General features: G+C 40.3%; 1 protein-coding gene, 1 non-coding gene and 2 pseudogenes across 2 annotated transcripts; 3 read left to right on the plus strand and 1 right to left on the minus strand.

The window, feature by feature from the left end:
* Positions 1–24433: 24433 nt before the first annotated feature.
* On the minus strand, positions 24434–28373 carry LOC110796247 (uncharacterized). The gene is made up of 4 exons (XM_022001297.2): positions 28095–28373; positions 25936–26888; positions 24704–25668; positions 24434–24618 (listed from the first exon to the last, which is right to left on the minus strand). Exons 1-4 carry the CDS (start codon positions 28371–28373, stop codon positions 24434–24436), a joined length of 2382 nt encoding a protein of 793 aa, XP_021856989.2.
* On the plus strand, positions 26455–26560 carry LOC130464486 (small nucleolar RNA R71). The gene has a single exon (XR_008924895.1). It is a non-coding gene; the product is annotated as a small nucleolar RNA R71 (small nucleolar RNA).
* Positions 28374–29892: 1519 nt separating the features above from the next.
* Positions 29893–29993, plus strand: LOC130464456 (uncharacterized; annotated as a pseudogene).
* Positions 29994–44430: 14437 nt separating this feature from the next.
* On the plus strand, positions 44431–44531 carry LOC130464568 (uncharacterized; annotated as a pseudogene).
* Positions 44532–72089: the final 27558 nt, after the last annotated feature.

A 72089-nucleotide genomic window follows, 5' to 3' on the forward strand; every position in this document is an offset into this window, starting at 1 on the left:
TTAGAAAAGAGAGAATTGTCGGGGTGTTACAGTTTTCTTTGCCTTCAATTTCTTGGGCGAGCATGGCCCCAACAGCTGAATCTGTTGTTGTTAGGTAAAGCATGAGGGGAATCCCTGGCATGGCTGGCTTTAGCACTGGCGGGTTAGAAAGGTAGTCTTTGATAGTATTGAATGCATGCTGGCAATCCTTGTCCCAGACTTTGGGCTCGCTTTTGCGGAGCTTTCGAAATACTGGTTCACAACTCATAGTGTGCTTTGAAATGAACCTGCTGATGTATTGCTGTTTGCCGAGAAACTCCCGAATCTCTTTTTCATTCGTTGGCGGCTTCATCTCTTGAATGGCCTTGATTTTCGAAGGATCAGCCTCGATGCCTCGAGAGCTGATGACATATCCGAGTAACTTGCCTGACGTTACCCTGAACGCACACTTTTGAGGATTAAGCCTCATATTGTATTGCCTGAGCCTGTCGAAGAATATTCGGAGTAATGAGGTATGCTCATGTCGCTCTTTGGATTTTACGATCATGTCGTCGACATATACCTCAATTTCCCTATGGATCATATCGCTCATGATAGCTGTGGCTTTTCTTTGATAGGTTGCCCCTGCGTTCTTCAGTCCGAACGGCATAACTGTATAACAATACGTACCCCACTGAGTGATGAAGGTTGTCTTCTCCATGTCCTCCTCTGCCATGGGAATCTGATTGTAGCCTGCATACCCATCCACAAAAGAGAGTAAGGCATGATTTGCGGTGTTGTCGACCAAGATGTCGATGTGAGGCAATAGAAAACCGTCTTTAGGGATGGCCCTGTTAAGATCTCTGTAGTCCACACACATTCATACTTTGCCGTCTTTCTTTGGAATTGGGACGACATTTGCAATCCATTCCATATACTTGGCTTCTCGAATAAACCTGACCTCTAGCTGCGTAGAGACCTCTTCTTGAATTTTGAGGGAAACGTCCGGTTTCATGCGACGGAGTTTCTGCTTGATGGGTTTTGAACCTGGGATGAGGGGAATTGTATGCTCATCCTCTGACTCGGACTCGCTCATCATAGATCCTTTGCCCACAGTAATCTTGAACATTTTGCCATTTGGAGCAGATATCTTGAGGGACTTTCTCCAGCCATTGACCATCTTCTCACTTGGAGTAATTAGCTTAGATGGGTCGAAATCTTTGATTTGAGTGATCATTTGGGCCATAGTATCTTCGGAAATGATTGGTGCTACTTCTTGGCCAAACAAGAGACCAAAAGCTGGTAAATCAAGGCATTCAAGGGTGGCCTTGTCTTGCATCGGAGGAGCATCCTCGAGGAAGTGACAGTCTTGAAAGATCTCGAATCCAGGGTAGAGGACCCCTTTTGAAGTGTCGTAGGAAGGCTCTGGAAAGTCAAAGTACAAGTTATCCTCTCCTTCTTTTATGAATTGCCCATTGAGTGTATGTTAATGTGGAGGTACTTTGAATTGATCATTACCAGCACGACGGGCTCTTAGCTTAGCCTTTCGCTGCTTGTTATCGTACTTCGTCGGCTTGTATCCCAGACCACAACAGTTAGTATGTCCATGGGCTTTGAAAGGAGACTCGGTAGGCGGTGGTAGAGTAGTACCCAAGAAGCGCCCACGCTTAATCATTATGTGCCTCGCCATGGGATTCATTTTAGACTCAATGGCTCCAACTTCGGCACTGAACCCCCATAGGTCTTCATCATTGTCATCATGTTCTATTAATATCAGAGCCTTGTCGGCTATCTTGGTTCTTGGATGGGATGCATTTAGAGTAATGACATTTCCTTGGACCTCCATTCGGACTTTCTGATGGAGTGAGGATGGCACAACTTTGAGGTCATGGATCCAAGGCCTCCCCAAAAGGAGATTGAAACTTGCTTTAATTTTGAGCACTTGAAAGCTCACTTTACGCTCGATTGGGCCTGTGCGGAGTAGAAGAGTTAGAGTTCCCATTGCTTCCTAACGAGGGTTGTCATTGGCGCGAACACCTTGGGAGGAACTAGAAAAGTCGCTAGGGGTGAAACCCAAATTTTCAGCAGTGCGAAGAGGACACACATTGATGGCTGATCCATTGTCCACTAGAGTCGTAGGAATGATTTTGTCTTTGTACTCAACAGTCAGATAGAGAGCCTTGTGATGGCTTTCCCCCTCAGGTGCGAGGTCTTCATTTGTAAAGGTAATTCCTTCCTCTAGATTTGTTAGTAACCCGACCAACCTGTTAGGGGTGACTTCCGGGGTGACATTCAACTTGACAAGAGCATTGATTAGAGCAGTGCGGTGTTCCACAGAGGAAGCCATGAGTTGCCAAATATTAACCTCTGGCTTAGTGAGCTTCAATTTCTTGATCAAAGGATTCTCCTCGGTGGGTAGAGGGATGTTAGCTGCCGGTGTCGTTCTGTTGACTGGCTCTTAAATTGGACCGGATCTAGTCATGACTTGAACACTGTTTTCTGCCTTAGGGTCCAAGTACCAGTCGGCGTTCACAATTTCTTGGCATTCATCGTTAGAGATGTTCTCAATAGGAGGGTCCTGATATGTGTCTTCATCGTCGCTGGCCCATATCCCACAAATATCTTCTTGAGGTAATCCAGATTCCGAGTTTTCACTTGGCTGCACAAGGTGTGGCACAAGCCTTTGGTTATGAAAGATTTCCTCTACCTCGAAAGGACCCACGGCATGGAAGAGAGTTTCTTGATTATCTTCGAGAGCCCTTACGCGAGCCTCAGCTTCTTCAACACGTTCATAGAGCTCTGCTACGGCCGTTGCTAGTGAAGTCATCTTGTTTAGGATTTTGAGAGAATGATTCCGGCACCAAGTTACCACATGATTTTGAATCTTAGAACTTGGATTTCCCGACACATGATATGATATGCATGCAATGAATGAGACCTAGACTTGACTCTAAGTGCCACTCCGACGATTCGGGATTTTGTATTTTGTATTTGTATTCAGGATTTGCAACCCGTTGGAAATATTTGAGAGGAGCTTCATTCTTTTGTGGAGGTTTTCTCCTTGTACTAGAACTTGGAATGTCGAACAAAGAAGATTTCGACCTAATTGAACTTGGACTATTTTAGGGGAATTTCAACCCATTGAGAATTTGGAAATTGGACTTGTATCATTTCAAGGGATTTTCAACCCATTGGAAATATTTTAGGAGATTGGATGTTGTATTATTTCAAGGTAGTTTCAACCCGATTGAAAGGGAATTGATTTGTATTATTTCAAGGGAATTTCAACCCGTCAATATTTTAGGGGAATTTCAACCCATTGGATTTTGGAATATTTTAGGGGAATTTCAACCCATGAATAGAATTTTGAATTTGTATTTCTGGGGAGTTTCAACCCGTTGGATTTCGAACTATTTTAGGGGGATTTCAACCCAAAGATAGAATGTGGAATTTGAATTTGTATTATTTCAGGGGATTTTCAACCCGTTGGATTTTGTATTATTTTTGGGGATTTTCAACCCTTTGGACTTGTACTATTTCAAGGGATTTTCAACCCATTGGACAATTGGACTTCTACTATTTCAAGGGATTGTCAACCCATTGGAAATATTTGGAATTTTGTATTTAGGAGTAATGGAAGACAAGGATTTTTTTGTAGCTTGAAGATGAATTTGAATTTGATTCGAAGTTTGAACATTGAAATGGGAAAGAGGCACTTTTTTATAGAGCAAGAGGCGTTAAATTTGAAAATTCCGGCATTACGCCGCAATGGATTTGAGACATTGGATTTGGAACTTGGAAAGTCCGGCATCATGCCGCCGTGGACTTGAAATTTTTGAAGTGTTCGGTCATGGAATTTTGAATTTGAAATTGAATGAGGAAAATTCGGCATTACGCCATCATGGATTTGGAATTGGAAAGTTTCGAATATGGGACTTGAGATTGGGAAGATTGAATTTAGAACTTCGAACTCGAGGTTTGAAATATGGAATGGAAAAGTCGGCATTATGCCGGCATGGATTCGGAACTTGAAAATTTGAGTATAGGACTTGAAGTTTGAAAGATTGAATATAGGAGTTTGAAGTTTGAAAGATTGAGTTGAAAAGTCGGCACCTTGGATTGAATTTTGAGTATAGGACTTGAAATTATGACGCCGTTGGATTGAATTTGAATTTGAAATTTGAAATTTGGACTAGAAAATCCGGCATTATGACGCCGTTGGATTTGAATTTGAATTTAAAACTCGAAATTTGGACTAGAAAATCCGGCATTATGACACCGTTGGATTGAATTTGAATTTGAAACTCGAAATTTGGACTAGAAAATCCGGCATTTGACGCCGTTGGATTGAATTTTGAACTTGAAACTCGAAATTTGGACTAGAAAATCCGGCATTATGACGCCGTTGGATTGAATTTTGAACTTGAAACTCGAAATTTGGACTAGCAAATCCGGCATTATGACGCCGTTGGATTGAATTTGAATTTGAAACTCGAAATTTGGACTAGATAATCCGGCATTATGACGCCGTTGGATTGAATTTTTAACTTGAAACTCGAAATTTGGACTAGAAAATCCGGCATTTGACGCCGTTGGATTGAATTTGAATTGGCATTTGTGCGTGAGGCGTGTTTGGGGGTTTTGAATCAAATGGTGTGGCACTCCTAAAAGACCTTAAATCGGCGATTTTAGATGCATGAGGTTTGAATGATGCTCCTAGGGGTTTGGTTTCCTAGTTGGAGGCTAATGGTTTTGGCAAGCTAGAACTCGAGGTTAGCCATTTACGCGTGCAAAGACGCCCACACAATGCACAAATAGCATGTTGTCACACTAACATGGATATGAATGCGACATGCAAAGTTCTCAACCTAAGGCCGGTCTAAGTTTTGTATGATGCAAGTGGCCGGCTTTGGGTGTGAAAAAGGTACTCAACTAAGAGGCGGATCCGGCGACAACTTGCACATCTACCTAAGGGACGTGTGGGTCGGCAGACGACCTCCATACTTGAAATCGGGAATGTCAAACAAATGCCAAGTTTCGGTAGGCGCGGAAATGGTCACACACTTTGGTCGGGAACCGTACGGAGAGTCACCATTTCGTTGCCCCCCGGGCTAGCCCGAATGTAGAACACATTCGTTTGGGCAAGGTAGAAATTCGTTTTGCACAAATATGGTTTTCAAAATATGAATGAAATGCCTAGAAATTGAGAATTGAAATCGCACTTGAATATTTTATTTGAAAAGCTCGTTTTTCGACATTCGTTCTCAAGGTTTGGGAGCGCCCTTCAAAGTTAAAAAACAGACTGACTCGCACTTGAAAACTTGAGCAACATGGGCAACGAGCCCCTGTGAGCCACTGTGCTGGATGCAGGCAGCGGCGTCTGGCGCAGGGGCCTGCGCCTGGCGCCAGTGCTGGCATCAAGAACTTAAGCAGATCAGTGGCTTGCTGCTCAAAGTCTGCTCGTATATTCGAAGTTGAAATCAGGAAATCCCCAGCGGAGTCGCCAGAACTGCAGGGTGTATTTTCGTTGCTTTTTCCCTTCCTACGGGGGCGGTTTTAGAACCTTCGTATTTTTGGATTTTGAAGGAGTCGCCACCAAACATTGTTTAGGGTCCCGTTTGGAAAGTCCAAAAAGTGACTCGATTAGGATAAGGCATTGAATCTTAGAAACGGATGGGTGAGATCCGGGCAAGGGAACGAGATGCTTATTCCGCGAGCTTTAGAAATAATTCAAATGCGTGGCACAACATTTTCGAAAATACCCTAGTTTAGACTATGTGGGTTTGAATTTAGAACAAATAGAATTTCTACTTTGTATTGTGACCACTTTGCTTTTAAAGTTAATTTAAGGGAACCTAAGATCGGTTTGTCCAAGAAATATCTTTGTTAAGCGTGGTGTAACCTTATATTTTGTTGTATTTAGCATGTGAGGTGATGAAAACAATAAACAAGTAAAGCAACATCATAATAGAAAATAAGTACGAAATTAGTAAAATACATCACCACCTAGAAATGGACTAGGTGGGAAACCACATTGCCTAGAAGGACCAAGCAAGTAAAGTTGCATAATTGAAAGTGCGGAATTGAAATGCGTTATTGAAATTGCGTAATTGAAAGGTGCGGAATTGAAAGGTACGAAATTGAAAGGTGCGGAATTGAAATTGCGATATTGAAATTGCGGAATTGAAATTGCGAAATTGTAAGGTGCGGTATTGAAATTGCAATATTAAAATTGAACTTAAGCACATGAGATCCGAACGCCAAACGACTTCTTAAGAATAAATGCGTTCGACACGGATTCAAAGCTAAAAATCTCAACTTTAGGACAAGTTGTTCATCCCAAAATATCCTAGATTTTGCACATAGAACTTGAACCTGAAAAGTTTGAATCTTTAAATATTGGACTTGAAATGTTGAACTTTAATTGAAATATTGAACTTGAACTTGAAATATTGAACTTAAGAGTCTTGAATCTCAAAGATCGGACCTTTTAATTTTGAAAAGGTTTAATCTTTGATATGCTCTTACTTTGAAATGATCCTAGTTTAGGGAAGTGATTACAAACAACCCTAAACATTATTGGATCTTGAAACTTGAACTTGAAATTTGAAAAGTGGAGTCTTGAATCTCATAGACTATAACCTTTAAACATTAGAAAGGCATCATCTTTGATTGCTCCATATTTTGAAGATGATTCTAGTTCAAGGAAGTGATTACAAACAACCATGAACATCATTGAATCTTGAAAGTTTGCATTTTTGTATCACATAAAGTTTGGATTTTGTAAGAAATGTATGATTGTTGTAAGTGAAACTTTTAAGATTAACATTGCCAACTTACTAATCTTTTTTGAAATAGAAAATCAAAGAAACATGATAGTTAGGTTTAGGCAAGAATTCCTTTTAGAGGATTTTTGTATCTTGATTTGAGTGGAAATTTTTGTATTACGACGTTGTGTTTTTGATTTGCCTCCCCATAATGCTCAGAATTAGGGGTTTAAATAGGAAATTTGCTGCTAAACGCCAGCCCACGCCAGCGTCCAGCGCCAGGCGCTGCTGACGTGGCGCATAAGCTACCAAAACAAGGACGCGGATGTCGTCCTTGCTTTTGTCTTGTATTGGTGTACCTTTGTACGATTTGTACGAAGTTGAGGCTTGGTTTGCGTCTAAAAACAAGCCGTTTCGGGTTTTTGAATTTCGGTTTTACGGGACTAGGCCCGACTTGCTCGGTTTTGTCGGTCGGCGCCCGAATTCGGATTGCTTAATGTCATTTCGACTGGAAAAGGCCTTGTAAAACCAATGGGATAGTCCATTGGGTGAGATTGTACTTGGATTTTGAAATTTATTTTTGGAAATTTTATTTTGTACCGAGTTCCGGAATGGGAACGACATCGGGGATTGGATTTTGACTCTTGGATTTTGGAAACGTTCTTAGCAATTGGGACTTCCGCACGGAGTTGCTCCAACCGCCTAATAAGGATAATGGTATCTTCATCATCCCAATGGGGAGACACGATTTAGGTGTCTACAGTTTTCATTTTGTTTAGCATGCTACGTTGCAGGGAAATGCTGGTGCTGCAAAAAAAAAAAAAAACAAGGAGGAGTGAAACAAATTAAAGCTTAGAAATAAATACTTCAAGGGAAAATTAGAAGAACAAAGTTTGAACAACGAAGAAGCTGAGAAAACTAAATTCTTCACATAATAAGAGTTAACAAAAGCAACATAAAACTTTAACGCAAAGCGCATAATTGGTAAAGAGAAGGTATTATCAACAAAGGAATGCTAAGTGATGGGAAACTTGTTGTCGTTAAACGTTAAAGGTCATTGAGTGACGGCCAATGGAAATAGTTCATTAATGAGATAATTATCTTCTCTTATGTAAACCATAAAATTATGGTAAAGTTGATAGGATCTTGCTTGGAAACAAAAACTCTATTTGAAGATTACGAGTTTATCCCAAATGGGACTCTTTCTAAACTCATTCGTACTCCTATCGAAGAGTTTCGAGTAACTTGGGTTATTCATCTCATAATTGCATATGAATTTGTTGGAGCCATTGCGTACCTGCATTCATCAACTTTACGTCCTATTTATTACAGTGACATAAAATCTAGTAAATACTACTGGACCATAACTATACTGTTAAAGTTTATGATTTTGGAATTTCAAGGTTAATTAGTGAGGACGAAACTCCCTTCATGGCTCGTGTAACAAGGGACATTTGTTAATTTTAATCCCCAATCCTTCAAAGCAAGGAATTTTACCAACAAGAGTGATGTTTAAAGTTTTTGAGTATTTGTTTCTGAAATTTAATTGGACAAAACCTAATAGTCGAAGCTTTAGAGGGTGCGACAAGTTTGATAAGGAAATTTATTGAATTATTAGAGGATTTTGGTTGCTTTACATGGGATGTTAGACCATATAATCTTTGAAATTAAATATATGATTGAAGATATAATGTGAGTTATACATCTTGCTAAGCGATGTTATATATTATTTCAATATATGTTAAATAATGTCAGTCGTACATCCTGCTAAATTAATATATGTTCTTTTATTATATATTATATATTATAAATTATAAATTATTTATTATTTATTATTTATCATTTTATATTTATTATTTATAAATGTTTGGCAGCTTCTATAACAAGTAACTACAACAAAAATGAGTTTTGACTTTTCTATGTTTTTGTCTCAATAATCAGAGTAATCATATTACTTTCAAAGTAATTCCTTAGAAAATTCCATAGAAAAAAATTACGGGTTCTAAAATCAAAGTAGTGTACGTAATGTTATCTTATCTTTCTCAAAATTAAAATATTGAACTCATACGTATTATTCTTGTCAATAATATCTTTTTTCTAGAGAAGATCCCATCAAAGTGAAGATTCACATTGCATAACCAAATGTGGAAATATCACATTATCATACCCATTTGGTATTGTGTCGTCCCATTGCTTCTCAAATCCGGACTTTGTTGTTTATTTCAATCCCTCTTCTTCATCACAAACAGTATAACTTCTAAAGAAAACCAACCTTGAGATTGTTTAATTCAGATGGTTTGTAGGATTTTCGCGGGTTTTGTAATTGTTATGTAAAATATAAAACAAAATTACGGCCAACAAAGGGGAAGAAAAAAATAAAAATAAAAATGCAGTTGTGTGTTCATTGTGTTTAGCATGCTACATTGATGGGCAATGCTGGTGGTCCAAAACAAAAAATGGGAGGAAGGAGACAAATTAAAGCTTAGAAATAAATACATCAAGGTAAAATTAGAAGAGCATAGTTTGAAAAACGAAAAAGATGATAAAAAAAAACTCTTCACAGAATAAAAGTAAAAGAAAGTAACAGAAAACATAAACGCAAATCGCATAATTTGTAAAGACAAGGTACTATCTTCAAAAGAATGCTAAGTGATTTCGAAACTTGTTGCCGTTTAACGTTCAAGGTCATTGAGTGACGACCAGTTGAAAGAGTTCAATAATGTGGTATTATCTTGTATTTTGTCAACCAGAAAAATGTGGTAAAGTTGATAGGATGTTAATTGGAAACAAAAACTCTATTTCTAGTTTACGAGTTTATCCCAAATGGGACTCTTCCTAAACTCATTTGTAGTCCTAACGAAGAGTTTCGAGTAACTTTAGTTAATCGTCTTATAATTGCATATGAAGTTGTTGGGGCCATTGCGTACGTACATTCATCAACCCGACCAAACTGGACCATAACTATACTACTGGACCATAACTATACTGTTAAAGTTTATGATTTTGGAATTTCAATGTTAATTAGTATGGACCAAACTCCCTTTATGACTCGTGTAACGAGAGACATTTGGTTATTTTGATCCCCAATACTTCAATACAAGGAATTTTACCAAAAAGAGTGATGTTTAAAGTTTTGAAGTAGTTCTTTTTGAAATTCTAACTGGACAAAAGCTAATAGTCAAAACTTCAAAGGCTGCGACAAGTTTGGAAAGGAAATTTATTGAATTAACAGAGGAGTATGTTTCTTTACATGGCATTTTACATCCTATAATCTTGGAAAGTGAATATATGATTGAAGATATAATGTAAGGCATACAATTTGGTAAGCGATGTTATAAATTATTTCAATATATGTTATATAATGTCAGTCGTACATCTTGCAAAGTGAATATATGTTCTTTTAGTATATATTATATATTATTTATGATTAGTATTTAGTATTTATAATGTTTGACAACTTCTATATTAAGTAATTACAACAAAAATAAAGTTTTGACTTTTCTCTATGTTATTTTCTCAATAATCAGAGCAATCAGTTTACTTTCAAAAGAATTCCTTAGAAAATTCCATAGAAAACAAATTCATGTTTCTTAAATCAGAGTAGTGTTCATATTTTTATCTCACCTTTCTCAAAATGAAATATGAACTCATACGTATTATTCTTTTCAATAATATTTATTTTATAGAGTACATCCCATCAAAATGAATATACACAGTTTATAAACAAATGGGGAAATATCACATTCCCATACCCAATTTGTAATGGGGCGTCCTACAGCTTCTCATATTTGGACTTTGTTGTGTCTTACAATCCCTCTTCTTCATCACAAATAATACAATTTCTATGAAATCTCAGCCTCGAGATTGTTGAAGTCAGAGATTTCCTGGGAATTCCAGGGGGTTTCATAACTGTTTAAATTCAAAATAAAATCACGACTAACAAAGAGAAAGCAAAATATGAAAAAAACGCAGTTGTGTGTTCATTTTGTTTAGCATCCGACATTGCTGGGCAATGTTGGTGGTGCAAAACAAATAATGAGAGGAAGCAGACAAGTTAAAGATTGGAAAGAAATATTTCAAGGAAAAATTAGAAAAACATAGTTTGAACAACGAATAAATTGAGAAAACTAAACTCTTCACAAAATAAGAGTTAACGAAAGCAACAGAAAACTTTAACGTAAATCACATAATTGGTAAGGACAAGATAATGTCAAGAAAGGAATTCTAAGTGATGGGAAACTTGTTTTCGTTAAACGTTCAAGCTCATTCAGTGACGGCCAATGGAAAGAATTCATTAATGAGGTAACTATCTTGTCTTATGTTAACCACATAAAAGTGGAAAAGTTGGTAGGATGTTTCTTGGAAACAAAAACTCTATTTCTAGTTTACGAGGTTAACCCAAATGGGACTCTTTCTGAACACATTCGTATTCCTAACAAAGAGTTTCAATTAATCTAGTAACATACTAGTAGACCATAACTATACTGTTAAAGTTTATGATTTTGGAATTTCAAGATTAACTAGTTTAGACCAAACTCCCTTCATGACTCGTGTAACTAGGGACATTTGGTTATTTTGATCCCCAAAACTCCAGTAAAAGAAAGTTTACCAACAAGAGTGATGTTTAGAGTTTTAGTGTAGTTCTTTTTGAAATTCTATGTGGACAAAAGCTAATAGTCAAAGCATTAGAGGGTGGGACAAGTTTGGTAACGAAATTTATTGAATTAATAGATGATTCTATTGTTTTAAATGGGATATTAGATCCTATAATCTTAGCAAAAGAATATATGATTGAAGATATAATGTCAGCCGTACATCTTGCTAAGCGATGTTAAATATTAGTTGAATATATGTTATATAATGTCAATCGTACATCTTGCTAAATGAGTATATGATCTTCTGTTATTTTTTATATATTATATATTATATATTATTTATGATTTAGTATTTAATTAGTATTTATAATGTTTGGCAGCTTCTGTAATAAGTAACTACTACAAAAATAATATTTTAAGTTTTCTCTATGTTATTTTCTCAATAATCAGAGTCTACGTATTATTCTTGTCAATATTATTTTTTAGGGAACATCCCATCAAAGTGAAGATACACAGTGCATAACAAATGTGGAAATATCACATTCCCGTACCCATTTGGTATTGGGGCGTCCCAATGCTTCTCAAATCTTGTCTAAATTACAATAATAACTTGAAGCGATTTCAATAAAATAAATAAATATTTATGAGTGTGTAAGACATGTTTTCTTACATTGAATGATATTTAACTTATTACAATGGTCGTTGAACATCACACGACACTAATAACACATGCAATATCATTCTCAATGATTTTTTTTTTTTTTTGATAAGTCAGAGTAGATTTCATTGCTTGAAAAACCAGATTACAAACAAAGTCCTAAGCCAGGGAGGCTAAGGAGCAAACAACATGACAACAGTCATAGGGAAGAAAAGAGAAGAAACAAAGCCTAAATAGTGCATTTGCTCTTCCACCAAATCTGGTCATTTGTGCTAGATTGCTTAGCACCTATATGAGCTAATCTGTCAATCACACTCCTCTGAATGCATCTGATAGTAGTTGAAGGGGTAGGAACCTTCTGATTCCAGAGAGCATCATTTCTTGCTCTCCATAGATTATACACAGTAGCATTGACAGCAGTGTGTATTGCTGTCTTTTGAAATTTGCTGCACTGGCTCTTCCATTTAACCCACCTCAGCAGGCCCATATAATGTACTTTGCTAGTAGGAATATCTAGCCATTCCTCAACCCCCTGTAGACATCTTCTACTGTATTCACAGTCAAAGAAAAGGTGTGGGTGAGTTTCATCTTTTGCCTCACAAAGCAAGCATGTAGTAGTGTTACAGACCCCAATCTTATGTAGCCTTTCTCTTGTTTGCAGTCTCCCTTGGACCATCAGCCAGCAAATCACTCTAGTCTTGGGAATAGAGGCTCTATTCCACACTGCAGATCCCCAAGGGACCTTCTCATGTTGTTGAACCAACTTCTGGTATACCTTCTGGATAGAGTATTTAGGCATTTGATCCAACTCAGCCTCACTAAACAAACCCTTTAGTTTCTCCTTCACACTACAAATCTTTCTCCAGTACCAACCACTATCAGCTTTTGGCTGATAATTCCACCAACCTGCAGTCTTAATGTAGATTGCATTGACCCATCTAACCCACATTGTGTCCTGTTTTCTGGCTATAGCCCAAACATATTTCCCTAAAGCTGCAATATTCCATGCCTGAACTTGCCTTATTCCTAAACCCCCTTCATTTTTAGGTCTGCAAACTCTATCCCAGGCAACATAACCTGGTTTAGAACAGAAGTAAGTGCCTTGCCATAAAAAGGCTCTACAGATAGCTTCAACATTTTTAAGCACATGTTTGGGAAGGATAAACACTTGAGCCCAGTAAGAGTGGATGCTTAAGAGGACTGAATTGATAAGAGTTATCCTTCCTGCAAAAGACAAGTTCCTAGAACTCCAAGTCTTGATTCTTGCCATCATTTTATCAACTAATCCTTCACAATCAGCATTAGTGATTCTTTTAAAGTAAATAGGAACCCCTAAATACCTAAAGGGAAAAGAACCCAAGGCAAACCCAGAAAAGTCCACTACCTGCTGAACTACCTCTGGTTTCATACCAGCACAATACACAGCTGACTTTTGAATGTTAGCCTTCAGACCAGAAGTGTCAGAAAAAAGTTTGAAACCTTGGAGAAGCAGCTGAATAGAGTGAAACTCACCTTTGCAGCATAAGATGAGATCATCTGCAAAGCAGAGGTGAGTCAACTTTGTAGACCTACACCTTGGATGAAATTTAAAGCAGCTATCCTCACCCACCTTGTATAGAGTTCTAGACAGATATTCCATACATACTACAAACAATAAAGGAGACAAGGGATCCCCTTGTCTTAACCCCCTGCTGGAAGCAAAATATCCTTGGGCTGAACCATTTAGCATGATTGAGAATTTGGGAGTTGTAACACAAACCATGATCCAATTAACAAACTGAGCTGGAAATCCCAAAGCAAGCAGCATCTCTTCCAAGAAATCCCACTCAATTGTGTCATAAGCTTTCTGCATATCTAATTTGATCAAGCAACCAGGTGATGCATTCTTCCTTCCATATTGTCTGACAATTTCTTGACACATCATTATGTTATGCATGATAAATCTACCATGCACAAAGGCCCCTTGATTCTCAGCTATCAACATAGGTAGCACACATTTCATTCTCTCACAGAGGATTTTTGTGATGCATTTATAAATTACATTGCAACAGGATATGGGCCTGAATTCAGTAACATTTTTTGGACATTTTGTCTTGGGAATCAGAGTGATAGTAGTGGAATTAATCTCTTTTAGGAGTTTTCCAGTGTGGAAAAAGTCCAGAACAGCCTTTGTTACATCCTCCCCAACTATGTTCCAGTTTTCTCTGAAAAAATGGCTCCCAAACCCATCTGGGCCAGGGGCTTTGTCACCATTAATAGAGAACATAGCATACTTGACTTCCTCATTAGTGACAGGGGCTAATAATTGGTCTTTCTGCAGTTGTTCAAGTGTTGGACCAGCATGCACAATATCAATCATAACATGACTTCTACTAGAAGCTTTAGTGCCCAAGAGATTCTGGTAATACTCCAGAAAAGCAGCAGACACAGATGTTGGATCACACACCCACTTACCATGCATATCATGGATAGCATGCACTGTGTTATGAATAATCCGAGCTCTAATGCTTTTATGGAAGAGAGAGCTGTTTTCATCTCCATCCTTTGCCCAGGCTTCTTTTGCTTTCTGTTTCAGGAAAGAAATATAAGCAGCATGCATCAATTTATACCTCTTAGCAGCTTCAACTTCTCTATCAGCAAGCTCACTATCACCAGGTGCTAGGTGAAGATTCTTCTGACACAAATCCAAATCTTGCTTAGCTTTTATGTCAGCAGCATGGATATCATTGAAACCTGTTCTATTCAGCTCTTTAAAAACCCCTTTCATTCTTTTTAGCTTCTGAACCACCTGATACATCAGAGTACCAACCACACCCTTTGACCAATTCACCTTAACCAGATCAGTATAGCCTTCAGCATACTTCCACATGGCAAAGTACCTAAAAGGCTTCTTTACAATGTTATCACAGGGGTACACAACAAGCACAATAGGACAATGATCATATTCTCCTTCAGACAAAAAACCAGCTTCAGCATTAGGATAATTCTGAAACCACAAGTCATTAGCCATAACCCTATCAATTTTAGAAAACACCCTAGCCTCCCCTGCTTGTTTATTACTCCAAGTGTAGAAGTGTCCAGCAGCTTTAACATCTTCTAGGCCACATATATCTACACAATTCCTAAAGGCAACCATTGAATGATGCCTCACAGGAGCTCCCACCCTTTCATCTATATTTAGAACACAATTAAAATCACCCAGAACTATCCAAGGCTTGTGCACACCAATACCCAAGCCACACAGATCCCTCCATAGATCCTCTCTTTCCTTGCTCTGATTAAAAGCATAGACAAAAGTACAGCAAAAATCCACACTCCCACTTTTTGGACAAACCAAACAATGAATCAATTGACTGGTAACTTTCAGAACACTAAGAGTGAAAGCATTTGGATTCCATGCTAACACTATTCTCCCTCCCTTACAGCTGCTACTGTTGGTAGTGAAACACCAACCATTGAACATATTAACATATAAGGCCCCCATTTTTGTATGAGGCACCTTTGTCTCAAGGAGACCAACTAACCCAGCTCCATGAGAGTGAATAAAAGCCTTCACCTCATTTTGCTTCCTCTGGGTGTTGATCCCCCTCACATTCCAACTAACAATCCTATCCATTGTGACCAGGAGAGTCCCCCCTCCCAGAAACAATGTTCTGCAACATCTCCTCACCTCCTACATCATCACCCCCAAGTTGATCCTCACCCCCATCATCCTCCACTGAGGCATCATCCACTGTGGCATCATCAGTGTCTAGCACCTGGAAATGGTTCACAATGGGAATAATTGGAGGTCTTTGCTCTCTCCTCCTACTAGATTGCAACACAGTTTGGAACCCACCATTCTCAGGCACCAAAACAGTTCTGGTAATTGGTGCAACAACAGGTGCAGCCTGTTGTCTAGGAACCCACATCTTTCTACTACCACCCTTCCTGCATTTTCTGGCATCATGCCCCATAGTCTTACAGACAGTACACACCAGTGGTTTCCACTCATACTCCACATCAATCTCCACCATCACCCCCTTCTCATTTACAAACTTGAGCACATCAGGAAATTCTTGATCTACAAGCACCTCCACCTGCACCCTAGCAAACTGCAATTTATCTCTCTTTGCAGTTGCATTATCTACCCTTTTCAGTACCCCAAGCTTCCCTACTATCTTGCTCAAACTTCTCTCCCCCCAATACATGAATCCCAACCTGTGCAGTTTCACCCAGATTGGGACAGATCTCAAATCCTCCTTTGTGAAATCCATGTCCTGAGTCCAAGGCTTCAGTACAACTGGTTTACTATCAAAAAAGGGTCGAGTCAGTTTTAGCACAGCATCTCTCTTCTCCATTGTAGCAAATCTCACCAAGTATACCCCCTTTGCCCCCAATACCACCTTGTCCACCCCCATATTCCTCCAAATTCTTCGAATGAACCCTTCCATGACATGAATAGGGGGATTAGCACCCACCACATAGCACATTATAGCAGAGTTCCAATAATCAATTTCCTCCTGAATGTCCTCTAAATCAATAGTCACACAATCCCCTGTTTCCAGATTATGGAAAGGTATGGATTGATTCAAAATGTTCTCAGTATTATGTGGAGTTGCTTCAGTATTAACAGTATTATGTGCAGCTATGTCAAAATCAGTGTTCAAGTTACTCCTTATATCCCCAAATTTAATCGGAGAAACAGGGTTACCTTCAATGTCATCCACCCACGCAATCGGCCTCGAGTTCGAGTGAATGTGTGATAGCCACTCAGAGAAATCCCTTCGTGCTGATGACTGGTGTTGCAGAGCCAAAAGCGACGCCGCCGGAGATAAAATATCCCCAAAACCGCCATCTCCAACATTCTGGGTATTAACAATTAGTGGCGCCAACGCCTCCCTTTCCTGTTCAAGGTCCTCCAAGATTCTCGCAGATGATCCAGTAGCTTGTGTGTCACTTCCATTCTTATCGAGGTTCGAATTTGTTGCCTTCATCCGAGCTCTAGCTTTCCTTGCCATGGCGTCACTGCTAAGCAGGAGAGAAAAACTAGAGAGAGAAACGCGCGCCCTCTTGCATAATTAGGGAAATATTAAACTTTCATTTAGAGGTTTAGAGTGAAATGCCCACATGCGCGCTGAGAATTCATTCTCAATGATTATGGTTGTATAATTATGCCTTTAAAAAGTTCAAAGAAATATGCAACAAATTAGTCTATAAAATGGAGTAAAAAAGTACATTACTAATATATCTTATGGCAATTACAAAATCATTTTGAAAAAAAACAAAGCTACTATGAAGTAACTTTTTGTGTTTTGTAAAACCGAATCATGAATCATTATAAAACAAAATACAAAAGAAACTGTTGAAGAAAACGACCATCAAAGGCAAAGAAAAATTAAAGAAAAATTCACGAAGAATATAGAGATGTCCGACAAGTAAAAGACAAAAAAAGGAAAAAAAATCATATTAAAAAACCCTTTTAGTGAGATTCGAACCCGAATCTCCTATTTGGTATATTAATTTAGCAACTAGTAAACTACAAGCATATTCAATGTTTTTAGTGTAGGTTGATTATAAATGTATTAATTGTTTCAAGTGTAATTAATTATCTCAATATCAGTTTAAGAGTTTTTTTTAAGAAAAAATGGGGGTCACTTTAGACCCCTCCGGGACCATAGAGGTCCGCTCGTGACATCTATAATAAAAACTTTTACAACAATTAAGGATGTTCTAACTATTCTCCAAGGGTGCATTCTATTTACCAGACTTTCACTTATATTCCTAAAATTATTAACTGAACTTAATATAAAATTAGAGATTATCGGAAATTATTTTACTTATAAACTATGTTTGCTTAAACTTATTTTTTCCAGAATTATTTTATCTTAACTTATTTGGATTAGGATAATTTTTTTTACCACCTATAAAAATCGAAAATTTGTTTTTTACCACTTCAAAAAATAAAACTTGCATTTTACCACCTAAACGAAATTAAACTTGTTTTTTTACCACCTGAAAACAAGAAAATGGATGAAACCGTTATGTGGGGCTCACTAATTCAAAATTTCCTCTATTTTTTACACTCCCTCTGCAATTTTCTCTAACTCCTTCACCATCCTCTCTTTAGTGCCATTGCATTTTGTAAATTTTGTGACTAATGGGAGGAAAATATTATGTGAATTCATGGAAAGAAAGGGATAAGTGGAAGAGAAATGAGTTAAATAGTGGAAAAAAGAAAATATCAGAAATATCACGTTATTGTACCCCCACGTAACAATTTTATCTATTTTCCCATTTTTCAAGTGGTAAAAAACAATTTTTATTTTTTTTGGTGGTAAAATACAAATTTTAGTTTTGTATGGGGTAAGAAATAAAATTTTGATATTTGTTTTGGCAAATAAATATTGAATTCATACCCAGATGATCATCTTGAGGATTTGAATGAAATTTTTGACTTCAAAATAATCCCCGCAACACCTACAACAACAATATCGAGTCAGAAATTATCTGAATGCCTGGTTGAATGGACTTCACAGTGGTAAGGATATTCGAACTCATTTTCAATCAAATTCTTGAATTGGCAGGAATGGGAGTGGCTTGTTGAATGATGAAATTGCTGCTATTTCCGTTAGAAAAAATTTATGAAAGAAATTTATCATAGATTTATAATATTTTAAACAATAGTAGGACAAAATTTCAATTAATTCTAAGTTGATTCTCTCATAATTAATTAAAAAACGCATCAAAATTAATGATTTAATTCATTAAACATCAAAAATGCCCAAAAAATCAAACATTGGGGCCATTTTTGATATTTTGTTCTCATGAGTTGATTTTAAAACACCGTTTTAAATGATATTAGGGTCAGAAAAGTCAAAATTCGACCCTTTACGAATACAAAACCTTTTTCAACGATTCATCCAATAATCAAAAAAAAAATTCGAAAAGCAATAAAAAAATTCGGAAAATTTTGACAGCACATAAACATATGAAATATGCTAAAAATTAGGTAATTCACATGAAGCTCATGATACACTGATGGGGTTTATAGTTAAATACTTAACATGATAGCGGAATAAGCCTAAAGCCAGGAAGCATGTAAAATGTACAGATAAGAAATACAAACATTTATAGCGTGTTTTCCTCTTAAGTCTACGAGAACGAACAAGAACTCCGATCGTAGTTCCTCTACTTGGTTTACCGACATTGCAGATCCGCCTTGATGATTGATAGCTTAGATCTTAAACAAGGTTTTTAGACTTTTGGGAAGAACACTCTTGGGAGGCAAAAGTAGAATTAGGGTTCTAACTTTTCCTAGAGTTGTGAGTAATCAATTAGTGTGTTGGAAAACATGTACTTTGGTTATTAAATAATCAAGTGTAGACACCTAATTCGTGTCTCCCCTAATGGGATGATGACGATACTATTATCCTTGCTAGGTGGTTGGTGCAACTCTGTGCGGAAATCCCAATTGCTAAAGTGTATTCCCAAATCCATAATCCAAAATCTGATTCCCGAGCCCGTTCCCATTACGGAACTCGTTACAAAATTCAATTTCCAAAAATCAATTTCAAAATCCAAACACAATCTCACTCAATGGACCTATCCATTGGTTTTACAAGGTCCTTTCCAGTCGAAATGACATTATGCAATCCAAATTCGGTCGCCAACCCACAAAACCGAGCATGCCGGGCCCCGTCCCGTAAAACCGAGTCCAAACACGAAATCCGAATTCAAAACGGCTTGTTTTTAGACGGAAACCCAAGCCTTAACCTCCAAGCAAACACTACGTGCCAAATTCGTACAAATAGTACGAAGGTACAACAATACAAAACAAATCAAGGACGGTGAGATCATCCTTGGTTTGGCGTATTCTAGGCCACGTCACCAGCGCCAGACGTTGGGCCTGCGCCAGGCGCATGTGGTTCTTGGATTTCAACCGCTTAATCCCCTATATAAACCCTCATTTCCAAAGCATAGGGGGAGGCCGATTTCTAATACAACGTCGTAATCTCAGATTTACCTCTCAAAATCAAATACAAAATTCAAGTTCAAATCTACAAGTTCCATTACAATTTCCAAATAGCTAAGCAATTGGGAGCACTAATAAAAAAACTAACCTAATCCTAAATAGGTAATTCCGAATCCCTAATTAAATCATTATGATGTTTTCTACTCTTCTACATTTCTAAAACTCAATATAAAATTCCAAGGATGTTGTCATTTGAGTTCATACTCATGACTAACTAGGAAACATGTCCAAAAGTTCCATCTTTGGGGAGATTTTCACTCTTGAAATTAATCATCCTAAATGATTCTCTAAGCACACTTTCAATATCAATATCCAAGATTCAAGCTTTATTTTCGAAAATGATTAGTAAAGTGATGAGCTTTCTGATTAGGTATTTTCCGCGTCGTTAAACGAAATGCACCCTATCAAACAAAATTTATAGAACACCTCACTAACCAATTATATTAAATTATAGTGGCAACTTCGGGGTCGTCCCAAGGAAATGGAGAGTAATGAGTCTAACAAGTCAAGCTAGTTTAGGAAACGAGATTGAAGTTTTATTATGAACTAACAACGCTATGATGCTTCAACTAGATGATCAAATAGGGAAAACGTTAGGGAATCGGGATAGACTAGGGATTATTGGGGAAGGACAAAGGTTCACACATAAAGATGTCGCAAAGACTTGACAATTAGGGGAAAAGCCGCAAATGATGCGCTCATCACCTCTCGGATAGAACACATTTAGTTCCCTAATCCTAGGAAGAGCCTTCGCATGATCCCTAGACTAAGTCACTAGCAATTAGAATTAGCTCTTCACATTCCCCATCCTAATTCACAATCCCTTGCCAAATTAACATGAAGCACTCCAATCAATCCTAGTAACTAATGAAATCAAGGAGTAAGAGAAATTGGCCATTGAATTGGAAACTTGAATGAATAGAATCACCAAGTAAGAATCAAAGTAGACTAACAATTGAGAATGATGAGAAAAAGCGAATCAAAGCAAAATATCATCAAAACATTCAAACATTCAAGAATTCAAGAATTAAAAGGAAACAATTAAGAATTGAATTGAAAGAAATTAAAGAGATTAAGAGTTGAGAAGATTACAATGAAGCTTCCTCCAAATTGTTGATTTTCTTTCTCTAAGCCAAAGCATAAAACTAAGAACAAGCTCTTTAGAATTTATGAAAACCAATTATGAATATTCTAAAAATGAACTCCCTAAAAACAAATTAATAAAATCTATTTATATGTTTCTCCAAATAGAAACTTAAAATTCGAAAAAGTGCAGCCCGCGTCGACGTTCGATCGCACAGACCCTCTGTGCCATCGCACGGAGTGGATTTGTGTGGGCGCAGATTAATTTTGTGCGAGCAAACACAACGAAGAACATTTCCTTCGTATCGTGTGAGCGCACGAAATTTCCGTGTGATCGCACGGACCTGCCTTAGCCAAATTCTTCAAAATATCCCGTGTGGTAGCACACCAACATCGTGTGGGCGCACAAAATGCTGTGCGGGCGAACAAAAATCCGTGCGATCGAATGAAATTTTTGGGGACATTCTGGTTAGAAACACCCCCTATGTGCGACCGTTTAATAGAGCACGACCGCACAGAGGCTCCTTTGTGCGATCGAACAAAATGAAGTTCGACCGCACAGCTCTACTACTTCCTCCAGTCCACCTTCTCTTCACTGTTCGGGCGCACAAGACCTTGTTCGGTCGCACAATGCTGCCTTTTGCTCCATTCTACTTGGTTTTCCACCCTTTTTCTCAAGATTCACCTACAATGCAAATGGTGGAATGAGAACATATAAATGATATGAAAAACTATATAAAACTACGAAAATCATAATAAAAAGAATACGAAAAACTAAGCTAGGAGCGACATAAATTCCGCTCATCAAACTCCCCCAAGCTAGGCGTTTGCTAGTCTCTAGCAAACTAAGCACGAAATAGGGAAGAATGAGCGCGTTATTCAGATTCTAAATACAAAAATGAGAACTACAAGAATATACAACCTAACTCACTTTCGTAGGAATCACTGTTGCATTTAAGCGCATGCAACAAGCTCTTTAAACCCCACAATCGCTCATGAGGGCGAGTGGGATCTCACAAGGGTTTCCAAAGAGAAAAACCCATAACTCTTTCAAAAATTCGATCAAGGCAAGACCTAAAAGGAAAACAAACCAAGAAAAAGGGAAGAAAAGAAAATAAAGCAAAAACTACAAAATCCAAGAAAAGGACTTTTATTATGGAACGAGCACAAAAGAATGCTAATATTATTAATCAATAAACGAATGCACGCTAACCAATGTCCTAAGTCAAGTGAAGGATTCAAGTGTGAAGAAAAGAGAACTAAGGATTTGCACTTATCTATCCCCCTTCAACCGATCTTACCGCGTCAACTCTCTAGATCCTATTCACCCTCAAAGATAGCTTCTCGTGACGTCGCGAAGGCGCCGGGAAAGACAAGAATTGCAAGAGAGGAGAGAAGGTTACTCGAAATCTTAGCATGACAATCGCATTCCATAAATTTGACCAAATCCTCCCCCCACAGACAATGACTCAACTCAAAAGGGTCAAGAGGGCTTTTATGGTGTAATGCATAGGCTAGGGGTAGGGTGTGGAACAAATTTGGAAATTGGTGCTCAATCCTAAAGTGTAGCAAAAAAATGAACTTTACTCAAGCAAATAGAACAAAAAAAAAATTCACACCACTTATTTGGGACACCCCCAAACTTATTCAACAACAAAACTAAACTAAAACTCTTTTTGAACTTTTCTTGATTTGATTTTCTCCTTTTTTTCGGTGTTTTAAATGAAACTTTTCTCATTGCCTTGTTTTTTCTCTATTTTTGGCTTTTTCAAAACTTTTCTTTCCCTTTTTGCCTTTGCTTCTTTATTCACTATAAACAACATATTTCCCAAACTTTTCCATTCCAACCAACAACCATCATTCTTCATTATTAGCATAATCATTCAAAACCATCAAGCACAATCACTTAAGCTTCACTATCTCTTCTAAGGGTGAAAATAAAACAACGGCTAATCGGCTTGTAATGAGCTTATAAGAAATGAAGGGGAAAGGCTCAAATGTCTAGCAAAGGGGAAAATGCAAACAAAAATATCATGGAAAATAAAAATAATGTCCTAATCTAAAAAGAAAAATAGTCACCGAAAGAAATGTCTCTATCGTCCCCTAAAGTAGTTCGATCGCGGTCTTGGGAAGGAATAAGTCAAATTCGGGATATAGGAAAGCAAGCCAAGGATCCATGCCACTCAATATATGTATACTTGTGTTTGGGCTAAAATGAACATGATCCTCACAAATGGGAGCAAATACTACCCTCTCCCGTTTCAAGTCACTAGAGAAAACGACACCGTCTTACCACAAACCAAGGGTTCAAGACTCATGCTATCCAAAGTTCTAACCGACTTTCTTAACATCCAAATCCTAGACTCGAACTAAGACATTAAAAACCGTGAAAACCTCTACCAATTAGGAATAAAATCATTCTATCCTACAAGTTCCAATTTTATTATGCCCGAATCAAGAATAAATCCTAAAAACTAGAAAAACTTGCCTTGACAAAAGGAAAGAAAAAGCAAGAAAAGAAAATAAGGAAAACAAAAGGGAAGCAAAAGGGAAACAAAAGAACACAAAAAAAACCTAAAATCAAAGAAATCAAAGAAACTAAGCACTAAAGTATATACAAAAGCACACAAATGCATGAAATCATTGGTATGAACATCACAATGGCAACCACGCAATAAAATCTCCCCCCAAGCTTGAATTAGGCCATGTCCTCAAGGCCTAAAATAAAACTAGGAGGGGCATAGCTACCCATCCAACGAATGCCCCACAAGAATAATGCCCGTCCCAAAAGAATTCATGTGAGTTAGAAAGATATTACCGGAGATGCTGTGGGAGCAAGTCCCGCAAAGAACCGGAAAATCGAACAAACTCACCAAAAGAAAGCAACGAGCAAGGTAATGGTGGATGACGTGAATCCACACCAAAGAAAACACACAAAGACATGAACAAAACCCGCGGGGTGCCTCCCGGAAGCGCTCGTTTAACGTCGTTAACTTGACGAATCCCCCCATATTCATGGGGAGTCAAATGCAACCAACTTGGGATCATCACAAGTCAAAAAACTCCTTTTTTTCCCCCTTGGGAACAAACAATTTACCAAAGCCACCACTCATAAAGGTGGGATCAAACCAACTCCCCTTAGGCTTATGTTTTCCCCTCTTGGGCTTCATGCCCGGGGAATGCTTACCATTGGGAGCCGAAGTTTGTGCTCCAACATCATCTAGATCCATCCCAAAGATCTCGAGATGATTATGACATCATCAAAGGAATCACCCAACACCGAGGGTTCACAAGTACCTTCTTCTCCTTGATGTTATTCCTAGTAAGCTAATCATCAAACTTAGAAACACAAGAGTTGTTAGAAATTAGAATACTCATGCTCAATGCAAGCAATAGTGTCTAACTTCATGCAACTCTTCATCTTGGAACAACATCCATCATCACTAGGAAGCTTGAAGCTAGCCTTGGCATCTTCCTCCTTCAAGGTGATAAGACCACCTTGAACATCAATGAGAGCCCCCGTCGTGGCCAAGAATGGCCTCCCTAAGGTAATAGGGGTGTGGGTGTCCTCATCAATGTCCAAGAAAATTTAACTTCCCTATCACAAGGGGAACATCATCAACCCTACCCAAAGGGAACATAACCGAGCGATCGGCTAGTTGCAAAGACATAGGGGTAGGGGTGAGATCACCAAGACTAAGCTTCTCATAGATTTTGTATGGAAAAATACTCACGCTTGCCCCCAAATCACAAAGAGCGTTATCAAATTTTAGATTTTGGATGCTACATGGAGTCGAGAAACTCCCGGGATCCTTAAGCTTTGGGGGAAGCGGGCTCAAGATCAAGGCACTGCAATTCTCCGTGAGATGCACGGTTTCCTTGGGGCCACAAGTTCTTTTGCCACACAGAATGTCTCTCATGAACCGAGAATAATGTGGCATTTTCTTAAGCTCCTCGGTGAAAGACAATGACACATAAAGCTTGCTAATAGTGTCTAGAAACATAGAGAATTGGTCATCTAACTTCTTTCCAACAAACTTTTGAGGATACGGGAGAGGTAGAAGAGTAGCCTCTGTTGGCTTCACACCATCGCTCACGTCATCAACGTGAGACTCCTCTTCGACCACATCATAGTTCGTAGACTCAATTCCCTTAAATTCTTCTCCCCTAGAACAAGGAGCGTCAACTAACTTAGCACCATCATCTAAAATTTTCCCACTCCTAGTCCTGACCGCATACATTTTCTTAGGAGGTTGACCTTGGGGTGGGAGACTAGTATGCACTTGATGTTCCTTGATGGTGCTAGAAAGTTGTGTTAATTGGGTTTCAATCATTTTCAAATAAGTGTTGGATTGCTTCAATCTATCCTCAAACTCAACATTTTTCTTAGCTTGCGCCCCCACAAATGACTCCATAAGAGCCTCAAGGTTAGACTTCAGAGGCGGGAGAGTTGGAGGAGCATTGCCATAACCAATAGGATTTTGTGGGAAATTATTGCCATAGGTCCTTGGCCCATTGAATCCGGGAGGAGGAAATTGAGAACCACCATATTGGCCTCCCGGGTTCGACGGATAGCCCCCACTAGAAGCACCCCTATATTGCCCATACGGATAGTTGTAACCCCCTCAACCTTGGTGGTTAGGGTTATAACTACCTTTATTTAATTGGGTTTGATTGCCTAGGCCATGAGGTTGACCATAGGATGCTCGGCTTTGATAGCCTTGCGCCTTATAGTTACCCTGGCGTTGATTATCAATCCCTCCTCCATGGAAGGATCCACTTTGATAATTGGCATGCATAGGAGGGCCTCTAGGTGCTTGCCTATTAAAGTTTTGGTTCGAGGGACCATCATATCAAGGCCTCTCATTCATAGCATTTGCATGTTCCACATCAAATTCTTGCTCATAAAGAGAGCCGTGTTCAACATATGAAACATTATGCAAAAGATGGCACATGCTAGGAAAATGACCATGCTCACCACAAATATCACAAAAAGATGTATCAAGTGGCATTGTGTTGTAGGAACTCACCTTGCCCTTCCCCTTGGGAAGAGTAGCCGATGGTGGAGGAATTGTTGATGGAGATGGTGGTTGACTCGGAGCACTCTCAAGCTTCTCTAGCCTTGAGCTAAGCTTCTCAATTATGTTTGCTTGCTTTATAGCGAAAGCCGAACCCTTTCCATCTTCATACTTCCCCTTGCTATCATAATTCCTAGTCCCAACATGCCATGCTTGATAGTTTTGCATGACATCTTCAATGATCTCCTCTATTTGGTCCTCTATGTTATTCATAATTGGACAACCCGCCCCCGCATCAAGACTTGTTTTGGAGGTTGGGCTTAGTCCCAAGTAGAAAGTTTGTAGGAGGAGCCACTTAGGGATTACATGGTGAGGGCACTCCCTTTGATATTCCTTGAATCGATCCCATGCTTCAAATAGGGATTCATCCCTCTTTTGCTCAAAGGATTGAATCTTGAGCCTATACTTCGCCGTATTCCCATGCGAGTAGAACTTGCTCAAAAACGCACTTGCCACTTCGTTCCAAGTCCTTAGTGAATTTTGCTTGACCTCCTTGTCGAGCCAATCACTTGCTCGCCCCAAGAGAGAGAACCAGAAGAGCTTCAACCTCACATATTCTGAAGCCACCCTGTTGTGTTTAATAGTATAGCAATAATCCTCAAATTGTTTCAAGTGTTCATGAGGCGATTCACTACTTTTTCCACAAAACGGGTGACTTTGCACCAACGTAATCAACACGGGCCTTATCTCAAAGTTGTTGGCATTAGTAGTCGGGGGTTGTATGCCACAAGTTGCCTGAAAGGCTCCCGGTATCCCAAGTTCTTAACCAGAAGAGCCATTCTATCAGTGGTTGGACTTGGTGGGTCTCGATCCGCAACTTCACTCAAAGGATCAAACCGATTGTAGCTCGACGAACGGGTTCCGATACGTCTCAAGATCCGCAAAGTCCTCTCTAAGTCCAGGTCGAGAGGGTAGAGATGAAGGAAATATGTCCTTCACCCACGGTGCATTAAGTCTAATACCAAGGTTCAGATTAATTGCGAATAATTAATTCAGTAAGATCAAGTGATCAGAACAGCTAGCTGGAGCAATGCTTCCAATCAGTGAGTTCTAATCTATATTAGGCTCACAACTTACTCTTGACTGAACCTATAAGGTCAAACCAATGACATGTAACAGATCACCGGATTAAATGAATCGGAAATTCATTTAATAGCTTTTCGGGAATTAGTTTGGAAAACGTATTATACGATACGACCTTGCGTCGGAATCGTATATCGTATCGCGAATACTCGTAAGCTGGGTGAAACGAATAATCGTATCGTACGATGGTGATTCGTCGTATACGATACGATAAATAATAGCCGTAAGGCGTTCGTCGAGAAGACGAGCCGCATCAGAGCTGTCGGCCCGTCGAGCCAAGCGCGCATGCGCGTAAGGCCCAACGAACCAGCGAGCTCGCAACGCAGCAAGCAAGCCAGCCCGCGAGGCATGGCAGCGCGCAAGACCGCACAACAACACAACAACAAGCATGCGAGGCCCACGGCCCATGCTGCTCGGCTGCGCGCGCTGTGGGCTTCGGCCTGCAGTGTGTTGGCTAGGCGCGGGGCATGTGCTCTTGTGGGATGTGGCCGATCAAGGCCTTTTGGTCTTGGCCGGTTACATAAATAATACTCCCTCCATCCCTTAATACTCGCACCGTTTTGACTGGACACGCTTGCCAATGCACAATTTTGACCACCAATATCTTTAACTACCTATTATAAAAACTTCTAAAAATATTAATATTTTGAAAATATATATTAAGATGAAGCGAACAATATATTATATACTAACATTTATTTTCATATACTAGAAATAAAATAGGGTCAAAGTGAATTACGTGAATAGTCCAAAAAGTCAAAACGGTGCGAGTATTAAGGGACAGAGGGAGTATAATTAGGTTATTATATTTTTACACACACACAACATTCAGTTTTCCAAGTGACAAGAAATGTTAACTTCCCAATCACAAGGGGAAACATCATCAACCCTACCCAAAGGGAACATAACCGAGCGATCGGCTAGTTGCAAAGACATAGGGGTAGGGGTGAGATCACCAAGACTAAGCTTCTCATAGATTTTGTATGGCAAAATACGCACTCTTGCCCCCAAATCACAAAGAGCGTTATCAAACTTCAGATTTTGGATGCTACAAGGAATCAATAAACTCCCGGGATCCTTAAGCTTTGGGGGAAGCAGGCTCAAGATCAAGGAACTACAATTCTCCGTGAGATGCATGGTTTCCTTGGGGCCACAAGTTCTTTTGCCACACAAAAATTCTCTCGTGAACCGAGAATAATGTGGCATTTTCTTAAGCGCCTCGGTTAAAGACATGACACATAAATCTTGGTAATAGGGTCTAGAAACTTAGAGAATTGGTCATCCAACTTCTTTCCAACAAACATTTGAGGATAGGGGAGAGTAAGAGTAGGGAGAGGTAGAAGAGTAGCCTCCGTTGGCTTCAAACCATCGCTCACGTCATCAACGTGAGACTCCTCTTCGACCACATCATAGTCCGTAGACTCAATTCCCTTAGACTCTTCTACCCTAGAACAAGGAGCGTCAACTAACTTAGCACCATCATCTAAAATCTTCCCACTCCTAGTCATGACCGCATACATTTTCTTAGGAGGTTGACCTTGGGGTGGGAGACTAGTTTGCACTTGATGTTCCTTGATGGTGCTAGCAAGTTATGTTAATTGGGTTTCAATCATATTCAAATTAGTGTTGGATTGCTTCAATCCATCCTCAAACTCAAAATTTTTCTTGGCTTGCGCCCCCACACACACTCCATAAGAGCCTCAAGGTTAGACTTAAGAGGCGGGTGCGGTGGAGGAGCATTGCCATAACCAACAGGATTTTGTGGGAAATGATTGCCATAGGTCCTTGGCCCATTGAATCCGGGAGGAGGAAATTGAGAACCACCATATTGGCCTCCCGGGTTCGACGGATAGCCCCCACTAGAAGCACCCCTATATCGCCCATACGGATAGTTGTAACCCCTCCACCTTGGTGGTTAGGGTTATAACTACTTTTATTTAATTGGGCTTGATTTCCTAGGCCATGAGGTTGACCATAGGATGCTTGGCCTTGATAGCCTTGCGCCCTATAGTCACCCCGACCTTGATTATCAAACCCTCCTCCATGGAAGGATCTACTTTGATAATTGGCATGCATAGGAGGGCCTCTAGGTGCTTGCCTATTAATTTTTTGGTTCGGGGGACCATAATATCTAGGCCTCTCATTCATAGCATTTGCATATTCCACATCAAATTCTTGCTCATAAGGAGAGCCATGTTCAATATATGAAACATTATGAAAAAGATGGCACATGCTAGGAAAATGATCATGCTCAGCACAAATATCACAAAAAGATGTATCAAGTGGCATTGTGTTGTAGGAACTCACCTTGCCCTTCCCCTTGAGAAGAGTAGCCGATGGTGGAGAAATTGTTGATGGAGATGGTGGTTGACTCGGAGCACTCTCAAGATTCTCTAGCCTTGAGCTAAGCTTCTCAATTATGTTTGCTTGCTCTATAGGGAAAGTCGAACCCTTTCCATCTTCACACTTCCCCTTGCTATCATAATTCCTAGTCCCAACATGCCATGCTTGATAGTTTTGCATGACATCTTCTATGATCTCCTCTATTTGGTCCTCCGTGTTATTCATGATTGGACCACCCGCCCCCGCATCAAGACTTGTTTTGGAGGTTGGGCTTAGTCCCAAGTAGAAAGTTTATAGGATGAGCTACTTAGGGATTCCATGGTGAGGGCACTCCCTTTGATATTCCTTGAATCGATCCCATGCTTCAAATAGGAATTCATCCCTCTTTTGCTCAAAGGATTTAATCTTGAGCCTATACTCCGCCGTATTCCCATGCGAGTAGAACTTGCTCAAGAACGCACTTGCCACTTCGTTCCAAGTCCTTAGTGAATTTTGCTTGACCTCCTTGTCGAGCCAATCACTTGCTTGCCCCAAGAGAGAGAACCGGAAGAGCTTCAACCTCACAAATTCCGAAGCCACCCTGTTGTGTTTAATAGTATCGCAATAATCCTCAAATTGTTTCAAGTGTTCATGAGGCGCTTCACTACTTTTTCCACAAAACGGGTGACTTTGCACCAACGTAATCAACAGGGGCCTTATCTCAAAGTTGTTGGCATTAGTAGTCGGGGATTGTATGCCACAAGTTGCCTCAAAGGCTCCCGGTATGCACAAGTTCATAACCGGAATAGTCATTCTATCAATGGTTGGACTTGTTGGGTCTCGATACGCAACTTCACTCAAAGGATCAAACCGATTGTAGCTCGACGAACGGGTTCGGATACGTCTTAAGCTCCGCAAAGTCCTCTCTAACTCTAGGTCGAGAGGGTAGAGATGAAGGATATATGTCCTTCACCCAAGGTGCATTAAGTCTAATACCAAGGTTCAGATTAATTGCGAACAATTAATTCGGTAAGATCAAGTGATCGAAATAGCTAGCTGGAGCAATGCTTCCAATCAGTGAGTTCAAATCTATATTAGGCTCACAACTTACTCTTGACTGAATCTATAAGGTCAAACCAATGACATGTAACAGATCACCGGATTAAATGAATCGGAAATTCATTTAATAGCTTTTCGGGAATTAGTTTGGAAAACGTATTATACAATACGACCTTGCGTCGGAATCGTATATCGTATCGCGAATATTCGTAAGCTGGGCGAAACGAATAATCGTATCGTACGATGGTGATTCGTCGTATACGATACGATAAATAATAGCCGTTAGGCGTTCGTCGCGAAGAAGAGCCGCATCAGAGCTGCCGGCCCGTCGAGCCAAGCGCGCATGCGCGTAAGGCCCAACGAACCAGCGAGGTCGCAACGCAGCAAGCAAGCCAGCTGTGAGGGGGTCGAAAAAGCACGAGGTTAATGCATGACCCTGTCCCTCGTGGGCGTGACGTCGTCAAATCAAGTGTAGTTAGATTTCCTGTGAGTTTACACCCAATCGACTAATAATGTAGGAGTCGCCATTCAGTTTTTAACGACAATGAGAAAAACTGACAAAACCCGGTTATCGTGACATAAAGGGAGTGCAATTATGTTCGACCACGACGGCCATAGGTTTCCTTGTGATCCCTGGTGTGGGGATCGCTCAACGTACACCCGCAGGGCAGAGATTGAGAGTTCGGGGTACTGTAACTACCGAGAGGAGTGCTCATCGATAACTCCAGAGGCAGGTTATCCTTACTAGCTCAGCATAAATAATAGAAGGGACATGTGTTAAACTATTAAACTATTCTGAATTGATTTTTGCAATATGCAACACATAATACTAAATCGGTCGTGATTATCTTATTTAGATTGATTTACCTAGCATGATAATTCAATTGTCCAAGGTATTATCTTATTAGGCGTGATAGATCAATCAAGTTAATAATTTGACATTTTTATAAAAGGGCAATGAAAGCGATTAAATCATACGTGGGACACATTACGACGCACACTTGAGAGGTGCGTCACGGTTCTCAGAAAACTAACCACTTGGCTTTGCTATTTCTCCTTTTATTTAACGAATCTCAGGTTTCTAAGCAGTGTTCCAGTATTTAGGCTTAATTCATCAGCTACAAGGGACAGGATACGTTATGTTTGATTTTTGGGTCGATTGTGATAGAACGCGGGATCAATTTCGCAGCGTGAGGCTTAGGCTTAGGGTTGGAGTCAATACTCAGATTATGAATTATGTGTTCTGTTCACGTCGGTTTTGAGGCTGTATTTATAGGGATAGAGTTTGTGGAAAGATAGATCTTTAGAATACGAATCCAAAAAGAATTCGAAGATGACACGGCCCTAGGTATTTTCAGCGCCCAGACCCAGGCGTTGAAAATAGGATCTGAGCCGAGCCTTTTGTCAGATTTGGACTCTTAATCACAGAGATTTTGAGACTTATCCGAGTTTCTTAGTGCGTATCAACTTATGACGGAATGCGTCTGGGCCCGTTACGAACTCTAGGTTCGTTAGGAATTTAATTAATACGTAACTCTTATTTTCGAATCATAACAGGAATAGAATTCCTTTTGCCAATTCTATCTCCTTTAGGACTTATGTTGGAGTGCAACACCTAATTCTGACAGATTTCTATCTTTTATGACTTTGCCACTTTTAACAACTACTTCTTACGGCAGTTACTATTCTTAGCAGGTTTCTATAAATAGCAGTTTTGGCTGAAATGAAAGGGTGATTGAGATTCGTTATTTTATAGGAGATGCGTTGCCAAGTGGAGATTTATGTTCTCATCATCGAACCTTCCCTTTCGGGAATGGGGACAAAAGTAGGTGTCTACACCAGCCCGCGAGGCATGGCAGCGCGCATGACCGCACAACAACACAACAACGAGCACGCAAGGCCCACGGCCCATGCTGCTCGGCTGCGCGCGCTGTGGGCTTCGGCCTGCAGTGTGTTAGCTGGGCGCGGGGCATGTGCTCGTGTGGGATGTGGCCGGTCAAGGCCTTTTGGTCTTGTCCGGTTACATAAATAATATAATTAGGTTATTATATTTTTACACACACACAAGATTCAGTTTTCCAAGTGACAAGAAAAGTTAACTTCCCTATCACAAGGGGAACACCATCAACCCTACCCAAAGGGAACATAACCGAGCGATCGACTAGTTGCAAAGACATAGGGGTAGGGGTGAGATCACCAAGACTAAGCTTCTCATAAATTTTGTATGGCAAAATACTCACGCTTGCCCCCAAATTACAAAGAGCGTTATCAAAGTTCAGATTTTGGATGCTACAAGGAATCGAAAAACTCCCGGGATCCTTAAGCTTTGGGGGAAGCAGGCTCAAGAACAAGGAACTACAATTCTCCGTGAGATGCACGGTTTCCTTGGGGCCACAAGTTCTTTTTCCACACAAAATGTCTCTCATGAACCGAGAATAACGTGGCATTTTCTTAAGCGCCTCGGTGAAAGACAATGACACATAAAGCTTGGTAATAGTGTCTAGAAACTTAGAGAATTGGTCATCCAACTTCTTTCTGAAGGAAATAATGCCCTTGGTCCAAGTATGCATTCTATGTTAAGTCTAATAAATGCGGTTCAGTATTAATTAACAAGTTAATAATTCAGTGAGATCAAGTGAGCTGAATGCCTAGCTAGAGGCCGCTTCAGTTCAAGTGGAATTAATGATATTAATCCACAGCTTACTCTTGACTGAACCCGTAGGGTCACACAAATAGTACGTAAATGGATCAAGTATTTAATGGCATTAAATACTCTATCTATGGATATTCGGAATCGACGGATCTTGGTTTCAGTGGGAGCTGAGATCGTCACAGGCAAGAAATGAATACTCCGGAAACGATGATATTACCGGAAACGGAAATATGGATCGTATCGGAAATATAAATATTATCCAAGTCGTAAATGTTGCCGGAAACGGAAACATGGTACGTATCGGAAAATATTATCGGAAATGGAAATATTACCAGAATCGGAAATATTGCCGGAAACGGAAATATTGTCAGAATCGGAAATATTATCGGAATCGGAAAATAATTCCGGAAACGGAAATATTAAATATTTGTTCGAAACGGAAATTAATTCCGGAATCGGAAATGTTAAATATTGTTCGTATCGGAAATGAATTCCGGAATCGGAAATTTAATCGGAAGCGTATCGTACGAATAAGCATCGGACGAGGCCTGCCGGACGAGGGCCCAGCACGAAGCCAGGCCATCGCCCAGCAAGCCAAGCGCGCCACACAAACAGCCACGCCAGGCCCAGCGCAAGGCCAGGCCAGCAAGCCAAGCGCGCGGGTGCTTGCGTGGGCTTGTGGCTCGCGCAGGCCTCGCTGCGTGGGCTTCTGCTCGCACGCACGCATGGGCGGCCCATCGTGGCTGCCGTGTGTGTGTGCGTAAGTGTTTGTGTTCGTGCACGTTTCCTAAAACGTGCAGAGTTCGGTTAATGATTAAATTCCTAATTCTATTTGATAAACTAATTAAATTAGAGTTCTTGTAGGATTCTAGGTTTAATTAATTTGTATCTGAATAGGATTCCAATTCCCTTTCCATAACCCTATAAATATGTGGCCTGGGTTCACAATTTATAAAGAGTTTCAAAGTATTCAAAGTGAGTTTTTGAGAGAAAAATTCAGCCACACATCTTGCTCAAAAGTGCCGAAAATTCTAGTACCTTAAGGGCGATTCTAGTTGGTCAATCTTAAGGCGGATCCGGACGTGCTGTGGACTATCTACGGAGGGACGACACTTGGAGTCCTAAAGACTTGTTCTTGTTCGGTTCGGGCGCAGCTAGGGAGGGCACGCAACAAAGAGTATGCATCTAAATTATGCTATATGATTATGTGTAAATAATATGTAATCCTAGGTTAATGGTAGAAGAGTAGCCTCCGTTGGCTTCACACCATCGCTCACGTCATCAACTTGAGACTCCTCTTCGACCACATCATAGTCCGTAAACTCAATTCTCTTAGATTCTTCTCCCCTAGAACAAGGAGCGTCAACTAACTTAGCACCATCATCTAAAATCTTCCCACTCCTAGTCATGACCGCATACATTTTCTTAGGAGGTTGACCTTGGGTGGGAGACTAGTTTGCACTTGATGTTCCTTGATGGTGCTAGCAAGTTGTGTTAATTGGGTTTCAATCATTTTCAAATTAGTGTCTGATTGCTTCAATTTATCCTCAACATTTTTCTTGGCTTGCTCCCCCACAAACGACTCCATAAGAGCCTCAAGGTTAGACTTAAAAGGCGGGAGCGGTGGAGGAGCTAGCATTTCCATAACCAACAGGATTTTATGGGAAATGATTGCCATAGGTCCTTAGCCCATTGAATCCGGGAGGAGGAAATTGAGAACCACCATATTGGCCTCCCGGGTTCGACGAATAGCCCCCACTAGAAGCACCCCTATATTGCCCATACGGATAGTTGTAACCCCTCCACCATGGTGGTTAGGGTTATAACTACTTTTATTTAATTGGGTTTGATTGCCTAGGCCATGAGGTTGACCATAGGATGCTTGGCCTTGATAGCCTTGCGCCCTATAATTGGGTTTGATTGCCTAGGCCATGAGGTTGACCATAGGATGTCGCGCGCCCAGCGAGCGATGGCTCGCGCGCACTGCGAGCGATGGCTCGCGTGCGACGAGCGCTGGCGCGCGCGCAGCAAGCACCACAGCGTGCGATGGCTTGCGATGGAGATGCAGCAGCTATGCGACGAGCGGCCCATGGGCGTGCAATGCGTAGGGTGTTTGCGTTACGATTAGATCGTTTTGAATGTTTAATTTGAAATTTTCAGTTTACGTAATTTTAATTAATTTTAAAATTAATAATTTAAATTATTTTCTAGGATTTTAATTTTGAATATTGTAATTATAATAAATTTTTTTTATTCTAATTATTTTACTAAAATTAAAATCATGAATTAATTTAAACACGACTGAAATTAAATTAAACTTTTGGATTCAATTATAAATTCATATGAGCTTTAAATTTTAATTAAATTTGTATGTTTCCGGTTAGACTAGAAATACATTTTTATGTTTAAAATTAGTAAAGCATATGAATTTATTGGTTTGAGTGGGAGCGCTTTTAGTCATAAACTCTTGATTAGGTCTACAAATCCTTAAGGTTAAAACAACTTGATTAGAATTAATAAGGACTGAATAATTGGTAGATTATTGGTGCCCTTGATTAATTGCTGCAAATGTTTACGTGATGCATAATGTGTTTTACTAACCAGCTATGTGGGCCATTCATGATAATGAATGGGTGAATGGTATATATTGTATATGTACTGTTTTGCAGGTTATGAAGTGACTAGTATGGCCGAAATAGGATAGAAAATATGGTCTGCGTACCATTAATTTGAATGTAATTGGTCTGAAGTACCAAAGTTATTTTTCAATTCAAATATGGTCTGCGTACCATCAAATAGTTGTAATTAGTTATAGCTTATCCTATTTGAAGAAAATGGTGCCTCCCACGGAGATTTTCAAGACGGACTTTGAAGTTAAAGCTTCAAGATGAAGTCGGGCCATACTAGATCACAAATATCTTATGCATGTTTTAAGTTATTTATTGCTTTTAAATATGTCTTAAAATGCATGAGATCAAAAGCTTGATTATGTTGCATGATTAAGGATTTTAGTTCACTTAAAATCTAACCAACATAGTAAGAGCCTTAAGTTCCAAACTTAAAAATTGAGTTAAAAGGTGCCATGCCAAAATATACACTTGCTTGGATATCCTTTACATCAATCTAGTAATAGTTTTCGCTCAGCGAGGTGTTACTTATTGGTCCTAAAGGGGCAAGGTACACAAATAATTGTGAGTACATGTTAGTTTTGGTGAAACTCAACGATATAAGTAAGGAGTCCTTTTATGTCGTGGCAAATTCGATAGGTTTACCTAATAAGTTCTTAGACGTACCTATCAACCAAGAATAGTTTCTAGACTATTAGCAAAAGGCTTTTGCTTACCTAAGATGTTCTAGGATTAAGTCGACAAACTGTGCTTAGTTCTTCAATGATTTTAGGATCTTGGAATCATTTTATTCACACCTGCCGGAACACACAACTTGAATAAAATGCTTAATAAACATTGAATTATGCATGTATGCTAGAATTTAAGTTTATTAAGAGAAACTGTGAATGGTTATTTATTTGTTTATTCTTTTCAATTGTAGTTTTAATATGGCAAACAACAATTCATTCAACATTCGATCAATTCTCGAAAAGGAGAAGTTGAACGGGAAAAACTTCCTTGACTGGCAAAGGAACTTGCAAATAGTTCTTATGCAGGAAGAAAAGGAGTATGTCCTAGATGAGGCGATGCCCGAAGCTGCAGGCGACGGGGTCACTCAGGCAGCCCTCAATCGTTGGATTGATGCCAACAAGGATGTGAAATGTCTAATGCTCGCCACCATGAGTGCGGATCTGCAGAAAACGTTCATCAACTCAGATGCTTTCACAATCATCAGTGAATTGAAGAACATGTTCCAAGATCTGGCTCGAGTCGAAAGATTCGAGACTCATAGGCAAATTCTTGAGACCAAACTGAAGAAAGGCGAGCCCGTAAGTCCACATGTTCTCAAAATGATTGGACTCATTGAGAATATGAGTCGGCTGGATCAGCAATTTTCTCAGGAAATGGCTATAGACACCATCCTCCATTCTCTTCATAGCGGGTATGATCAGTTCAAACTGAACTACAGTATGAATAGTCTGGACAAAACGCTCACTGAGCTTCACGGTATGCTGAAGACCGCTGAAAAGACGCTCAAAAGTGATAAGCAGGATGTGCTTATGGTGCGTGGGGGCAAGTTCAAGAAATCTGGAAAGAAGAGGAATGCTAAGAAAGGTGGCAACAAGGCCAGCCCAACTAAGCAAACTGGCGCCAAATCTGCAAAGAGGAAGGTCAGTCAACCCACTTCTGAATCCGAATGCTTCTACTGCAAAAAGAAGGGGCATTGGAAGAGAGATTGCTTGAAGCTAAAGGAAGATCAGAAGAACGGAACAGTCGTTCCATCTTCAGGTATTTTCGTTATAGACTGTATACTTGCTAATTCAACTTCTTGGGTATTAGATACAGGTTGTGGCTCACACTTATGTTCCAATCCACAGGGACTAAGAAGAAGTAGAAAGTTAAGCAAGGGTGAAGTCGACCTACGAGTGGGAAATGGAGCACGGATTGCTGCATTAGCTGTAGGAACTTACTATTTGTCGTTGCCCTCCGGGCTAGTTTTGGAACTGGAAGAATGTTTCCATGTTCCAAGTCTTACTAAAAACATCATTTCAGTTTCTTGCTTAGATGCTAAGGGATTTTCCTTTTTAATAAAAGACAATAGTTGTTCGTTTTATTTTAAAGAGATGTTTTATGGATCTGCTAGATTAGTCAATGGACTTTATTTATTAGATCACGACAAACAAGTATATAACATAAATACCAAAAAGGCCAAAAAGGATGATTCAGATCTCACCTATCTGTAGCATTGTCGATTAGGCCATATAAACTTGAAACGCTTAGAAAGACTTCAAAAGGAAGGAATTCTAGAACCATTTGACTTAGAGAATTATGGTAAATGCGAATCATGTTTACTTGGCAAAATGACAAAGCAACCTTTCTCTAAAGTTGGAGAAAGAGCAAATGAACTATTGGGTTTAATCCATACAGATGTATGTGGACCAATGAGTACAAATGCTAGAGGTGGTTTCAGCTACTTTATCACTTTCACTGATGACTTCAGTAGGTATGGTTATGTCTACCTAATGAAGCATAAGTCTGAATCCTTTGACAAATTCAAGGAATTTCAGAGTGAAGTAGAGAATCAATTAGGCAAGAAGATTAAGGCACTGCGGTCTGATAGAGGCGGTGAATATCTGAGCTATGAATTTGATGACCATCTGAAAGAATGTGGAATTCTATCAGAGTTGACTCCTCCTGGAACACCACAATGGAACGGTGTGTCGGAACGGAGGAACAGAACCTTGCTAGACATGGTCAGGTCAATGATGGGTCAGGCCGAACTTCCATTAGAATTTTGGGGACATGCACTAAATACAGCTGCACTCACTATAAATAGAGCTCCGTCTAAAGCTGTCGAAAAGACTCCATACGAATTATGGTTTGGAAAGCCTCCAAATGTGTCTTTTCTTAAGATTTGGGGATGTGAAGTATACGTCAAACGATTAATTTCAGACAAACTTCATCCAAAATCTGACAAATGTATCCTTGTGGGCTATCCAAAGGAAACAAAGGGGTATTACTTCTACAATACATCTGAGAACAAAGTGTTTGTTGCTCGAGATGGTGTCTTTTTGGAGAAAGATCACATTTCCAAAATGACAAGTGGGAGAAAAATAGACCTCGAAGAAATTCGAGTCGAACAACAAACTCTAGAGAATGCTCAAGATGACATTCAGGATGAAACTCAGAGATCTTTAGAAGAATCTGGTGAGAATCATGGTCAATCTAGAAATGTTACCCCGCGTAGATCGCAAAGATATAGATCTCAACCGGAAAGGTACTTAGGTATTTTGACGAACGAGAGCTATGACGTTCTATTACTTGAAAGTGATGAACCTGCGACTTACAAACAAGCTATGACGAGACCTAGCTCCAAGCAATGGCAAGAAGCCATGCAATCTGAATTAGACTCCATGTCTGAAAACCAAGTATGGGATTTGGTCGATTTGCCAGATGGCTATCAAGCCATTGGAAGCAAATGGGTTTTCAAACTGAAAAAGGACAAGGATGGGAAACTTGAAGTTTTCAAAGCTAGATTGGTTGCAAAAGGTTACAGGCAAGTCCACGGTGTGGATTACGATGAAACCTTTTCACCAGTTGCAATGCTAAAGTCTATTCGAATAATGTTAGCAATCGCTGCATATTACGATTACGAAATATGGCAGATGGATGTCAAAACTGCTTTCTTAAACGGCGTTTTAACAGAAACTGTGTTTATGACACAGCCTGAAGGTTTTGAGGATCCAAAGAATGCTAAGAAGGTATGCAAGCTAAAGAAGTCAATCTACGGATTGAAGCAGGCATCCAGGAGCTGGAATATACGTTTTGATGAAGCAGTCAGTGACTTTGGTTTCATCAAGAACGCAGACGAATCTTGTGTATACAAGAAGGTCAGTAGGAGCAAAATTGCTTTCCTAGTATTATATGTCGACGACATATTGCTTATCGGAAATGACATTCCTATGTTGAACTCTGTCAAGATTTGGCTTGGGAAATGTTTTTCGATGAAGGATCTAGGAGAAGCACAGTACATATTGGGCATCAAGATTTACAGAGATAGATCTAAAAAGATGATTGGACTTAGTCAAAGCACTTATATCAATAAGGTGCTTGATAGGTTCAAGATGGCGGACTCCAAGCGAGGCTACCTACCCATGTCTCATGGAATGACTCTAAGCAAGACTCAGTGCCCAAAAACACTTGATGAGCGTAGACGAATGAATGGGATTCCATATGCATCATTGATTGGTTCAATAATGTATGCTATGATATGTACACGCCCGGATGTTGCGTACGCACTCAGTGCTACGAGCAGATACCAGTCAGACCCAGGAGAGGCGCATTGGACTGCTGCCAAGAACATTCTGAAGTACCTGAAAAGGCATAAAGATGACTTCCTGGTCTATGGTGGAGATGATGAATTAATTGTTAAAGGCTATACGGACGCAAGTTTCCAAACCGACAAAGATGATTTCAGATCACAGTCTGGGTTTGTCTTCTGCCTCAACGGAGGAGCAGTAAGCTGGAAAAGTGCTAAGCAAAGCACCATTGCGGATTCTACAACTGAAGCGGAGTACATTGCTGCACATGAAGCAGCAAAGGAAGCTATATGGCTAAGGAAGTTCATAGGTGAACTTGGTGTAGTCCCCTCCATTAAAGGACCAATAGCCCTGTATTGTGACAATAACGGAGCTATTGCACAGGCAAAAGAGCCTAGACACCACCAGAGAGTCAAGCATGTACTTCGTAGATTTCACCTTCTACGAGAGTTCGTTGAAAGAAAAGAAGTCGAGATAAGCAAAATTGGAACTGATGACAACATATCAGATCCATTAACTAAACCTCTGCCGCAGGCGAAGCACAACTCGCACACTGCAGCTATGGGAATCAAGCATATTGGAGAATGGCTTTGATGTCTCTGTTTAATGTTTTAAAGTTTTAGAGTTTAAATCTTTGTAAAACATTATTGGTTAATCATTCACAATAAATGAAAAGAATTCATTTTTCCATTTAATTTGTGGTTTATTAAATGATGAGTCCCTTCAATTTGACGATATATTCAAGATAGACTGTCAGGACCAGTCCTGTGACTAAGAAATGTCTATCAAGTGAACTTGAATGTCAAAAGTTGAAAATGGTCCCTAGTCGGAGTTTTCTATAAAATTGGACGCATAGAAAACGTTAGACGATTAGAATGCAAGATGACTAGTAGTTCTGTTTCTTGAACTATGTGGACATGGCAATGTCATAATCATTTGCATAGATACTTACTTTGGGAAGACTAGTATCGGACAAGACCTATGAAACTTTACTATAAGAGATGAAAATCTGTCATAAGTAAATTTCATTAAATTATTAGACACTAAATCCTCAATACCTGAGTGATTTGAGATTACTTGTTTGAGAACTGGTTGCTTTGACGTTGACCAACCGTCGCACCGTAAAAGGAGGCTATAAAGGCAACGCTCAGGTAATCACCTATCAAACGAAGTCTAATCTCAAGATCGCAAGATTGGGATTGTCCTCCCATAAATCGGGATGAGATGCTTAAAAGTTGTACAAGGCCACTCGGAGAGCTAGAAACTGTGAAATGCATGGTCGTGCTCGGATGAATCATAGGCTATGATTATCTGTTTATTTGATCAGTTGAACTCTGAAACCGAGGAACACCTCTGGACATAATAAGGATGACAACTCTTACCTTATGTTCAAGAGCAAGCATCGAGCGACAAAGGAATTAGGAAATGCACACTTGTCCCTAAGGACAAGTGGGAGACTGAAGGAAATAATGCCCTTGGTCCAAGTATGCATTCTATGTTAAGTCTAATAAATGCGGTTCAGTATTAATTAACAAGTTAATAATTCAGTGAGATCAAGTGAGCTGAATTCCTAGCTAGAGGCCGCTTCAGTTCAAGTGGAATTAATGATATTAATCCACAGCTTACTCTTGACTGAACCCATAGGGTCACACAAATAGTACGTAAACGGATCAAGTATTTAATGGCATTAAATACTCTATCTATGGATATTCGGAATCGACGGATCTTGGTTTCAGTGGGAGCTGAGATCGTCACAGGCAAGAAATGAATACTCCGGAAACGATGATATTACCGGAAACGGAAATATGGATCGTATCAGAAATATAAATATTATCCAAGTCGTAAATGTTGCCGGAAACGGAAACATGGTACGTATCGGAAAATATTATCGGAAATGGAAATATTACCAGAATCGGAAATATTGCCGGAAACGGAAATATTGTCAGAATCGGAAATATTATCGGAATCGGAAAATAATTCCGGAAACGGAAATATTAAATATTTGTTCGAAACGGAAATTAATTCCGGAATCGGAAATGTTAAATATTGTTCGTATCGGAAATGAATTCCGGAATCGGAAATTTAATCGGAAGCGTATCGTACGAATAAGCATCGGACGAGGCCTGCCGGACGAGGGCCCAGCACGAAGCCAGGCCATCGCCCAGCAAGCCAAGCGCGCCACACAAACAGCCACGCCAGGCCCAGCGCAAGGCCAGGCCCAGCAGGCCGTGGCAGCGCGCGCGGGTGCTTGCGTGGGCTTGTGGCTCGCGCAGGCCTCGCTGCGTGGGCTTCTGCTCGTACGCACGCATGGGCGGCCCATCGTGGCTGCCGTGTGTGTGTGCGTAAGTGTTTGTGTTCGTGCACGTTTCCTAAAACGTGCAGAGTTCGGTTAATGATTAAATTCCTAATTCTATTTGATAAACTAATTAAATTAGAGTTCTTGTAGGATTCTAGGTTTAATTAATTTGTATCTGAATAGGATTCCAATTCCCTTTCCATAACCCTATAAATATGTGGCCTGGGTTCACAATTTATAAAGAGTTTCAAAGTATTCAAAGTGAGTTTTTGAGAGAAAAATTCAGCCACACATCTTGCTCAAAAGTGCCGAAAATTCTAGTACCTTAAGGGCGATTCTAGTTGGTCAATCTTAAGGCGGATCCGGACGTGCTGTGGACTATCTACGGAGGGACGACACTTGGAGTCCTAAAGACTTGTTCTTGTTCGGTTCGGGCGCAGCTAGGGAGGGCACGCAACAAAGAGTATGCATCTAAATTATGCTATATGATTATGTGTAAATAATATGTAATCCTGGGTTAATGGTTGTTTCCGCATGATTTATGTAATATCATATGTATCATAACCTAACACTTTCCAACAAACTTTTGAGGATTGGGGAGAGTAGGAGTAGGGAGAGGTAGAAGAGTAGCCTCCGTTGGCTTCACACCATCGCTCACGTCATCAACTTGAGACTCCTCTTCGACCACATCATAGTCCGTAAACTCAATTCTCTTAGATTCTTCTCCCCTAGAACAAGGAGCGTCAACTAACTTAGCACCATCATCTAAAATCTTCCCACTCCTAGTCATGACCGCATACATTTTCTTAGGAGGTTGACCTTGGGTGGGAGACTAGTTTGCACTTGATGTTCCTTGATGGTGCTAGCAAGTTGTGTTAATTGGGTTTCAATCATTTTCAAATTAGTGTCTGATTGCTTCAATTTATCCTCAACATTTTTCTTGGCTTGCTCCCCCACAAACGACTCCATAAGAGCCTCAAGGTTAGACTTAAAAGGCGGGAGCGGTGGAGGAGCTAGCATTGCCATAACCAACAGGATTTTATAGGAAATGATTGCCATAGGTCCTTAGCCCATTGAATCCGGGAGGAGGAAATTGAGAACCACCATATTGGCCTCCCGGGTTCGACGAATAGCCCCCACTAGAAGCACCCCTATATTGCCCATACGGATAGTTGTAACCCCTCCACCATGGTGGTTAGGGTTATAACTACTTTTATTTAATTGGGTTTGATTGCCTAGGCCATGAGGTTGACCATAGGATGCTTGGCCTTGATAGCCTTGCGCCCTATAGTTACCCCGACCTTGATTATCAAACCCTCCTCCATGGAAGGATCCACTTTGGTAATTGGCATGCATAGGAGGGCCTCTAGGTGCTTGCCTATTAAAGTTTTGGTTCGGGGGACCATAATATCTAGGCCTCTCATTCATAGCATTTGAATATTCCACATCAAATTCTTGCTCATAAGGAGAGCCATGTTCAACATATGAAACATTATGCAAAAGATGGCACATGCTAGGAAAATGACCATGCTCACCACAAATATCACAAAAAGATGTATCAAGTGGCATTGTGTTGTAGGAACTCACCTTGCCCTTCCCCTTGAGAAGAGTAACCGATGGTGTAGGAATTGTTGATGGAGATGGTGGTTGACTCGGAGCACTCTCAAGCTTCTCTAGCCTTTAGCTAAGCTTCTCAATTATGTTTTCTTGCTCTATAGGGAAAGTCGAACCCTTTCCATCTTCACACTTCCCCTTGCTATCATAATTCCTAGTACCAACATGCCATGCTTGATAGTTTTGCATGACATCTTCTATGATCTCCTCTATTTGGTCCTCCGTGTTATTCATAATTAAACCACCCGCCCTCGCATCAAGACTTGTTTTGGAGGTTGGGCTTAGTCCCAAGTAGAAAGTTTGTAGGAGGAGCCACTTAGGGATTCCATGGTGAGGGCACTCCCTTTGATATTCCTTGAATCGATTCCATGCTTTAAATAGGAATTTATCCCTCTTTTGCTCAAAGGATTGAATCTTGAGCCTATACTCCGCCGTATTCCCATGCGAGTAGAACTTGCTCAAGAACGCACTTGCCACTTCGTTCCAAGTCCTTAGTGAATTTTTCTTGACCTCCTTGTCGAGCCAATCACTTGCAAGAGAACCGGAAGAGCTTCAACCTCACATATTCCGAAGTCACCCCGTTGTGTTTAATAGTATCGCAATAATCCTCAAATTGTTTCAAGTGTTCATGAGGCGATTCACTACTTTTTCCACAAAACGGGTGACTTTGCACCAACGTAATCAATGCGGGCCTTATCTCAAAGTTGTTGGCATTAGTAGTCGGGGCTTGTATGCCACAAGTTGCATCAAAGGCTCCCGGTATTCCCAAGTTCTTAACCGGAAGATTCATTCTATCAATGGTTGGACTTGGTGGGTCTCGATCCGCAACTTCACTCAAAGGATCAAACCGATTGTAGCTCGACGAACGGGTTCGGATACGTCTCAAGCTCCGCAAAGTCCTCTCTAACTCTAGGTCGAGAGGGTAGAGATGAAGGAAATATGTCCTTCACCCAAGGTGCATTAAGTCTAATACCAAGGTTCAGATTAATTGCGAACAATTAATACAGTAAGATCAAGTGATCGGAACAGCTAGCTGGAGCAATGCTTCCAATCAGTGAGTTCTAATATATATTAGGCTCACAACTTACTCTTGACTGAACCTATAAGGTCAAACCAATGACATGTAACAGATCACCGGATTAAATGAATTCGGAAATTAATTTAATAGCTTTTCGAGAATTAGTTTGGAAAAGGTATTATACGATACAACCTTGCGTCGGAATCGTATATCGTATCGCGAATATTCGTAAGCTGGGCGAAATGAATAATCGTATCATACGACAGTGATTCGTCGTATATAATACGATAAAAAATATCCGTAAGGCGTTCGTCGCGAATACGAGCCGCATCGGAGCTGCCGGCCCGTCGAGGCAAGCGCGCATGCGCGCAACGCCTAACAAGCCAGCGAGCTCGCAACGCAGCAAGCAAGCCAGCCCGCGGGCATGGCAGCGTTCATGACCGCACAACAACACAACAGCGAGCACGCAAGGGCCACGACCCATGTTGCTCGGCTGCGCGCGCTGTGGGCTTCGGCTTGTAGTGTGTTGGCTGGGCGCGGGGCTTGTGCTCGTGTGGTATGCGGCCGGTCAAGACCTTTTGGTCTTGGCCGGTTACATAAATAATATAATTAGGTTATTATATTTTTACACACACACAACATTCAGTTTTCCAAGTGACCTAAACCTAATTCCAAAATTACGTTCTTCGGTTTTTCTCTCTGCTCAAAAATTGTTTATCCCGAAAAGCAAAAATCTTGTGCGTTGTCTAAGCTACAATAATCAAGACGAATTTGAACGTGTCGGTGAACCAAATAGAGGAACTACAAGTGGAGTTCTTTGTTTGTGTTCGTTGATACAATACTCGGGAAAACACGCTTCAAATGTAAGTATGCTTAAACTGTGCTTTATACATGTTTCCTGACTTTGGGGATGTTCAGCACATGTTATGTATGTTTAACTGTATTCCCCTACAGTGGTATCATGAGCCTTATGTATTCAAAGCATTTTTTAGCATGATTTATTGTTTTTGCTGGTTGTCGAATTTTTTGGAATTTTTGTTGAATTTTTCGGAAATATTATGATTATTGGATGAATTGCGTAATAGGTTCTGAATTCAAAAAGTTTTGTATTTTCGACTTTTCTGACCCTAATCTGATTGAAAACGATTTTCTAAGATCAACTCATGAGAACGGAATTGCAAAAACAGGTCTCAAAGATGTGTTTTTGGGCGTTTTTGTTAATTTTTGGGTTAAAATTAATAAATTCGGAAAGTTTTTCAATTAATTGGTCGACCTAAACTACTCGGGATTGATTGAAATGTTGGCACAATTCTGTTGGGTATATTCTATAATTAAGGAAAAAGTTTCTGCCGTTTTTATTAAGTATAAACCCTAATTTTGCTTTCCCCAAATTCGTAAATTTGAGATCGCTAATTGATTTTTTAAATAATTTGGATCTAGTAATTTGGTTAACTGGGAAAGGTAATATAATTTCATGTTCAGTGGCGGATTTTAAAAATATTGGATTAAAATTTTGATTAGATTCGTTAATTTTAATCAACACTTAAACCAAATTCGTAAAAATCTAAAATTTAAATGTTTAGAACGATTTAAAGTTTTATCTTTGATTATTTAAAAGTTCAAATTTTTAGTTGGAATTGTTCGTTCTTAAAATTGAATAATGTTAGGCTAGATTTAATAATTTTAACGAAATTGGATTGTTGTTAAAAATTAATTAAATCGTAAAGTCGTTATTTTTCGAAAATAAAAATCGTAAATTTTGTGAAAAATAACTTAATGCAAATGTTCGTGAAAATAATTTTTTTTAATTAGTTGGTCCGTAGGCACGAACCAAAGGCACGAACACAGGGGTGGGGAGGTCGTGTGGCTCGTCGAGCCATGCGGGCTGCCACACCTGTGCCGAGCCGCAGCGACGCGGGCAGCAGCAAGCGTGCGACGTGCCGCGCGTGTTGGGCGAGGGAAGGGGCAAGCAAGCCATGCACGCCTTGGCATGCGAGTTGCGAGCAAGCAAGGGCTGCCTTGCCTTGCGCGCAGCGTCGAGTACAGCAAGCAGCACGGGGCAGCGACAGCTGCGGTACGTGGGGCGCGTTGGCTGCGAGGGCATGGGCACATGCTCGTGTGCCTCGTAGGCCACACAGCAGCGTGCATTGCTGGGCTGGGCGCAAGCCTAGCCCGTATTGCACTCGAACAAAAAAAATTGTTTGGTTGGGCTTGAAATTTATGTTTGCATTAAAATTGGCTAACGGGATAATTAATAATTATTTTATTTAACTTGGGCCGGGTCGTGAGTTTAATTTAATATTTAAATAATTAATTATCCGGAATAATTATTGGTTTGAGTGGGAGCCGCTAAATGAAATTAAAAATTAAATAATTATTTTTATTATTTTCGTAGGTCGCATTATTTTAATTAAATTCAATTTAAATTAGAATAAAGTCTAAGGATTAATAATTTGTAAATTGATTAATCTTTTAGGACGCGTTTATGTGAACGTGAATTTTAATTAATTCACGTAAATACTTGCATAATTAATATGGGCCATTTGTTTTAGCATACGAATGGGTGAATGCATAGAATGTATGTTTTATGTAATGCAGGTACTCCAAGTGACTAGTGTGGCCATTCTAGGATAGTTAAATACGGTCTGCGAACCGTTTTATCTTTGAATGTAAAGTTTTAAATATGGTCTGCGAACCATTGAAATTTTGTTGTAATTTTATTATTTCAAGTATTTCTAGTTTAGAACTTTAAGTTAGCATTGAATGAAGATTCAAGACGATGCCAAGCTAACAAGAGTGTGAAGAAGATTGGATGCTTCAAGACAAGAGTTTTGGGCCATACTAGTTCACCAATTTATTTATGCAATATATATATTATGCTTGAATGAATGTATATTATGCATGAATATGTTGTTTATATGACTCGATTAGATTTAGTTCACTAAAACATCGAACCAACATAGAAACAACTAGGTCCAAAGTAATATTGAGTTCAAAAGTTGCCTTCTAAATCAAGCACTTACAAAAATCTAAGGATCTAACGTAGTAGGTTTACGCTAAAGCAAGGTGCTATATTAGTTGACTTAGATGGTAAGGCGTCCCAAAGGAGCACGTTGATTGTGGTTTCAACTCAAACAACAATGGCATTATGTTGTGGCAATGGGATAAATTATGGTATTAATTTATTAACCAAGAGTAATTTGGAGATTACTAGCAATAGGTTTTGCTTACCTAGAATCTTAAACTACTTAAGACATGCCAAAGCTGCTTAAGGATTTAGGACTTTTAGGGTCTTGGAATCGTTTCATTCATTTTGGACCATGTTTTGCTATTTGCATGAATGAAATGTTTAATAGCTTTAATGATTGCATGCTAGCATTTATTTTAAAGTTATTAAGTTATGAATGGTTATTTATTGCGAATTCTTTTCAAATGTAGTAATTAAATGGCCGCAATCAAAACAACACTCAAAGTAACGAAATTCTGGATGTAAAATTGAACCTATCAAAGTTTCTTGATTGGGAGAGGAAGCTTCAGCAAGTCCTCAGGTGGAACAACATTGAATATGTAGTTTACCATCCCATCCCCAGCTTTTACTCAAAGGATATGACTCCAGAAAAGCACTGTGCGTGGGCGAACCACTTGTCGCTAGTGATGGATCTTATTCTTGGCTCAATCCCCAAGGATTGGAGTGCAAGGTTCATTGCATATGAGCCATGGGCACTCCTAAGGCACCTTAGGGATATATGTCGTGGTAGATTCCAACATGGTGGTCAACATGTCGACCAAAATGTCTTTGAATTGGTACATTCATTTGGGGATCTAAAGCTTAACGCTCCACTGGGTTGTTGCTTTGACATCGAAAGACAAAAGGAAAGGGAAAGGGTCATGGATCTTGAAATGACAGAAGGAACGCCAATTAGAACTCATACAAAGAAAATGGCTGGGCTTCTCAACCGCCTTGAGTTACTTGGTGATCCATTCCTAGATTCTGCAGCTGCATGAATACTTTTGAATTCTCTTCACCCTGGTTATAAGAAATTCAAACTACTCTATTTCTCCAAGAAAAGGGAAAACACTGTTAGTGAGCTAATTTATTTGCTTCATCAATATGAATTGGACTTTGTAAGTGATAAGCAAGCGTCGCTAAAAGTAAAGAGTAAGAAAATCAAGAAAAAGGTTCCGGGGAAGATCCAAAGCAAGGGTGCCTCTCCATCTACTCCAGGAGGGCAAGTGGCGCCCTCCAAGAGGAAAATGAAGAAGGATCGTTCTCCATCTACATCGCAATACTTCAATTTTGTAATGAAATTGGTCATTACAAGCGAGATTTCCCTAAACTAAAGGAAGAGAAGAAGGACGGAAACGTTGCTTCTCCTTCAGGTATGTATGTTATACATTGTATTCTTGCTAATTCTACTTCTTGGGTATTAGATACTGTTTGTGGCTCACACTTATGTTCCAATTCGCAGGGACTAAGGAGGAGTAGAAGGCTTGATAAAGGCGAGATGGATCTACACGTGGGAAATGGAGCACGGATTGCTGCATTAGCCGTAGGATCTTATTTTATTTCTTTGCCTAGTGGTTTTGTTTTGGAACTAGAAAACTGTTACTATGTTCCTAGTATCACCAGAAACATTATTTCCGTTTCAATTTTGGATTCTAAAGGTTTTAGTTTTCAATTTAAAGACAATAGTTGTTCTTTTGCTTTGAATGAAATGTTTTATGGTTCAGCACAACAAGAAAATGGTCTATATGTGCTAGATAGGAGCAAACACATTTATAAAATAAATACTAAAAAGGCTAAAACTGGTGATTTGGATCTCACGTTTCTGTGGCATTGTCGATTAGGCCATATAAACACAAAGGGCATGGAATTACTTCAACGGAAGGGAATTCTAGAATCATTCGACTTAGAGAAGATTGATCAATGCGAATCTTGTTTACTTGGCAAAATGACAAAGCAACCTTTCTCAAAGGTGGGAGAAAGAGCAAGTGAACTACTAGGGCTAATACATACGGACGTATGTGGGCCTATGGGTATGAAATCTAGAGGTGAGTTCAGCTATTTCATAACGTTTACGGACGATTTCAATAGATATGGCTATATTTACATAATGAAACACAAGTCTGAATCGTTTGAGAAATTCCGAGAATTTCAAAATGAAGTAGAGAATCAACATGGAAAGAAAATCAAAGCTCTAAGATCAGATCAAGGAGGTGAATATCTTAGCCACGAGTTTGAAGACCGTCTAAAAGAATGCGGTATTCTTTCTGAATTGACTGCTCTGGGGACACCTCAATGGAATGGAGTGTCGGAACGGAGAAACAGGACCTTACTCGATATGGTCAGATCAATGATGGGTCATGCCGAACTTCCTTTAAAATTTTGAGGACATGCGTTGCAAGCTGCATCACTCACACTGAATCGTGCTCCGTCAAAAGTTGTTGATAAGACTCCATACGAATTATGGACTGGGAAACTTCCAAAGTTATCTTTTCTAAATATTTGGGGTTGCGAAGCATATGTCAAGCGAATAATTTCGGACAAGCTCGAACCAAAATATGACAAATGTTTCTTTGTTGGGTATTCAAAAGAAACAAAGGGGTATTTGTGAGGGGGTCGAAAAAGCGCGAGGCTAATGCATGACCTCGTCCCTCGTGGGCGTGACGTCGTCAGATCAAGTGTACCTGGATTTCCTTTGAGTTTACACCCAATCGACTAGTAATATAGGAGTCGCCATTCAGTTTTTAACGACAATGAGAAAAACTGACAAAACCCGTTATCGTGACATAAAGGGAGTGCAATTATGTTCGACCACGACGGCCATAGGTTCCCTTGTGGTCCCTGGTGTGGGGATCGCTCAACGTACACCCGCAGGGAAGAGATTGAGAGTTCGGGGGACTGTAGCTACCGAGAGGAGTGCTCATCGATAATACTCTAGAGGCAGCTTATCCTTACTAGCTCAGCATAAATAATTGAAGGGACATGCGTTAAACTTATTAAACTATTCTGAATTGATTTTAGCAATATGCAACACATAATACTAAATCGATCGTGATTATCTTATTTATATTGATTTAAGGTACCTAGCATGATAATTGAATTGTCCGAGGTATTATCTTATTAGGCGTGATAGATCAATCATGTTAATAGTTTCACAATTTTATAAAAGGGTGATGAAAGCGATTAACTCATATGAGGGACACATTACAACGCACCCTTGAGAGGTGCGTTGTGGTTCTTAGAAAACTAACCACTTGGCTTTGCTATTTCTCCTTTTATTTAACGAATCTCGGGTTTCTAAGCAATGTTCCAGTATTTAGGCTTAATTCATCAAGCTACAAGGGGCAGGATGCGTTCTGTTCGACTTTTGGGTCGATTGCGACAGAACGCTGGATCAATTTCGCAGCGTGAGGCTTAGGCTTAAGGCTAGAGTCAATACTCAGGTTATGCAATTGTGTCTCCTTTCTTCACGTCGGTTTTGAGGCTGTATTTATAGAAAAAGGATGTGTGGAAAGATAGATTTTTAAGATACGAATCCAAAAAGAATCCGGAAATAAAACGGCCCTAGGCATTTTCGGCGCCCAGGTCCAGGCGTTGAAAATGGGATCTGGGCCGCGTTCTTTGTCAGATTTGGACTCTCAGAAAACGGAGCTTTTGAGATTTATCCGAGTCTTTTAGTGCGTATTAACTTATGACGGAATGCGTCTGAGCCCGTTACGAACTCTAGGTTCGTTAGGAATTCGATTAATACGTAACTCTTATTTTCGAATTATACCAGGAATGCAAATTCTATCTCTTTTAGAATTTATGTTGGAGTGCAACACCTAATTCTGACAGGTTTCTATCTTTTATGACTTTGCCACTTTTAACAACTACCTTTTACGGCAGTTACTATTCTTGGCAGGTTTCTATAAATAGCAGTTTTGGATGAAATGAAAAAGTGATTGAGATTCGTTATTTTATAGGAGATGCGTTGCCAAGTGGAGATTTATGTTCTGAACCTTCCCTTCCAGGAATGGGGACAAAAGTAGGTGTCTACAGTTAGCCCCCACTTTGACTGAGTCTCGAGATGAGACGATGGTCAAAGTACTAGACGGAGTGTGTCATACAAGCCATGGTATATGTGACCTGTTTTGCGAGGGTCTCACGAGCCCCCGAGTGATAACATTTGACTTAAGGGTCATCACTTGAAGTGTTAACACATTCCTCACGTGTCATTGGAATTTGTTAACTGATAGTATGGAAACTCCCTCACTTTGTCATTGGAAGTATCTAAGATGTTTTCGAAATCAAAGCTATAAAGTGTAACTAGGCCTGGCCAAGCCCAATCACGAGGTAAAACATTTTTAAAGACTCTCATTTTTTAGGGTTAGCTAAACAAGAAAACCCCCTTGTTTTTATAGGACGTAAAACGAAGAAAAATCCAGCACATCGTTCTCTTTTGGAAAAACGGAAAACCAATCCTTTGATTTTTGGAAAAGGAAAACCATCCTTTGATTTTTGGAAAAGGAAAACCATCCTTTGATTTTTGGGAAAGGGAAACCATCCTTTGATTTTTGGAAAAGGATAAACCATGAAAAGTTATCGCGGCAGCGACTAAGGACCTGCGCGGTTAGTGGCGCAGACCCCGCCCGCTGAAGGTGGGCGAGCCTGTCCGCTGAGGGTGGACGCCCCGTCCGATAGAAGTGGACGAATCTGTTTTGATGTTTTTTTTGAAAATAAGGACCTACGCGGTTTGTGACGTAGGCCCCGCCGGCTGAAGATGGCGAGCCTGTTTTTGTTTTTGAAGAATTTATTTTCTTTCCATTTTCGAAAACTGAGGACCTGCTCTGTTAGTAACGCAGACCCCGCCCGCTGAAGGTGGGCGAGCCCTGTCCGCTAAGGGTGGACGCCCCGCCCGCTGGAGGTGAGCGAACCTGAATTCGTCTTTTCGATTTGGGACTCGCGTGGTACGTGCCGCGATCTTGCCCAATTGAGGTGGGCAAGTCCCTATTTCATTTGTTCTTGTGATTTTTTTTGAGAATTTCTTTTTATTCATTCTTGTGAGAGCGAATTCTTTCGAGGGATGCTCGGATTTAGTTGCAACCAGAATGTGGGTTGACAACGTGCTTAGACGGACCATTGTCTCGTGGTCATCATCTTTCATGGCTTTGAGCTAGTCTTTACGGCTCAATTTGGCCACTACCTGGGTCCTTGATCAGGGGACTATGTATAAGTATCAACGGCGACCTTTGTCTTGAGGTTGTAATCCGGTATTATCTTTTGAGATTGTCCAAACACGGGACTTCGTACAGCGTAATCTGGGAAATATTGCTTTTAACTTTGCATACTCTATATATTGTCTTTCGAGCCCCCAAGCATTTGTACTTGGTGGTCGTTCTTTTTCAAGAGAAGTGCGTATTTTATAACGTCCTTAATCGTGTTTGGGATCGTGCTCGTATGTGCGAGCGATCTTTGTAGTGGTATGCTACTTTGATGAAGTCGTGGAGTGCGACTTCATTTTTCGGGCGACAAAGTTTCGCTTCATTAATACATCGAGCTTACTTTGGCCCGGATTGATCTTTTGACAAATAAACGCTTTTTAATTTGAGAAACCAACGACTTGATTTTTTTAATTTTGATTTTTTTCTGTTTCGAAGAATGACCTTGATTTTTATAATTGCCTTGAAAAATGTACACATATTTTTTTCTTGAGATGAGTCTGAGTTTCGATGAGCTTTAACATTTGTCTTCACTATTCGGGCTCTAAAGGTGCTTTGGGCTTGATCTTGATTACAGCAGGGCCTGGTGTCTATTAACACGGTTTTAAGTCCTTTCCCGCTCCGCGTTTTGAAGGATCTGGGCCTTGGGCTATATTTCCGGCGCCCCAGGCCAGGCGTTAAAAATTTCGGCGCCCAACCTTGGGCGCTGGAAGTTCTATTTTGGCAGTTCCCGGATTGTTTTTTTTAGCGCGTTTCCGAATGGGATTGGGATGTCACTCGATGCTTTCTTGTATATATAGGGGTTAAGTACGTCTTTCTTTTTCACCACTTTCAATCTTCCTCTTTTTTTGCAATTGCTTTAGCTTTTATTCTTCCCTGCTCTTGCCATGTCGATTCCTCCCTTCTCCCTCCAACGAGTTGTTAGGCGTTGGTTAAGAGCCCTTAATCCCACAGAAAAGGCTTTGTTGAAAGGATACCACTTAGAGGCACTCTTAGGCTTACAACAAATTAATATTGATTATAATTTTGTGTATGCGGCCCTGGACTTTCGGGATTCTGATCACCATGTTTTTGTCTTTCGGGGTAATGAAATATGCCCTTTGCCAGATGAATTTGCCGCGATCCTTGGTTATCCTACCAATGCTACTCCTGCTACTCCTGGCACTGTTGAAGAGGGTAAAACAACTATAGGGGCTTTCCTAGGACTAGATGCTAACACACTCGCTGAGATCGTTGTGGGTGATAAGGTTAATTTGGCAAAGCTTGTAAAACATCAATTTAGGCCTAGTAAAAATATGACCGAACAGAAATTGAATATTCGAGCACTTGTATTCTGCTTGTTGAACCACTATTTACTATCGAATAACAATGGAGAATTCGGTGACATAAGGTTGATCCCCTTGATCAGCCAGATGGAGAGTTGTTATTCCATCATGCCGTTGGTTGTTGCCGAGACCTTACTGAGTGCGTATGAGTTAAAGAAGGATGCCAAATCTGAAATTTTTAAGGGGAGCCCCCTATTGCTGCAGGTAATCGACCGTTTATTCGCGCAAAGTATTACACATACTTTTTTTTTCTTTCTTTTCTTTTTTCGTTTGCCTCAACAGCCCCCTGCCTGGAGCTGATTTTCAGCGCCCAAAGCTGGGCGTCGGAATTTCTGGCGCCTGGTCCTGGGCGTTGAAAGTGCGCCCCAGGCAAGACTTTCGTTTATTATTATTTTTCTGATCGTACCCATTTCTTGCAGATTTGGCTCATGGAACGACTTAGGCTTTTAGAAGCTCCTGCGGATCCTAAACGTTATCGCCCTATAGCCTTGGGTAACCGAAAGTATTTGCACCAAGGCCAGGACGAGGCCGAGTAGGCCTCCTATTTTACTCATGGCATATGCTCTATTAAGTGGGTGGTACCGTGGTGGGGTTTGACTAATATGACGGGGGGTTCCGAGGCATTAGTTTATGTTTCTTTGTTGGGGCTATCTCGGCCTGTTTACATCTTTCCTTACCGAGTCATGCGACAGTACGGCCTAAGGCAGACTATCCCATTTTCCGATACGGTACCACCTAAAGTAGCGGTCTTTTCCGAAGCACGGATTCAAGTGTGGGCTAAGTATTATGGTGGCCTCCCGCGTTGGACCGTGGCTAGAGATGGCTTTGTGGGTCTTTCCAAAAACTACAAGTTGTGGATGAGCTCCGATGATAAGGCTGTGAAAACTAAGGCACGAAATGAAGAGCCGGCTGAGCTTTTGATACCTCGAGGTAGGGCTAAGTATGAGAGTCGTGATACTGCTAATCCTCGCGACCATGGTATTAAGACCGTAAAAGCTCGTCCTGATCGAAAGCGAAAGGAAGTTCCTCCCCGTTCCAGTTCTAGGCCTAAAAAGCTGCCTAACACGAAGGGGCCTGCCGTTCACAAAAGAAATTCAAGCTCTTGCGGAGATCGTCGCCGGAATAATGTATGGGTTAGAAAAGTTCAGCCCCTAGTAGAACCAGTGACTAATCCAATTGATGTTGATAATCCTTCCCCCCCCCCCCCCATTGTTTGTGCCCTTGAGGCTGAGCGGGCTATAGCTGTTCAAACTGAAAATGTTTTTGAGGCCTTGGCATCCTTGGAAGTTAGTGTCAAGGAGCCTGTTCTTATGGAGATTGATATAGGGGCGGCGCAGAAGCCTGTGGAGGTGGACCCTGCGAACATTGCCCTCTACAAAACTTTATTTGATGATCCGGAAGAACTCGAGTAGTGTAGTTCTTGTTAGGGTGTAGGTGCCCTTTATTTATTTCAGTTGTGTTTGTTTTTCATTCCTTAGCACTTTTGTTTTCCTTCTTATTTATTCTTAAATATTAATAAAGGCGTGATTTTATTTTTCTTTTTTTTTGGCTTCTCCCCTTATTTTTTATTTACTCCTTTCCAACACTTATGCACATTATATTTTTATTTGATTGGACCGAATCCATAAACAGGATTGCCTACGTATCCTTGTTAAATAACTTGAACTTAGAATCAGGTCGCGCGTAGTTCTAGCTAGAATAAATTCTAGGATGCCGAATTTGATAAGTACGTTCTGAGATGGAAGCATATTATTCGAAACGGTAGAATAAGTGAAGTTTATTATTATTTTAATCCGCTGCTTTGCCGTAAGCCAAGAATTTGTTTTATTTTTTGAGTACATGTATTTGCACAAAATCTTTTCATGTGTTTTTTTTTGGTGCGTATTTTGGTGCGTATATCTGAATACGTGTTGTACCCCCCCAAGTGTTCGCTATTTTTCCGTGTATGTGCGGATAAAATGACGAGCACTTCTGGGCAAAATTTGGCCAGCAGAGAGATTCAGCGCCCAGGCTGGGGCGTTAAAGATTTCGGCGCCCAGCTCTGGGTGCTGAAAATGATTTCTGGGCAGGTTTCTCGGCGCATTGCTTCACATGTTCTTGCATTTATTTCTTTTTCTTTATTTCATTTTACTTTTTATTCGTCATAAACGCAATTTCGGAAGCCTTTTGGACTGTTAGCGTTAGACGCATTTTTGTCCGGATTAATTTTTTCTATTCGTGACTCGAAACGGCTTTGAAAATGGAGTTAGGGTGCGGAAGATATGAAGATCCTTGCGTAGGCTTTTTGGGTGGGTTGAGGTGTGTGTTGCTAATGATGTGGATAATGGGGTTATGTATTTTTTTTTTTTGAGCAACATTCGCATTGTTTGGATTTGATTTCTTTTTGGTTTCTTTGGGTCGCACGGGCTTGACCCTTATGTCTTGGAAATATGGAGGGGATGGTATGGTTTATTTTGTGAATTTCGGGAATTGGTTTCGATGTCACGATTCAAGACCGAGTGGGCCTTGCTATTGGGCCTAAAGTGGGCCGCTTTTATTTTTTTATATTTGCAAGTGTGATTAGTGCTTATTTAGTGTTAGATTAATATTTTAGGAGAAATTTTACGCCTTTATTAATTTTTGAAAGTAAGGAAAACACACTGAAATAAATTAACCAATATTCTAAGGTTTCCTAGGACCATGTCTAAAGTTTTATTCTTTCTATCATCTAAAGAACTACTAGGCGTTTTGCTAAAGTGCTCTCTACGGCTCAAGCCTTGGGTTTAGTCTCGTAGAACCTTGGTCCTTCGCCTGTACACATCTTGAACTCTATTCCCTTTGCGTTGACCCACTGACATGTCTTCACCCATCCGTTCTCGGCCTCTTATAGTGTTGATGTAGGAGCGATTAACCGAGTTGGATCGAAACTTTCATCTTGTAGAGCTAGGGTAGTCATCACAATCTCGTCCTCCACAAGCCTCGATTCGTTAAACAATGTCCATAGAGCTTGGTTGTCCAATATTTCAGCTGTTTCAGTCTTAGTGAGGTGGGGTGCCTCATCCAAAGTATGACAATCATGGAAAATTTCAAATTCGGGTTTTAGCAGGCCATCCTGAACGAAGGGTTCAGGGAAGTCACAGCATGGGTGTTCTTCTCCTTCCCGGACAAACATACCGTTAAGGGTTCTTTGATATGGGGGAAGAAGGGTGGTTTGTTTTGTGTTGGCTGGCTTAAGGCGTAGCCTAGACAAGTGGTCAGCAATATCTTCCTCTGTGGGCTCATAGCCTAGGCCAAAGGGAGTAGATTTGTTGGGTAGGGGATGGAACACGTAGTTCTTCTTCCTTATGCCTAATGGAGTTCCCAGGAAATAGCCTTGAGCTGGTAATATTTTAGGGATGACCCGAGATGCACGTGGATCTAGAAATGCTAAATTATAGTCCTCAATGACTTGGATGGCTTATTCCACTTGAAAACCGTAAAGGTCTTCTGCGGTTTCGGCTGTTCCAACCATAGTACAAATGACGTCGAGAGGAGGGGTGCGTATTTCTAGAAGTACCCCGTTATGGTTAAGTTTAACCATTTGGTGCAAGGTAGAAGCCACACCTCCTAAGTCGTGGAGCCAAGGGCGTCCTAAGAGGAGGTTGAAAGTGGGCTTGATGTCGATTATTTGAAACTCTGTGGTACGTGCCACGGGTCCGGTTTGTATTGTGAGGTTGATTTTTCCCAACACAGGCCTTCGAGAGTTATCATAAGCTCGTACCCCTTGTGTGGAGGTTTGGAAGTCATCGCTTCCTAGCCCCAAGCAATGGGCGGTTCGTAATGGGCAGACATTTACCGCTGAACCGTTATCTACGAGTGCTAGGGGGATGTTTTTTCCTTTGCATCCAACCACTAGATAGAGGGCCTTGTTGTGGGCGCCCCCTTCTTTGGGTAAGTCTTTGTCAGAAAAAACCATTGATTTTCCCTCAACATCTCTTGTGACGTGGTTAACCAACGAGTCAGGTGTGATATCCGTAGGGACTGAGATGAGGTCAAGTGAGCGAATAAGTTTTTCACGATGTTCCTTTGAAGTGCACATGAGATCCCAGATGGTAATCTCGGCTTTAGTTCTTTTTAGTTGCATCAAGAGAGGATTTTCGATGACTTCTGCGACGGTGGTGTGCCGTACGTTTTCAGGAGTCTGTCTGACTGGGATGTCGTCCCTGGGAGGTGGGCGAATATCCTGTTGGTATACCCTTCCGTACCGAGTGAGATTGTCAACTTCGGGCTCTTGAGGGGTGGTGTCAATGGGAGCATGCCCGGGCCAAGTTTCAGTAAAGAGGTCCTGGCCCGATACTTGAGATAGGTAGACATCTTCCGCATCATCATCCCACACACCGCACACTTCTCTCTCGATTTGATCTATAGGGACCATGGCGAGTGGTGCACCTTGAGGCGTGATATACACCGTAGGGTCAAAGTTTTTATTTTCTGGTTGATCGAGAGAGATGTGACAAGAACCGAGTGGGCTCTTGTTGTTGTTGGGTTTGCCAACGTTAGGGAGAGGTATTACTTCATCCTCTATCATATCCTGGATCGTGTTTTTCAGATTCTAGCAGTTTTCAGTATCGTGCCCATTTCCTTGATGGAATTTGCAATAGGTGCCCTCGACCCAATATTTATTTTTGAATGAAGGGTCGGGTGTGGGGCCTATGGGCCTTAGCTTTCCTAGATTGGTTAGTCTTTGGAAGGCTTGTACCAGAGTCGACCCGAGTGGGGCAAACTTTCGATCTCGAGTCCACCTTCCAGGGCTCCTTCGGGTTGGGGTTTCTTCTACGGCATGGACCTCTTGGGTTTGAGGCGTGTGGCCCCTGTTGTAGGTGTTACTTTTGTATGCGGGCTTACTTTGTACTGTTTTTGCAAGGTCATCCTCGATCTTTATTCCTACATCATAAACCCTTTTGAAGGTATCAAGGCCCAAGTACCTAAGGTGTTGTTTATAAGCTGGTTCTAGGTTGTCAATGAATTTTTGGACCAATTCAGTTTCAGGAGGCCTATTAATTAGTTGGGCCGCTTGGTCTCTCCATCTAGCAAAATAGGTCGTGAAACCTTCATTTTTCTTTTGGAAGAGGACTTCCAACTCGCGCATGGTGACTTGAAAATCCATGTTTGACGAGTACTGCTTGACGAAGACATTGACAAAGTCCTCCCAAGTGGGGAAGAGCTTAGGGTCCTGGTGGTAGTACCATTTGAGTAGCACAGGTTCCAAGGACAGAGGAAAGACAGGCAAATACATGGACTTGTCCACACCTTTCAAGTTCATGGCATTCACGAAGCTCAAGAGATGATCACGGGGATTGTCCGTGGCTTTGAACTTTGGTAAGTCAGATGAACTGAACTTTTCCGGTAGTTTGCCGGGAAAAGGTTTAGGATCGAGGGAGAAATACTTGCTCCCCATGGTTTGCTGCAGAACCATTTTTCGATCTTCTTCTCGTTATCGAGGTTATTTTTGGCTTGCGCCGCTGCTAAGGATTCGTTTTCCATTTTCAATTGATTCATAAGTTGGGTCATTTGAACCATTTGGTCTCGTAATTCTTCCATGCACGTGTTTGAGGGTGCGAACCGAGGTTGAGGGAGTGGAGATCCTTGAAAGGGGGAATGACGAATGGAGCTTGGAGTTACTAGACCTTGTATTAGTGATGTAGCTTCGAGACGCACTAACCTTTGATTTTCAGATCGACGCCAAGTGGCAGAACCAGCCCTATGCATAAGACAAGCTAAAGTTTAGGCCCAAAGTTAAGCATTACTTAGTCTAGACTTCTGACTCTTCCTATTGGTTTTCTATTCTTGCTTTTGTTGGTACACTTTTGGCTCTTCTTTTGGTCATTCTTTGGATTTTCGAAACATTTGCCCGTGTGACATTCAAGGTTATTTTAATTAGCATGTTCGGTTTTGGTGCCGAACATTGTCGTTATAGGAAGCCTAACAACGACACAAGGAGTTATTTATTTTATAAGTCGTTCTTAGAATCGAGTGCCTTTTTTCATACGTCCCCGTAGCAAATTTGTTGCGAATTTTTTATTGCTACGTATATTTTATGCGCGGATACCGAGGCTGCTGTGCCTGACCCGGAGGCCAGGCAGCAACTTCAGCGCCCAGCTCTGGGCGTTGAAAATTATTGGCGCCCAGCCAGGGGCGCTGAAAATGCGTCCCTGACTGGTACTCGTATTCTGTTCACGTATCCTTTTTCGTATGTACGACTTAATTTTGCGTGCTTGCCTAATAACGTCCTTTACGCGTTGTGCAGGGTTGTGGAATCCGTTACAGGCCGTCCTGGGCGTCGCTTATTTTTGTGGCGATCGCTCAGTGTTGCGGAACACGTATGTTGGTATAACTCTTTGGCTAATTGGTGTTTATGAATGTTTGGGCAATTTTTAGGGTCGTTGGTTTTCTAGCATTATTTGTCACACACAATCACATAATTCGCTACACATAACTAACATTACAACATGAAGCAAAATAATATGTCACGTAGTTTATGATAGGCTTCTATGGGTAATATTTGCGCCGGCTTGGTACCGCTTCTATCGTCGATCCAACACATGCCCCGGTCGAGGCAGTGCATTCCCGAGCGAATTTCGTCCCAAGAGGTCAATCACGATGTAAGCCAAGGGGGCATGCACCAATGAGAGGGACCTAGTGGGCGAGCGATTGGGTTTGGGACAGGTGTACTACTAGCGTAAGTGCCGAGTGGACAGCAATCGAAGCGTATGCACCCCCCGGGTGGCGATGGGTATCCTTATTCCCAACTCCCGAGATGAAACATGCCAAGGGAGCCAAGATTCGTTATGCGGTTCTGTCCGTTCACATTAATATGCTGATTTTTAGGTCGTCCCAACTTGATAGGGAAATAAACGCGGGGTAGGATCGTTTCACCCTTCGGCTATTTTGATTACCTACGAGCACGAGTATTTCATTAACATCCCCAGTGGAGTCGCCACTGTGAGGGGGTCGAAAAAGCGCGAGGCTAATGCATGACCTCGTCCCTCGTGGGCGTGACGTCGTCAGATCAAGTGTAGTTGGATTTCCTGTGAGTTTACACCCAATCGACTAGTAATATAGGAGTCGCCATTCAGTTTTTAACGACAGTGAGAAAAACTGACAAAACCCGGTTATCGTGACATAAAGGGAGTGCAATTATGTTCGACCACGACGGCCATAGGTTCCCTTGTGATCCCTGGTGTGGGGATCGCTCAACGTACACCCGCAGGGCAGAGATTGAGAGTTCGGGGGACTGTAGCTACCGAGAGGAGTGCTCATCGATAATACTCCAGAGGCAGGTTATCCTTACTAGCTCAGCATAAATAATTGAAGGGACATGCGTTAAACTTATTAACTATTCTGAATTGATTTTAGAAATATGCAACACATAATACTAAATCGATAATGATTATCTTATTTAGATTGATTTAAGGTACCTAGCATGATAATTCAATTGTCCGAGGTATTATCTTATTAGGCGTGATAGATCAATCAAGTTAATAGTTTGACAATTTTATAAAAGGGTGATGAAAGCGATTAACTCATATGAGGGACACATTACAACGCACCCTTGAGAGGTGAGTTGTGGTTCTCAGAAAACTAACCACTTGGCTTTGCTATTTCTCCTTTTATTTAACGAATCTCGGGTTTCTAAGCAATTCATCAAGCTACAAGGGGCAGGATGCGTTCTGTTCGACTTTTGGGTCGATTGCGACAGAACGCTGGATCAATTTCGCAGCGTGAGGCTTAGGCTTAAGGCTAGAGTCAATACTCAGGTTATGCAATTGTGTCTCCTTTCTTCACGTCAGTTTTGAGGCTGTATTTATAGAAAAAGGGTGTGTGGAAAGATAGATTTTTAAGATAAGAATCCAAAAAGAATCCGGAAATAAAACCGCCCCAGGCATTTTCAGCGCCCAGGGCTGGGCGCCGAAGATTTCGGCGCCTAGGTCCAGGCGTTGAAAATGGGATCTGGGCCGCGTTCTTTGTCAGATTTGGACTCTTAGAATACGGAGCTTTTGAGATTTATCCGAGTCTTTTAGTGTGTATTAACTTATGACAGAATGCGTCTGGGCCCGTTACGAACTCTAGGTTCGTTAGGAATTCGATTAATACGTAACTCTTATTTTCGAATTATACCAGGAATGCAAATTCTATCTCTTTAGGATTTATGTTGGAGTGCAACACCTAATTCTGACAGGTTTCTATCTTTTATGACTTTGCCACTTTTAACAACTACCTTTTACGGCAGTTACTATTCTTAGCAGGTTTCTATAAATAGCAGTTTTGGCTGAAATGAAAAAGTGATTGAGATTCGTTATTTTATAGGAGATGCGTTGCCAAGTGGAGATTTATGTTCTCATCATCGAACCTACCCTTCCGGGAATGGGGACAAAAGTAGGTGTCTACGGTATTACTTCTACAACAAGTCAGACAACAAGGTATTCGTTGCTCGTGACGGTGTCTTTATGGAAAGAAATCATATTTCCAAATTGACAAGTGGAAGAATAATAGACCTCGAAGAGATTCGAGACGAACAAAGAACCAAGAACTCTTTAGAAGCAGTTCAGGACGAAGAACCTCCAAGGTCTTTAGAAGAGCCAATGGGAGTAGTTCCTCAAAACGTTGTTGCCCCTCGTAAGTCAAATAGAACTAAGGTTTACCCGGGCAGATGGACAGGCGTCCTCTTGACTGAAAACTTAGACGTTCTCATATTAGATAGTGATGAACCTATGACTTACAAGCAAGCTATGACGAGCCCAAGCTCCACTAAATGGTTAGAGGCCATGAAATCCGAGATAGACTCCATGTATGAAAATCAAGTCTGGGATTTGGTAGATTTGTCGGATGGGTTTACACCTATCGGATGCAAATGGGTCTTCAAATTGAAGAAAGACTAAGATGGAATTGTATACATATACAAAGCTATATTGGTAGCAAAAGGTTACATGCAAGTTCACGGCGTTGACTACAATGAAACCTTTTCTCCAGTCGCGATGCTTAAGTCTATTCGGATATCCTTGCGATTGCCGCGTTTCATGACTATGAAATATGGAAAATGGATGTCAAAACTGCCTTCTTGAATGGTGTTCTTGAAGAGACTGTGTTTATGACGCAGCCGGAGGGTTTTGTCGATCAAAAGAATTAAGGAAAGGTATGCAAGCTTAAGAAATCCATTTATGGATTAAAGCATGCATCAAGGAGTTGGAATAAACGATTTGATGAAGAAGTCAATAAGTTTGGCTTCATCAAGAATCAGGACGAATCTTGTGTATACAAGAAGGTCAGTGGGAGTAAAATTGCATTCCTAGTCTTGTATGCAGATGACATACTACTTATTGGAAACGACATTCCTATGTTGGAGTCTGTAAAGACTTGGCTTGGAAAGTGTTTCTCAATGATGGACTGGGGAGAGGCACAGTACATATTGGGCATCAAGATCTATAGGGATAGATCTAAGAGGATGATTGGACTAAGCCAGAGCACTTACATTGACAAAGTGCTAGCTAGGTTCAATATGATGGAAGCCAAGAGAGGCCATCTACCCATGTCACATGGCACATATCTAAGCAAGACTCAGTGTCCCAAAACTTCTGATGAGCGTAGAAAGATGAGTGGAATTCCATACGCTTCGGCTATTGGATCCATCATGTATGTTATGATTTGTACAAGGTCGGATGTTTCGTTCACACTTAGTGCAAAGAGTAGGTACCAGTCAGAACCAGGTGAGGCACATTGGACTGCTGCTAAGAATATCCTAAAGTACCTGAAAGGACTAAGGATCAGTTTCTAGTCTATGGTGGTACAGATAAGTTGATTGTTAAGGGATATACGGACGCAAGCTTTCAAACCGACATAGATGATTTCAGATCACAGTCTGGTTTTGTGTTCTGCCTTAATGGCGGAGCAGTAAGCTGGAAAAGTGCTAAGCAAAGCATTGTTGCGGATTCTACAACTGAAGCCGAGTACATTGTTGCCTCAGAAACAGCAAAGGAAGCTGTTTGGATTCGGAAGTTCATCGAAGAACTTGGGGTTGTCCCCTCCATTAAAGGACTAGTGGATTTGTATTGCCACAATAGCGGAGCCATTGCCCAGGCAAAGGAGCCTAGGAGCCACCAGAAGTCCAAGCATGTACTGCGGCGATTTCATATACTTCGAGAAATCATTGAAAGGAAAGAAATCGAGATTTGCAAGGTTGGAATTTACGACAACTTCGCGGATCCATTGACTAAACCGTTGCCACAAGCAAAGCACAACTCACATGTAGAAACCATGGGAATCAAGCATATTGGAGGATGGCTTTGATTTTCTATGTTTTGTTTTAGAACATCTGTTAGATCTGTGTTTAAAACAATTGGTTTAACCATTTCATATTTATGAAATTTATTATTTCATGTTCATTTAATTTTAGTTTAGTATTAAATGATAAGTCCATGTGATTCAAAACATTCAAATGGGATGTCAATATGGATTCTTCGACAAAGAAACACCCATAAGTGAACTTAAATATTAAAGTCACAAAGGATCCCTAATCCAGGTCATTGAAAGGTGGACGATCAATTACTAATGAAGATTAGATTGCAAGTAGATTTTATGTTCTGTTTCTTGAATTAGATTGACTAGATGTCAAAATCTTTTGCATATATACTTATTGGATCTTGTATCGGATCGACCATGAGAACACTTTAAGAGATTAAAGTCATGGCATAAGTAGTTCTTAATGGTGATTAGAACCATTCCTCGGAACATGAGTGATTATGTCTTCTCGTTTGAGAATTAGTTCGCTTTGATACTAGATAAACGTCGCACCGTAAAAGGAGGCTATAAAAGCATTTATTGGGCGTACTATGAATTAAAGTGAGTGTTCATAGATTTCAAGAATGGATTGTCCTCCTATCTTTGATAGGATATGGTGTTGTTGTGTAACAAGGCCTCTCGGAGAGTTAGATACTGTGAAAATGCATGGCCGTGCTCAGAATGGTTAAGGCTTAACCTTCTGTAAAAGTTTAACAGTTGAGCTCTGTAATCCGAGAAACACTTCTGGATCTAATAAGGATGGCTTGGATCTTACCTTATGTTCAGCAAGTAACACTAAGCGACAAAGGAATGTGAATGCACACTTGTTTGAATAACAAGTGGGAGACTGAAGGAAATATGTCCTTCACCCAAGGTGCATTAAGTCTAATACCAAGGTTCATATTAATTGCGAACAATTAATTCAGTAAGTCAAGTGATCGGAAAAGCTAGCTGGAGCAATGCTTCCGATCAGTGAGTTCTAATCTATATTAGGCTCACAACTTACTCTTGACTGGACCTACAAGGTCACACCAATGACATGTAACAGATCACCGGAATTAATGAATCGGAAATTCATTTAATAGCTTTGCGGGAATTAGTTTGGAAAACGTATTATACGATACGACCTTGCGTCGGAATCGTATATCGTAACGCAAATATTCATAAGCTGGGCAAAACGAATAATCGTATCGTACGACAGTGATTCGTCGTATATGATACGATAAATAATAGCCGTAAGGCGTTCGTCGCGAATATGAGCCGCATCGGAGCTGCCGGCCCGTCGAGCCAAGCGCGCATGCGTGCAAGGCCCAACAAGCCAGCGAGCTCACAACGCAACAAGCAACCCAGCCCGCGGGGCGTGGCAGCGCGCATGATCGCACATCAACACAGCAGTGAGCACGCAAGGCCCACGGCCCATGCTGCTCGGATGCGCGCGCTGTGGGCTTCGGTGTAATACCTCGTATTTTTATAATAATTATAAATATATTTTATTATATTTATAAAGCATTTTACGATTTTTAGAATTTATTTCGCATTTAAATATTATTTAAATGTATTTCAATTAATTATAATATTTATTATTTTAATTAATTACGAAACGAATTTAATTTTCGAGTCGGGAAATTTAATGGGTCGCAAGTAATTTTAAAGGTTTGGGTTTTAAATAAAAAAAGTCCAACACGTTTTATAAATCGATCCCAATCAAAAGAATTTAATTCTAAGCTTAAGGCTAGCCCAATCATTTAAATGCTAAGCCCAATGTCAAATTGCCAAGCCTAGCCCACTAGGGATATGAGAGCCTATAAATAGGACTCTCCTCATTAATGAACCCCTTATTTTTTTCATTAAGCCTTTCCTCTCTTGCTTGCCCCTCACTCTTCCTCTCTCCTCTTTTGCTCAGCTCACCCGCACGCACAAGCACTCGTGCCCTCGTGTGCCTTCGTGCCCTCGTGCCTTCGTGCCCTCACCCTCTTGTGTTGCTGCGTGCCCTCACGCCCAGCGCTGCCTCTTGCTCGTCACTCACCCGCGCCCAGCGCCCACACTCCCCCTCTCGCCCTCTCGCCTCTCTCGCGCACAGTGCCCAGCGCTGCTGTGCCCTCGCCCCTCGTCCCGCGCGCGCCCAGCGCTGCTGTGCGTTCGTTCCTTTGTTCCTGCTTGCCCCTCACGTCGTGTGTGTGTGTGTGTGTTTGTTCCATTCGTTCAATTCTTTCGCCCAATCACAATTTTCGTGGTTGTTCCGTGCTATAGGCCGGATTGGTATAATTCTCTTCTTCCTTACCTATTCTATTTCAATTTTGTATTTTAAATTATATTATTATTATTGTTTTGATTAATTAAAATGCTGGGAATCGGTTATGAACACCGTACTTTGAGGATTTATATGTTTTGATTCATGAGGCGTATTTTAATTACTAAAGCATGAATTTTCAGTTTTGTTTATTTAATAAAGGTTTGATTTTTATGATGTTAAATTGGTTTTATTGGGAAATTCAAGTTAGGGTTTTAACCAAGACTTAATGGGTCAATTTATTAGCATAATTAGCTGATGAATTTAATTATGATAATCAATTATATTTTCAGATTTATATAAAGGCTTAAAGTGTTGATTTTTATTGATTTTAATGGCGGAAAAAGTATGTTTTCATAATAAGGATTAGTTTTGCAAATTGAGACGATTATTTTTTTAAAGAACGATTGAAACTAATTTTTAATAAGGTTTAATATTTTATAAAGTTGCTGGAAATTTAATGAACATGGAAATAAATAAAGTCTCATTATTTTGATGATATGAGGTGATTTCTAAGTGAGTGCTCGTTTTGCAAAGTGGCCCCTACGCTTAGGTATTCAAGGTACGTACAAGTCTAGGGCGACCACACCATTTGTCAAAGACATTACATGATTGTTGTTGATGTGAATTATATTATGTGGATTCATATTTGTTTTGGTGAACGATCATGTGGATTATTATATTGGAATTATAGAATTATTGGTTTAACAAGCATGTTGGGATTATTATGAGTATGGATTTCTTTATCAATCATGTTGTTCAATATTTAAGCATGTATGGTTTGTTTCACATGCAAGGGATGAATTATTTATTGTTATGCTATTGTACGGGATGTCTAGCATACTTTTGAGCCATTTATTCGTACCACGTTGTACTATTTATTTTACCACATGTGAAGGGTTCGCTCACGTAAGCCACCGCACATGTAGGGTTCAGTTGGGAATATATTTTTATATGAAGTGAATTAGGATTTTTCGTGCAAGGGCACTACCCTCATGTTAATAGGCATGATGTGGAATCTCACCTTTTGTGAGAAGGAACTTGGTAGTAATTTCACTACGTCTTGATTGATTGATCACAAGTCCTACAGGATTAAAATGAGATTGTTTTGGTTGTCGTTCATTAAATGTATGTATGTATGTATGTATGCTTGTTGAGTCTCAAGTTATCCTTTAATAAAATATTAATAAACGTAAAGTGCAACCAGAACAAGCTTCAAAACTCTTGGAACATATATACCTTGAGTATGAACAATGGGGGGAGACTTGCCGGAAAGCTTGATTTCCTATTAATGATACAAGACGTTGTTTCATTTAATCTATGCGCTGGAATTCCGTCGGTATGGCCCGGCACTCCCAGTATGGTCCGATATTTTATTATTTATTATGGTGTTTGGTGGGCTCCCAACACCCTTCCTTTATGGAATATTCTTTTGGCCCGTTCGAAACTTATTCTATTTAAATTGTGAGTCAAGAGTCGAGTCAAGAGTCGAGTCTTGTATTCATGATTTACGTGTTGATTATTAAATGGCTTTTGCATGTTGATTAGTACTTAGTGAGTGACGCATGTTTATAGTTTTATTTCACTCTAGTCTTGTAAGTACTCAGCTTTTTGCTGACTACGTGCTTTGTGTCTTTTGGTCATGGCATTTGCCTTAATGACCCTATGATGATCCATCATTTGCATTTGCATTGTTGGGGAGTAGAATAATATAGCAGGTTGGTAGATCGAAGTACGATCGAAATCATGTGGCTTGGGATGATTGAGAGAGTTGCATGCTTTCGTACTTCAAAACTATTTTAGCTATACTTTAATTATGTTTTGAAATTGTTGAACTTTTAATACTTTGGTTTTTGGGCCGTTATGGTTCCAACTTGTAGGAGGCCTCGATAATTTATTATTTATGTTTTTGAAAGTTAGTTGACATTAAATTCCGCTGCGTAATTCTGGTAATAGCCTTAACCGTTATCACGGTGACGGTAATACTTTAGTAATTCCTTTATTTTAAGTTGGAAAATGGTTTTATAAAAGCAAGAAATTATTAGGGTGTTACATTCGGCCTGCAGTGTGTTGGCTGGGCGCGGGGCTTGTGCTCGTGTGGGATGTGGCCGGTCAAGGCCTTTTGGTCTTGGACGGTTACATAAATAATATAATTAGGTTATTATATTTTTACACACACACAACATTCAGTTTTCCAAGTGACCTAAACCTAATTCCAAAATTACGTTCTTTAGTTTTTCTCTCTGCTAAAAAACTGTTCATCCCGAAAAGCAAAAATCTTGTGCATTGTCTAAGCTACAATAATCAAGACGGATCTGAACGTGTCGGTGAACCAAATAGAGGAACGACAAGTGGAGTTCTTTGTTCGTGTTCGTTGATACAATACTCAGGAAAACACGCTTCAAATGTAAGTATGCTTAAACTGTGCTTTATACATGTTTCCTGGCTTTGGGGATATTCCGCACATGTTATGTATGTTTAACTGTATTCCCCTACAAGAGAGGCCTATGACGAGTTCGCCCCCTATCTTGCATACAAACTCAAACCAATCGTGAGCAATGAAAAGAAAAGCTAAAGCAATAACGAAATGTTTTTGGTATTGTTGATTAAACTAGACTCGATTAAAACTAAACTCAAAAACAACAACCGTTCCCCGGGAATGGCGCTATTTTGATTAGGTATTTTCCGCGTCGTTAAACGAAATGCACCCTATCAAACAAAATTTATAGAACACCTCACTAACCAACTATATTGAATTATAGTGGCAAGTTTGGGGTCGTCCCAAGGAAACGGGGAGTAATGAGTCTAACAAGTCAAACTAGTTTAGGAAACGAGATTGAAGTTTGATTATGAACTAACAACGCTATGCTATTTAAACTAGGTGATCAAATAAGGAAAATGTTGGGGAATCGGGGATAGACTAGGGATTATTGGGGAAGGATAAAGGTTCACACATATAGATGTCGCAAAGACTTGACAATTAGGGGAACAGCCGCAAATGATGCGCTCACCACCTCTCGGATAGAACACGTTTAGTTCCCTAATCCTAGGAAGAGCCTTCGCATGATCCCTAGACTAAGTCACTAGCAATTAGAATTACGGATAGAACACGTTTAGTTCCCTAATCCTAGGAAGATCCTTCGCATGATCCCTAGACTAAGTCACTAGCAATTAGAATTAGCTCTTCACATGCCCCATCCTAATTCACAATCTCTTGCCAAATTAACATGAAGCACTCCAATCAATCCTAGTAGAACTAGCATTTGCAACTACCAATTCAACTAGTCATGGAAATCCTAAGCATCAAATCAAGGTTTAATCACAACAACAATATGCATTTCCCTTCAATATCCCCAATTCATTCCCAAGCTTCACCCCTATCCCTAACCTAAGAATCTACTCACAATTCATAGTTCTAACTAATGAAATCAAGGAGTAAGAGAAATTGGCCATTGAATTGGACACTTGAATGAATAGAATCAACAAGTAAGAATCAAAGTAGACTAACAATTGAGAATGATGAGAAAAGGAGAATCAAACCAAAATATCATCAAAACATGCATTCAAACATTCAAGAATTCAAGAATTAAAAGTAAACAATTAATAATTGAATTGAAAGAAATTAAAGAGATTAAGAGTTGAGAAGATTACAATGAACCTTCCTCCAAATTGTTGATTTTCTCTCTCTAAGCCAAAGCATAAAACTAAGAACAAGCTCTCTAGAATTTCTGAAAACTAATTATGAATATTCTAAAAATCAACTCCCTAAAATAAAATTAATAAAAGCTATTTATATGTTTCTCCAAATAGAAACTTAAAATTCGAAAAAGTGCAGCCCGCGTCGACGTTCGATCGCACAGACCCTCTGTGCGATCGCACGGAGTAGATTTGTGTGGGCGCAGATTAATTTTGTGCGAGAAAACACAGCGAAGACCATTTCCTTCGTATCGTGCGAGCGCACGAAATTTCCGTGCGATCGCACGGACCAGACTTAGCCAAATTCTTCAAAATATTTCGTGTGGTCGCACACCAACATCGTGTGGGCACACAAAATGTTTTACGGGCGAACAAAAATCCGTGCGATCGAATGCAATTTTTGGGGACATTCTGGTTAGAAACACCCCCTCTGTGCGACCGTTTAACAGAGCACGACCGCACAGAGGCTCCTTTGTGCGATCAAACAAAATGACGTTCGACCGCACAGCTTTGCTACTTCCACCAGTCCACCTTCTCTTCACTGTTTGGGAGCACAAGACCTTGTTCGGTCGCACAATGCTTCTTTTTGCTCCATTCTACTTGGTTTTCCACCCTTTTCCTCAAGATTCACCTACAATGCAAATGGTAGAATGAGAACATATAAATGCTATGAAAAACTATATAAAACTACGAAAATCATTAAAAAAAAACGAAAATCTAAGCTAGGAGCGACATAAATGTCACTCATCACTTTCATACTTGAAAAGTCTCTCCTTTACAACAATCACCATACAATTTTACAAAATACAAATCCTTTCAAAGTTCAAAGATATTTGGAAAAGTGAAAACCCTTTTCCAAACTAGAACACATGAACATTCATCTTTTATGTTCAAATACAAGTCCCATTTTCAAGATTCTATGATGTTTAAGGTTGTTTGTAATCACTCCTTAAACTGGAGTCAACTTCAAAAGTTATGGAGTATATTAAAGGTGAGACCTTTTTAACATTAAAAGGTTTAAACTTTAAGAATTAAGTCTCCTAATTTCAATGTTCAAGTTCAATATTCAAGTTCAATATTCAAGTTCAACATTCAAGTTCAATATTCAAGTTTTATTTCAGTAACCAAAATCAAAGATACTTTATGATGAACAA

Source organism: Spinacia oleracea, chromosome 6 (assembly GCF_020520425.1).
Source record: "Spinacia oleracea cultivar Varoflay chromosome 6, BTI_SOV_V1, whole genome shotgun sequence".
Classification (NCBI taxonomy): Eukaryota; Viridiplantae; Streptophyta; class Magnoliopsida; order Caryophyllales; family Amaranthaceae; genus Spinacia; species Spinacia oleracea.

Coding starts and splice junctions, on each gene's coding strand:
- LOC110796247 (XM_022001297.2), bottom strand. CDS start 28,373: ATGCATCTCACGGAGAATTGTAGTTCCTTGATCTTGAGCCTGCTTCCC. Junction 25,669..25,935: donor GCAAATGCTATGAATGAGAG/GCCTTGATATGA, acceptor TGGGCAATATAG/GGGTGCTTCTAGTGGGGGCT. Junction 24,619..24,703: donor CTCGGTTATGTTCCCTTTGG/GTAGGGTTGATG, acceptor CTATTACCTTAG/GGAGGCCATTCTTGGCCACG.